This window comes from Ovis canadensis, chromosome 6 (assembly GCF_042477335.2).
Source record: "Ovis canadensis isolate MfBH-ARS-UI-01 breed Bighorn chromosome 6, ARS-UI_OviCan_v2, whole genome shotgun sequence".
Taxonomy (NCBI): domain Eukaryota; kingdom Metazoa; phylum Chordata; class Mammalia; order Artiodactyla; family Bovidae; genus Ovis; species Ovis canadensis.
Window position 1 is genome coordinate 129,334,805 of NC_091250.1, and position 71,538 is coordinate 129,406,342.

Here is a 71,538-nt window from a genome sequence, read left to right on the forward strand (position 1 = left end):
AATATACAATGGAGTAAAGACAATCTCTTTAACAAGTGGTGCTGGGAAAACTGGTCAACCGCTTGTAAAAGAATGAAACTAGATCACTTTCTAACACCGCACACAAAAATAAACTCAAAATGGATTAAAGATCTAAATGTAAGACCAGAAACTATAAAACTTCTAGAGGAGAACATAGGCAAAACACTCTCAGACATAAATCTCAGCAGGATCCTCTATGATCCACCTCCCAGAATTCTGGAAATAAAAGCAAAAATAAACAGATGGGATCTAATTAAAATTAAAAGCTTCTGCACAACAAAGGAAAATATAAGCAAGGTGAAAAGACAGCCTTCTGAATGGGAGAAAATAATAGCAAATGAAGCAACTGACAAACAACTAATCTCAAAAATATACAAGCAACTTATGCAGCTCAATTTCAGAAAAATAAACGACCCAATCAAAAAATGGGCCAAAGAACTAAATAGACAGTTCTCCAAAGAAGACATATGGATGGCTAACAAACACATGAAAAGATGCTCAACATCACTCATTATTAGAGAAATGCAAATCAAAACCACAATGAGGTACCACTTCACACCAGTCAGAATGGCTGTGATCCAAAAATCTGCAAGCAATAAATGCTGGAGAGGGTGTGGAGAAAAGGGAACCCTCCTACACTGTTGGTGGGAATGCAAACTAGTACAGCCACTATGGAGAACAGTGTGGAGATTCCTTAAAAAATTGCAAATAGAACTACCTTATGACCTAGCAATTCCATTGCTGGGCATACACACCGAGGAAACCAGAATTGAAAGAGACACATGTACCCCAATGTTCATCGCAGCACTGTTTATAATAGCCAGGACATGGAAACAACCTAGATGTCCATCAGCAGATGAATGGATAAGAAAGCTGTGGTACATATACACAATGGAGTATTACTCAGCCGTTAAAAAGAATTCATTTGAATCAGTTCTGATGAGATGGATGAAACTGGAGCCGATTATACAGAGTGAAGTAAGCCAGAAAGAAAAACACCAATACAGTATACTAACACATATATATGGAATTTAGGAAGATGGCAATGACAACCCTGTATGCAAGACAGCAAAAAAGACACAGATGTGTATAATGGACTTTTGGACTCAGAGGGAGAGGGAGAGGGTGGGATGATTTGGGAGAATGGCATTGAAACATGTATACTATCATGTAAGAATCAAATTGCCAGTCTATGTCTGACACAGGATACAGCATACTTGGGGCTGGTGCATGGGGATGACCCAGAGAGATGTTATGGGGAGGGAGGTGGGAAGGGGGTTCATGTTTGGGAACGCATGTAAGAATTAAAGATTTAAAAATAAATAAATAAATAAATAAAAATAAAAATGTAAATTTCACTTCATCACCCAATGAAACAGAAAAAAAAAAAGGCTAATTTTATACATCTCACTCTTGAGTATACGTCTTCTCAATACTCTTTGTGATGAAATGGAAAGTGGGCAGAAAGCTGTTCACTGTGCTCTGACATGAGGAAGGTCACTTGTGACTGAGTTGCAAGCTGAATTAGCCACTTTTTCATTCAAAAAACTTTTTATTTGAAAGGGTAACTGACAAACAATGGTTACTCAGACTTAGTCAATTGTCAAAGATTTTCTTGCCAGTGCTAAACTTCAGTGAATATTAGAATTCAATTAATATTAGAATGTTAATGCTAGCATTAATATTAAAATATTAATATTCAAGTGAATATTTTAATGTTTTTAAGTTTATATCTGTCATTGTGACCTTGGCACTTTCTAATCAAGATTTTTTTCCCCCAATGGAATCAGTGGTGATATTAAAGAAGGTGGTTTTCTGATATTATGTAATGAAATATGTCACCATTCAGAAGATATGTACAACTCAGTGAACCAGTATTTTCCAGATGACCAATTCTGAAACTGAAAATTCATGGGTAACAGACACTCAACGTACAAGAGAGATCAATGAATTTTAATTTCAGATTCCACATTGCAACTAACCTCTTGAAAACTATCAGTTGTTGAATTTTTGTGTTGCATCAGAGAATATTCACAGGTGTCTTAAATACTCCCCAGTTTCCAAACTATGTATCTTTGAGAAGCCAGTTTTTCTTCATAAATTTCAAACTGATATGTCACAATGGAGAAGATGCATGAAGTGTTTACCAAAGACCTAGAAGAACTAAAAAGCAAACAAACAGAGATGAACAATACACTAGAAAGAATCAGTAGCAGAAAAACTGAGGCAGGAGAGTGGATAAGTGACCTGGAGGACAGAATGGTGGAAATTATGCCCACGGAACAGAATATAGAAAAAAGAATGAAAAAACATGAAGACAGCTTAAGAGACCACAGGGACAACAGTAAGCACACCACATTCACATTATAGGGACCCCAGAAGGAGAGGAGAGAAAGGACCCAAGGAAATATTTGAAGAGATAATAGCTGAAAACTACCCTAATGCGGGAACGAATACAGTCAATCAAATCCAAGAAGCACAGAGAGTCCCAGGCAGGATAAATTCAAGGAGAAACACACGGAGACACATAGTCATCAAACTGACAAAAATTAAAGACCAAGATAAAATATTGAAAGAAACAAGGGAGAAATGGCAGATAACATGCCAGAGAACTCCCGTAAGGTCGTCAGCTAACTTTTCAGCAGAAACTCGAGCCAGAAGGGAATGGCACAACATACTTGAAGCGATGAAACGGGGAAAAAGCTAAACAATTTGGCACAAGAGACTGCAGAAGCAGATATGAGAATCCAGCTGTCTTCATTAAGTCAGCCATGAAAGATACTTGCAGAAATGTAAATCCATACTACTCTTCTCATTCATACTTCTGGTTTGAAAAATAAATATTTTTCAATATGACTTAACATGTAATGGGTTTATCATTTTATAGGAATTAATAAATACATGTGTTTACATTTTGTTTCATTTTTTTATGGAAATATCAAGAGATATACTTGAACAAAAGCTCTTTGGAGTCCTCAATAATTCTAAGAGTATAGAGGGGATCCTGAAAATCAGTGTTTGAGAACTACAGCTGGATTGTCACAGTCCCAAGAGGACCAGTGAGGAGACAGGAGCCCCACGGGAACTTGAACAGGGAAAGCTTAATATAAAGGTTACTGACTCTAAAGAATTTCCCAACATCATAAAGGAGTAACTATAAAGACGAACCTAGAACTGTAAATAATGCCCTATGGGGCTTCCCTGGCCATCCAGTGGTTGGCAGACCGCCTTCCAGGTGCGGGGGTGGATGTGAGTTCCATCCCTCCTCGGAGAGTTAAGATCGCACATGCCCCGTGGCCAAAAAAAAAAACAAAAACAAAAAGGCATAAAACATTGTAACAAATTCAATAAAGCCTTTTAAAAAATGGTCAACATTAAAAAAAAAAACTTTAAGTAATCCTAGGGCTGCATAAGAGCATCTAAGGAAGGACAAAACCTTGCAAGAGAAAGCCCCTCCCCCACGGCTGGGATGCCAGAGGACCAGGTGTGGCTGCAGCCCACCAGATGGGCCTGCAGGTGAGCTTCCCAGGGCCCAGGTGAGCAGGAAACACACCTCTAGAGCACAGGAGGGCAGGCTGCAAGGTTGTCCGGGCAGCACAAAGCCTGAGTGCCCGGCGTGTTCTTCAGTGAGGGCAGGCTGCGTGAGGGCTGTGAGCTTGCAGTGGAGGAACAGAGCTGCTGACAAGGGTGCATCCGAAGCAAGAAGAAAACTGCCGCCTGGCGCCCGGAAGAGCATCCTCTTCTTCCTGCGGTGTCTCTCCAGCGCCCTCTACTGACAAATCCTAATACGCTCTCTACAAAGGAGACTGACTGAACGCTTCATCATGGAGCTGGTAATATTCAAGGTGCATTTGGAACGAAGAGATGATAAATCGATAGTTGACACACTGACTTAAAACACTCAGTTCGTTCAGCTCAGTCGCTCAGTGGTGTCCGACTCTTTGCGACCCCATGGACTACAGCATGCCAGGCCTCCCTGTCCATCACCAACTCCCAGAGCCTACTCAAACTCATGTCCATCGCGTCGGTGATGCCATCCAGCCATCTCATCCTCTGTCTTCCCCTTCTCCTCCCGCCTGCAAACTTGCCCAGCATCAGGGTCTTTTCCAGTGAGTCAGTTCTTCGAATCAGGTGGCCAAAGTCCTGGAGTTTCAGCTTCAGCATCAGTCCTTCCAATGAGTATTCAGGACTGATTTCCTTTAAGACTGGCTGGTTGAATTTCCTTGCAGTCCAAGGGACCCTACACACTTCACAGGCCCTTTTTTTTTTAACCTCTGTGAATCTTTCCAAAAAGAAATAATGCTCTGGATGCTACAGGTTAAGAAGCACTGATCTTTGTATATCATAGATTTATTCTGAGCCTTCTGTCCTCATTATACATATTCATTGTTGCTGAATTCCAAAATTTGCATGTCAACAACCACATCTGGAAAACACACGCTGCTTAGGAAGACTGCCAGGCACCAAGAGCTGGGTGTGTAGATAGGCGGGTTAAATGCTATAGCAAGATTTTTTTTTTTTTTAGAGCAGGAAGGAAAAAAGAGTTGATGAATCATTAATAAGGGCAATTTAGCAAAATATATCAACAAGTTCTTGCATTCAGTGACAATGGTATGACTATGTTCCCATTAGCCCAGAAATCTGGTTACATCGGCTTTAAAAAGGCCCAAATCACACATCTCCTGAACTCATGTTTCCGCGGCCTAGGAATAAAAATCCAAAAAGCTAGAGATACAGCACTAGCCAGTTTTCATTTCCCACAGAAAGCTGTCAAGGTCTTTCTTGTCCTTCAAGCACTAGCTCAAACACACAGTCTTCCCACCATCCCTTTGCCCCCACAGCAGTGGAACTCTCCCTCCTCTGGATCCGGCTTTTTCTTGTTTATGCCTCCACTGAAGCACTTCCCCAGGCTAGCTTGTTTTGCAGCTAGTTTTGTCTGCATCTTTCTCTCCCACTGCACTGTGAGCTCCTCTAGGGGAGGGTCCAGGCCTCCCAGAGCCAGACGCACACGACTTGATGCTGTGAGCCTGCCGCCCATACGTCTTGAGCCAAATTTCTTCATTTCAAACGAACAGGAGCTTGAAGTCTATGGATTGGCAAGGAGCCCAGCCATAGGCAGGCACGCGGTTGCTTTCTACTGTGAGCAGTTTTCAAGGCATTTTGAAAACAGGGGTCTTCAAGGGGAGTCTTTGGAGCTGGGCAAAGAGTAAACAGAATTTATTTGAGAATTCTGGAATGCAGAAAGTTTATAAACGAATTTAAAACCAGAAAATATACTCAGGCACTCTTGTATGCTGTAATTCTCTTGCAGTTTGTCTTGATTCATTGCTTCCCTTCTTCTCACCTCCCACCTCAAACCTCAATCCCTCATAAGCTAAGAAATGACCGTTTGTCTGGCAGAACCTTAGGATATTTTGCTGGAAGCATGCAATGCTCCTCATGCCATTTGAAACTCTCCTAAAGAGTCTCTGCTGGTCAGGATCAACTAGGTGATGAGGCAATGGCAAGTATCAATAAATTTCAGTGCTTTAATGCCTTAATAGTTTATTTCTCACTTCTGTAAAGCCCACTGTGGGTCTTGGCAGCTCTCCAGGGCAGTCGTGACTAAGGCATTAACTCAGTGGTGCAGGGGACTCACCTGGTTCCTCTGAGGGAAGGTGAAGAAGAGCATGGAGATTTCACGTCTGCACATCCTTTGCTCTGACTCAGAAGTGCCACGTGCTCCATCAGCCGCAGCCCCTCACCCAGAATGAGACAGGTAACCCCACTAACAGGCAAGGAGGCTAAGAAGTGCTGTTCTGTCTGTGGACAGGGAAGGCGAGGAAACCAGTGGTCGTGAACTCTGGTTCCATCTACTTCCAAGGCTTCACAAGGACTTTATAAGTCAAGGCAGAAGGAAGGCAGGCTGGAAGGGGCAGCTTCTTCTCCCCACTTTGCCTTCTGTCCCAAGACACATCTAAGAAACCAGGAAAGGCGTCCTCAGCACTGGACGGCTCACCTGCTCAGAGCAGACAGTGGGAGGGCATCCTCTTCCCTTTCTCATCTACAATCTTATTTTCCTGGAGGCACAGGCTTCCCTGGTGGCTCACATGGTAAAGAATCTGCCTGCAGTGCAGGAGAACCGGGTTCAGTCCCTGGGTTGGGAAGACCCCGCAGAGAAGGGAATGGCAACCACTATGGTATTCTCACCTGGATGGACAGAGGAGCCTGGTGGGCTACAGTCCATGGGGTCGCAAAGAGTCAGACACGACTGAGCTACTAAACATGAAGGCATGGATGTTCTGAGAGGTCATTTAGTTAGAAACAAAGGAATTAGACAAAGAATTGGCCATTTCAGGACATCTGTCCTTGAAGAGTTCCATGACTAGGAAAGGAAGAGAGAGTTAGGTCTGAACGGTTTCAGCCCTCTAACTTCAGTAATCTGATTTTCATGTTACACCCCATTTTGACTATTAATATCATGACATCTTCCAGAAACAGTCATTAAATACTCACAATATACCTGACTGCAGAAAATGGGGACCCAGGTATTTTTTGAACCACTGTGATGTTTGAAATTTCACACTATATGCTCTTTATAAATCATAAATTATTTTACCCTTTTCACAACCTTTGGGGGGATTGTCATGATTGCTCCCATTTTACAGCCAAGTAAACTGAGGTTCAGAGAATTAAATCATATGACCGAGGTCATGGCAGGTAATAGTGGGGAAAGGAGATCTCAAGCCACATCTGTCTGGCTCATAGTAAGGGAATCCCACATACTCACTCCAAATTAATTAGAACTTAGAGGTTTGGGGCTTACAGCCTGATTTTTTAGACTTTATGTATTTGAGGAGTATAATCAAGGGATTATTCATTAACTGAAATAACCGCAGTTCTATCTGAAATTTGAAAGAATGTTGATCATAGCTTTTGTGTACTCTTCCTTACGTCACGATAATCTTTTAAACTGCATCAACTTCCCTTTCTCCCAAACAAGGCATTGAACATTATGCCTTTCTATTACATGGTCCAGACATGCGAGGATTAAGTGAGATCACGCTCACTTAACAAAGTGTCTGTAACAAAGTTAAGCAGTTTATTTTAAAACAACAACAACAAGAAGAAGATCAACTATTATGTTGTTTGGCAAATTTGTAGAAAATTGGTTCTTTATCTGCTAAAATGAATAAAAATCTGAAAAAAATAAAATACTAATACTCTGGTAGATGTATAGATATTACAAACTGAGATGGAGGTGGAAATCCTCATACGTGCCTCTACAGCGGCAAAGCTAAGCTTCAAACGCATACTCGTGAGTTGAACATAAGCAATGATGGATTCAATTATGGAAGCCACAAAACAAAAACAAATTTACAAACACCTTAAAATACTGGAAATTATTGGCAAAACTTGCAACCCAGAGGCAAGACGTAAATTAAGATAGTATAATATTTGGGGGCTTTTTGAGAACAAACCCTCCCCTATAAGAGATAAGCCTTCTGTTTAGGCCTTCTTACATTTGATTTTATACATATTTTCCTTAGCTATTACACACAAACTTAGGATCCCAGCATCTGAAGCAGTGCCTGGCACACAGGAGGCTCTCAGCAGACATCTGATGAATAAACAAGCGCCCAGATCAACGGAAGAGACTAGATGTGGCAGCGAGGGGAAATATTTCAAAAGCCGGAACAAAACTCTTCTTGGGGAGACAACTGTCTTTTTCTGGATGATACAGTGATGGGGGCTTTTTTCATTCCAGTGGAATACAACTTATTCTTGTTCTGTAGACATCGGCCAAGTTTGTCAGTTTTGTTCCTATGCTCAGACAGTGAAGAATCTGCCTGCAACGCGGGAGATCCAGGTTCGATCCCTGGGTCCGGAAGAACGATAACCCACTCCAGCATTCTTGTCTGGAGAATTCCATGGACAGAGGAGCCTGGCGGGCTTCAGCCCATGCAGTTGCAAAGGGTCGAACACTGCTGAGTGACTTTTTAATTTATTATTTATATTAATTTTTTGGTTGCAGACATCTGTTTATCTATATTGGAGCATGATTGCTTTGCAATGTGGTGTTAGCTTCTGCTGTACAAGGACGTGAATCAGCTGTATGTGTACATATATCCCCTCCCTCTTGAGCCTGCCTCCCGCCCACTGCCGTCCCGCGCCTCTCGGTCCCCACACGGCTCCGAGCTGAGCTCTCTGTATTACATGGCAGCTTCCCACCAGCTGCTTGTTTCGTGCATGGGACTGCACATGTCGGGGCCGCCCTCCCCATCCACCCCTCCCACCCCTTACCCCTGCGCCCTGTGTCTGCTCTCCACATCAGCATCTCTTTTCCTGCCTGGAAATAGGTTCATCTGTACCATTCTTCTCGATCCCACATAAGGGCATTAATATATTATATTGTTGCTCTCTTCCTGACTTACTTCACCTTGCATTTCTGGCAGGATGGCAGACCAGGTACTTTGAATTACATTTCCAATGAAGAATCACTAAAATATGAAATGATATCTTTTTTTAATAACATGATACCCATTTTCTTTCACTTATGGTTTGGGCCTCACCACGTGGCCTGTGGGACCTTAGTTCTCTGACCTGGGATTGAACCCTGGCCCCTGGCAGTGGAAACTTGGATTCCTAACCGCAGAACCACCAGGGAAGTCCCTGAAATGAAATATTTAAAAAGCATCTTTTAAATGCATCACCAGGCAAACTGGGATAGAGGTAAGGTGCATGGAGGGGCAAAAATACGCCAGACAAATGCAGGAGGCCATGGAGCTCTGGGACTCACTTCCACTGATGTTTTCTGCTACACCTACAGAGCCTGGACTTTCCTGGGCAGGGGGCTGAGAAGTAGGAATGCGACCGAAAACAGAGACTGCTCAAGGTGGCCAGTTCTTGTTATTTTTACCCCTTTCTAAGGTTGACTTCCAATTCCTACATGTAAAGCTGGTATTACAAAGGGCTAGAACTCACTTGTAAAGAAGAACTAGAAATTAATTTGCGGTTCAGAAGGGGAGTATCTGAAATGGGGAGAGGGGGAGTGGAAGGTCTTACAGCGAGACCAAGCTCTGTGACCCGTTTTCCCGCTGGGTGATGAAGACTACTTGCTTTCACATGTTCTGAGCTCATTCCGCAAAACAGAATGGGGTGTGCTTAAATGACAGCTCTGCTGAGAAGAAATAGAAGTCCCTCGATCAACTAGACTTCTCATTCTTTATCATTGACTAGGAAGGGTTTGGCCTGTTTGTTTATCTTGATGTAGCCCTCTCCTTACTTGTCCACTCAAAGTCATTCTTTAACCTAACCTAAGGCATTCAGAGAAAGGAAACTAGCATATTCCTGAGGTCTGGCTATGTGTGTGCAGGAACTAATAATATACCTCAGCACTTCACCCTACAAAGGACCTGCGAGGTAGGCACCGTTGTGTTGTTCAGTTGCTAAGTCATGTCTGATTCTTTTCGACCCGAAGGTCCTTCACTATCTCATGGAGTTTGCTCAAACTTATGTCCATAGAGTTGGTGATACTATCTAACCATCTCATCCTCTGCTGCCGTCTTCTCCTTTTGCTTTCAATCTTCCCAGCTTCAAGGTCTTTTCCAATTAGTTAGTTCTTCATATCAGGTGGCCAAAGTACTGGAGTTTCAGCTTCAGCATCAGTCCTTCCAATGATTTCCTTAGGATTTATTGGTTTGATCTCCTTGCAGTCCAAGGGACGCTCAAGAGTCTTCTCCAGCATCACAATTTGAAAGCATCGTTCTTTCACACTCAGCCTTCCTTATGGTCCAACTCACACATCCGTACGTGACTATTGGAAAAACCACAGCTTTGACTACATGGACCTTTGTAGACAAAATGATATCTCTGCTTTTTAATACACTGTCTAGGTTTATCAAAGCTTTTCTTCAAAGGAGAAAGCGTCTTTTAATTTCATGGCTGCAGTCACCATCCACAGTGATTTTGAAGCCTAAGAAAATAAAATCTGTGACCGTTTCCACTTTCCCATTGGCAGGCATTAGTGCCCCAGTTTCACAGACAAGGAGCCTGGGAATCAAGGGCTGCAGTGACAAGTCCAAGTTCACATAGATAGAAATGGGAAAACTTGGGAACTGGGGGCTGCCATCCACTTCAGAGTCATGTTCCACCATAGGTCTTCCCCACTGCTCTGGAATCTAAGATCCTTGAAGGCAGGACCCAACTTCCATCACCAGGGCATCACGGAGCTCCAGGACAAGAGGACTGACCAGTAACCAGTAACAAACCTCTGATTCCCAGTGCTGCCTCATGCCACCTCCCTGACAGCTCTGTAGACGTGCAACTCTGCCGTGTATTCACTACCCACCCCAAGATGAGTCTTGATGGGTTTGTTCCCTTGACAAGTACATATTGTCTTAAAACTCAAGGTTCTCTTTCTCATTTTATCCTTGCGTCCCTGGGGAAAGGTTTCTCATTCCCCTACTCAGGCAGCCAGTTTAGGGAGATCACACAGGAAGGAGACCTGCTTGTCCACTGAGAAGAGATAAGCGTAAGCTACGTTTGGAATTTACAGCCCAGGAAACCATCCAACCTGCTTGCAAAGCATCAGCAGCGGAGGCTCAAAGAAAACCAGGTACAACATAATCCTCTCCTTGTACTCTCATTTACATCCTCACCATATTAATTTTCTTTGTTTCAACCTGAACTAAAGTCAAGGAAGTCTTCTTACGCAGTGTTATTCTCATGCATTAGACAACCCTAAAATGACAAAATGCGTTAATTCCATCCGCTGATAAAAGTAAATTTGACACCAACACTAAGCTGTTATTTTTCAAATAACAATGGTGACATTTAATTAGAATTTAACCTGGCTGCTTGCTTTCACTTAACAATGTACAGTACAGTTCCCTGGCCAAAGGAAAGATTGACATCCAGTGTAAACACTGAATTTTAAAAAGAGCTGCTCACTAGTCTAATTATGCGTGGTATCCTGCCATTAATTGCTAGCATTTCAAGTGGCTTGAAGGGTCAGCAGGTCTTTAGTCTTTCTTATTAAGATTGCAGGTTAGATTAAGTCTTTGTGGGGCTATTGCAGTTGTCTATCCATAGAGTTAACGCTATGGTTTTTCCAGTAGTCACATCTGGATGTAATAGTTGGACCATAAAGAAGGCTGAGTGCTAAAGAATTGATGCTTTCCAATTGCGGTGCTGGAGAAGACTCTTGAAAACTCCCTTGGACTGCAAGGAGATCAAACCAGTCAGTCCTCAAGGAAATCAACCCTGAATATTCATTGGAAGGACTGATGCTAAAGCTGAAGCTCCAATACTTTGGTCACCTGATTTGAAGAGCTGATTCATTGGAAAAGACCCTGATACTGGGAAAGACTCAGGGAAGGAGGAAAAGGGGATGACAGAGGATGAGACAGTTGGATGGCATCACCGATTCAATGGACATGAATTTGAGCAAATTCCAGGAGCTGGTGATGAAGAGGGGAGCCTGGCATGCTGCAGTCCATGGGGTGGCAAAGAGTCAGACACGACGGAGCAGCTGAATGACCGGAAACACACAGTTGCCTTGTAAAGATTACTTCTGTAGGGCTTACCTGGTGGTCCTGTGGTTAAGAATCCAACTTGCAAAGCAGGAGACACCATTTCAACCCTGGTTTTCCCAATCCAGAGGTCAAACCCAGCTCTCCTATAGCTCTTGCATTGGCGGGTGGGTTCTTTACCACTGAGCCACCTGGGAAGGCTGGCATCAAGACCACCCTACCTGTAAAATACAGTAACCAGGCGTGTTTGTCCATGACAACAAATTTGAGAATTGGCCTTCAGTCAACACAGACATGACTAAAATCCCAGCTGGTCCATTAAGTCCACTGCATGACCTCTCTGGGTCTCAGAGTGTCTGGTGGGGATTAACTGAGATGATATACAAAGAAGACGTACAAAAATTCCCCTGAGATATCTGCAAAGATTTTATTCTCTTGGGTCCCTCCAGCTGGACCAGCCTCTAACACTCTCCTGATACATGTTCTGATCACAATCTGTCCCCTCAAGACCTGGATATAGAAATCACTCTTTCTCCAATAGAGAGGAAGAAGGGCCAGAGATAAAATGTCAGCCAGTGTGAAAAAAGCAGAGACATTACTCTGCCAGCAAAGGTCCATCTAGTCAAAGCTATGTTTTTTCCAGTAGTCATGTGCAGATGTGAGAGCTGGACCCATAAAGAAGGCTGAGGGCCGAAGAATTGATGCTTTTGAACTGTGGTGTTGGAGAAGACTCTTGAGATTCCCTTGGACTGCAAGGAGATCCAACCACTTAATCCTAAAGGAAACCAGTCCTGAATATTCATTGGAAGGACTGATGCTAAAGCTGAAACTTTACTACTTTCTGTCTGATGTGAAGAACTGACTCATTGGGAAAGCCCCTGATGCTGGGAGGGATTGGGGGCAGGAGGAGAAGGGGACGAAGGAAGATGAGATGGTTGGATGGCATCACCGACTCAATGGATATGAGTTTGAGCAAACTCCAGAGATAGTGAGACAGGGAAGCCTGGTGTGCTGCATTCCGTGGGGTCACAAAGAGTTGGATACAACTTGGCAACTAAACAACAAACCTGTCTCCTAGTGTGTGGAGGTGATGGGGCCTTTACAGAGACTTGTGGCGTATTGATAAGGGGAGAGTCCTTTTCGGTCTAAACAGTTGTTTTTCGTGCATGTGTTATCATCTGTCCACAGGAGGATCGTGCTTTTAAAATGTTGCAAGCTCCGTCATGTTTAGGAAGGATCTAAAGTAAGTCCCCTACATACGAACTTTCAAGTCATGAGCGTTCAGAGACACGTACATGCTTTCCATAATGACAGGCGTGGGTGGAATCGCAGCTTGCCCTCCGTCTCCTGTTGCTGACGACCCTTCATCCCTGACGTCTCCTACCTCCTCTCCCTCCGCCAGGCAGTCACCCTTCTTGCCTGTTCACTCGATGCCAGCCCCTGGGTACCAGCTGCTGTACTGCACTGCTGAACTTTTCAAGGTACTGTGCTGTAAGATTAAAAATGTTTTCTTTATTTTTGTGTGTTTGTTCGTTATGTGTCATTTGTATAAAAAGTGTTATAACCCCATTACAGTACAGTACTATATAGCCGATTGTGTTAGTTGGGTTCCTAGGCTAACTCTGTTGGACTTTTATAAATGAGCTCTCGGAAGGAAACCCATTCGTCTGTGGGGCACTCACTGTGCTTGTTTTTTTAACCTGACTTTCCACTTCAGTGAAGAAAGTTCACAAGAGGAATCCAGAGGAGAAAGGGTGACAGGAGAGGAGGAAGGAAGGCAGGGAGGGGGAAAGGAGTTGGAATGAACAGCAGCGAGTCTCCAGTGCCCGAGGTTATGCATCGATCTCAGGCCTACTCAGAAAGCTGAGCAGAGGCCCCTGAGAAAAAGAAAATCGAACCAGTTTCACTGGCTGCTTTTCCTGCGCCAGCCTTCTCATCTGTTGCTGACGCCTGCCCCCCTGTGGACATTCTTACCATCGCTTGGATTTTCAGAAATGGAAGGGCTCTCACAGTGGAAAACAACGTTTTCAGTTTTCAGAGCGTCCCCAGTGCCTGCAAGATAAAACTCACTAAACAAAGAGCCTTCGGGATCCAGTCCCTGCCAAGACAGCCTCCTCTCCGTGTCCGCCCCCACCAGCCTTCATAGTTCCCCAATAACAACTTTGATCAGAGACCAACCTGGGGATCAGAACAGAGTTCCAACTCCAGTCTTCCTTTTCTCCTCAGCTGTGTGACTCTGGGCAAGTCACCTAACCTCTCTGAGCTTGTTCCTCATCTGTAAAATGGGCACAATGATAGCCCATACCTCCTGGAGCTGTTGTAGGGTTAAATGCCATAAAGCATGAAAACTGTCTTACAGGTTACACACCTCAGTGAACTTCAGCTGCTCTGCGCTGTGTGCCAAGTCACTCAGTTGTGTTCGACTCTTTGGGACCCCATGGACTGTAGCCCACCAGGCTCCTCTGTCCTTGGAATTTCCCAGGTGAGAATACTGGAGTGGGTTGCCATGCCCTCCTCCAGGGGATCTTCCTGACCCAGGGATTAAACCCATGGCCCTTACACCTCCTGCACTGGCAGGCTGGCTCCTTACCACTAGCACCACCTGGAAAGCCCTCTCTGTAAATTCATTCTTTCTGCCTCTAAGGTTTAGTCACTAAGTCGTGTCCAACTCTTTCCACCCCACGGACAGAGGAGCCTGACAGGCTACAGTCCATGGGATTCTCCAGGCAACAATACTGGAGTGCGTTGCCATTTCCTTCTCCAGAGGATCTGCCTCTAAACCATTCATTTAATGAGAATTTTTTTATGAACTACACAGATGACAAATAAAGCAGTCTTTAAAGACCCATAGTCAAGTGGAAGAGAAAGAAATATAAATAATCATGATGTTTTTTATTTTGGCAAAGGCAGTGGTAGAGTTCAGGGTAGTTTTGCGTCCTTAGCTCAGTCGTGTCTGACTCTTCGCGACACCATGGACTATAGCCCACCAGGCTCCTCTGTCCATGGGATTCTCCAGGCAAGAATACTGGAGTGGGTTCCCATTCTCTTCTCCAGGGGATCTTCCCAACCCAGGGACTGAACCCGAGTCTCCTGTATTGCAGGCATGTTCTTTATGATCTGAGCCATGAGGGATTTTGAGTTCCTCCAAAAAAGCGAACATAAGATAAAGAATTGTAGGCATTGGTTCATCTGGGGAAGTGGTCCTACGGAACAGGGCTGGGGGCTTGGGAGGAGTAAAGAGGAGCAAGGAAGAAAGCCCATAGAAGGCGCTTTATCGAGTGGAATCTTGTGGACAATTGAGGCTTGAGCCCACGGGGACTCTCTAAGGAGCCACAGGAATGTGACTCATATTGACTGCCTGGAGGACTGAAAAGGGAGGCATTTATCCAGCAGCTCTTATGTCTCAACCGTTGAGATTGTCCCTTAGAGTGCTGACTCCCTCACTCTCCCAGGCCTGTGCTCCTGCAAACACCCAGCTCATCTCTGCATGCTTCCTGAGCCCCAAAGTCAGGCAAGCCCAGAGGCAGAGAGCAAAATTAGCGGGACAACTGAGGAATCGTGGGCAACTTGCACCTGCCCAGAGCTGGTGGCCCAGGAATGGCTGGAATAAATGAGGGCAGGCAGGACTCAAAGAATTGATGCTTTAGAACTTGGTGCTAGAGAAGACTCTTGAGAGTCCTTTGAACAAAAAGGAGATCAAACCAGTCCATCCTAGAGGAAATCCACCCTGAATATTCATTGGAAGAACTGATACTGAACATGAAGCCCCAATACTTTGGCCACCTGATGCGAACAGCTGACTCATCAGAAAAGACCTTCATGCTGGGAAAGATTGGAGGCAGAAAGAGAAGAGGGTGGCAGAGGCCTCACTGATGCAACAGACATGAACTTGGGCCAACTACAGGAGACGGTGAGGGACAGGGAAGCCTGGCGTGCTGCAGACCATGGGGTCGCAATGAGTCACACATGACTTGGCAACTGAACAGCAGGATGCAAGGCTGGGCACCATAGGTGTCCGATGCTGGCCCAGGAAATCACAGGCGCAGAGGACAGACCCTTAACACAGCTCAGCCTCTGGTCAAAGAGCTGGGGTTTCATCACACAGTTTCCTGGAGTGAATGGCTACCCTAGGGCTAGATCACATTGCCCTCATCGGGGTTGGGGAGAATAGACTGCTGAAGGACTGAGCTGGAGCAATGCCAGGGGGGCTGAGGGCAGAGGTAGAGGAAGGGGGTGGTCAAGGGGTCTCTGCAGGAGGTGAGGTGGGCAGGGTTCGGTGAGACAATAGTCAGTGTGGTCGGTGACTCTGGGTGACCCATGGTTCTAACCTGAATGCTACCGTCCAAGACAGAAAAGATTTGCCCCTCGTGGACTGCTATGGTTTCAAGGATTGAGTACACACACCCTCCCCGCAAATCCCTATGCTGAAATCCTAGTGTCTGATAGGATAGAATTAGGAGGTGGGGCCTTTGGGAGGTGGTTAGATCATAAGAGCGGAGACTTCACGAATGGGATAGTTGTCGATGTTCAGTTGCTCAGTCATGTCGACTCTTTGTGACCCCACAGACTGCAGCCACCTCCCTTGTCCTCCACTAACCCCCTGAGTTTCTCAAACTCATGTCTGTTGAGTTGATGATACCATCCAATCATCTCAGCCTCTGCCATCCACTTCTCCTCCTGCCTTCAATCTTTCCCAGGATCAGGGTCTTTTCCAATCAATTGACTCTTCACATCAGGTGGCCCAAGTATTGGAGCTTTAGCTTCAGCATCAGTCCTTACAATAAATATTCAGGACTGATTTCCTTTAGGGTTGACTGGCTTGATCTCCTGGCAGTCCAAGGGACTCTCCAGAGTCTTCACCACCACAGTTCAAAAGCATCAGTTCTTTAGTGCTCAGCCTTCTTTATGGTCCACCTCTCACACCCGTACATGACTATGGAAAACCATAGCTTTGACCAGACGGACTTTGTTGGCCAAGTGACGGCTCTGCTTTTTAATATGCTGTCTAGATTTGTTACGGATTTCCTTCCAAGGAGAAAGCTTATTTTAATTCCATGGCTGCAGTCACCAGCCACAGTAATTTTGGAGCCCAAGAAAATGAGGTCCGTCACTGTTTCCATAAGGATACAGCCTTTGTGACAGGGATTAGTGCCCTTGTACAAGGCCCCGCAGAGCTCCCTAGCCCCTCCTGCCATGTGAGGACACATTGAGAAGTCTAGGACCCAGAAGAGGGCCCTCCTCAGTCCTGTTGGCACCCTGATCCGACTTTCTTCCAGTCTCAGGCTCTAGGAAATAAAGTCTTGTCATTTGTAAGCCCTCAGCAGGCAGGCATCTCAGCAGCCAGAATGGACTAAGACAGGGATGGATGCTGAGCTCTGACATAACACGTTCAAGTTCCCTCTGGACACCGCAGTGGAAAGCGTCAATAAGCAGATAGGAACCGGAGTCTAGTAATTAGGGAAGCTTCGGCACTGGAATACGGAGAGACGGAACAGGAGGTTGAAAGGGACCTGGTGAGTCAGTTTTTCTGTTGATGCCCGCAGGTGAGAGCATGATAGCTACCCGGTGCCTGCGTTGGTGTGGGGCCCCTCGAGAGCCTGGGAAGTCGCTGCTACAGTCCTTGCACACCTACCTGCAGCTTGTGACAGAGCAGAGGATGGAGAGGGAGAGATGAGCTACGGAAGAGCTGAGGCTCGTCCCTTCCCTTCTGCGTTAGAGAGAGGGAGACTGACTCGCGGGGCAAGCCAGAGGTGGCCATGCGGGAAGGAGCCAATGTCAAGGCCTCTTGGGAAGGACGCTGCCCGGGAGGAGTGGCCTGGCGGTACAAAGGAGCCCAGCACAGAAAGGTACCGTGGCATCAAAAGGTGATAACTATGGCAGTTTCTTCCCTGGTGGCTCAGGTCATAAAGAATCTGCCTGCAACGCAGGAGACCCAGGATGTGCGTTAAACCTCCAGAGCTTGCTCATCTTCTCGTTGCAAGCTGTTTAGCTATGACTGTAGAGTCTGTGTGTGAAGGAGCTAGGCAGTGTTCTGGGGCAGCAGTTTCTAAGAGTCACTGAAACAGCTCCGGGAAAACTTGCAGATAAGCCAGTCACACTTCTGGCTAAGTTCACAGCACCACCAAGTGGACATTTTAAAATATACACTGTGTTGTTAGTTTCTAAGTCTTGCCAGACTCTTCGTGACCGCATGGACTGTAGCATGTCAGGCTTCCCTGTCCCTCACTGTCCCCTGGAGTTTACTCAGACTCACGTCCCTTGAGTCAGTCATGCTATCTAACCATCTCACTATGTGTAAAACAGATAACTAATAAGAACCGACTGTATAGCGAAGGGAAGTATACCCACTGCGGTGATCTAAATGGGAAGGAAATCCAAGGAAGAGAGGGTATACGTATGTGAGTGGCTGATTCACTTGCTGCACAGCAGAAACAAACGCAACGTTGTAAAGCAACTACACGCCAATTAAAAAATAAAAACACCTCTCATCTTAGTGGCTTCCTTTTCTACACCTGCAGCCACAGGCACCTAAAGCCCACCATCACCACTGGCTGAAATGCTGATTCATAGCCTGTTTGTCTCTCTCCTGCCGACCAGCTTCGTTGCTGTGTAGTCACTAAGTCGTGTCCGACTCTCTGTGACCCCATGGAGCGTAGCCAACCAGGCTCCTCCGTCCATGGGATTCTCCAGGTAAGAATGCTGGAGTGGGCAGCCATTCCCTTCTCCAGGGGATCTACCTGATCCACAGATCGAACCCAGGTCTCCGGCATCAGGTGGGACAGCTAGTGGCCTCTTAAACAGCAAGCCCCTCTCCTCTGCCTCCTGAGAAGTCTGGTTTGGAAGGTAATGCAGGAAAATTGTGAATTCAGAACAAACAACACCAAAAAAGTGATGTTAGAAAAGTATTTTCAAAATGTCGAGTCAGCTTCTGCCCATGGAAATAAACTTGTTAAAAAAAAAAAAAAGAAAGAAGGAAAATCATTCTGCGTGAAATTTTTATTAACAAAAGTCTGCTTTGCCACAACAGGTGTTTTTCACATTCCGTGAGGATTTTCTCATGTCAATAAGAACCGTTTGAAATGTCATCTTTAATAGTGATATTAGATTTGTATTAGCATAGCTAGTTGTGCTAGTCGTATGGCCTATTTGCAGGCCGCTGTAGTATAGTGACTGAGAGCACAAGCTTTGTAGTCTGAACGCCTGTTCAAGTGCTGGCTCTCACTACATCCTGTGTACACTTGGGCAAGTAACTTCTCTCTGTGCCTCATTCTTCTCAGCTGTAAAATGGACACAAACACAGGAGTTTCTTCAATAGAATCATGAGCACTGGTTAATCCTTGTAAAGCTGGAAGTAAAGAAAGTGACTGATAATGTTAGCTACAGTGATTCAGTTCAGTTCAGTTCAGTCACTCAGTCGTGCCCAACTCTTTGCAACCCCATGAATCACAGCACGCCAGGCCTCCCTGTCCTTCACCAACTCCCAGAGTCCACACAAACACATGACCATCGAGTCAGTGATGCCATCCAGCCATCTCATCCTCTGTCGTCCCCTTCTCCTCCTGCCCCCAATCCTTCCCAGCATCAGGGTCTTTTCCAATGAGTCAGCTCTTTGCATCTGGTGGCCAAAGTATTGGAATTTGAGCTTCAGCATCAGTCTTTCCAATGAACACCCAGGACTGATCTTCTTTAGGCTGGACTGGTTGGATCTCCTTGCAGTCCAAGGGACTCTCAAGAGTCTTCTCCAACACCACAGTTCAAAAGCATCAATTCTTCGGCGCTCAGCTTTCTTCACAGTCCAACTCTCACATTCATACGTGACCACTGGAAAAACCATAGCCTTGACTAGACGGACCTTTGTGGGCAAAGTAATGTCTCTGCTTTTGAATACGCTATCTAGGTTGGTCATAACTTTCCTTCCAAGGAGTAATCGTCTTTTAATTTCATGGCTGCAGTCACCATCTGCAGTGATTTTGGAGCCCAAAAAATAAAGTCTGACGCTGTTTCCACTGTTTCCCCGTCTATGTCCCATGAAGTGATGGGACCGCAGTGATTACTGAACAATATTTCATTGTTGGTCTTTCGAGTTGTTTCAAAGATTGCAGAAATTAATACATTCGTTATAATTCCTTGTTCTTTTCTCTGTTTTCTTTTGCGGCTGTGCTGGGTCTTGGTTGCTGCTCGGGCTTCTCTTTAGTTGCAGTCTCACCGCGGTGACTTCTTCTGTTGCGACTCCTGGGCTCTAGAGCACAGACTCAATAGTTGTGGCACAGAGGGTTAGTTGCTCTGTGCCATGTGGGATCTTCCCGTACCAGGGATCAAACCCGTGTCTCCTGTATTGCCAGGTAGATTCTCTGCCACCGAGCCACCAGGGAAGCCCTCCTTGTGTCTTTTTATCTTATTGAAGTATAGTTAATTCACAATGTTGTGTTAATTTCTGCTGTTACAGCAGAATGATTCAGTTATATACGTGTGTGTGTGTGTGTGTATTCTTTTCCATTATGGTTTATCACAGGATATTGAATATAGTTCCCTGTGCTATACAGTAGGACCCTGTTGCTCATTCATTCTATCTTGTTTCTGATTGTTTCACAGAATCTAAGATACGGGGCTACTAGATCAAATGCTGGAAAGTCTTTAGAGTATTGATAGAGATCCGATGACTCTCCTGAAAGCTTTGATGTGAGCCTCCGATCAGCAGGACTGGAAAACCCACGTCAGCACACGCATTGAAAATAGTTGCTGGTTTGTGTCAGGGAGGAAGAGAGTGTCCTCCACCCTTCTAGATTCTTCTGGCTGGTCTAAGAATTAAATTGACATGAGACAGATTAGTAGGAGAAAAGCAAATAAAAGTTTATCGACATGTACGCATGGCAGAGACCCAGGAAAATGGCCAAAGTGGCCAAAGTCCTGACCTTGAGTACCATCTTCAGCTGAAGACAAAAGAGGACCTTGCAGGCAGTGGTTTGGAATATGAAGGGGAGAAAGACAATCCATGTGAAGATGAAAAAGAATAAACAGATGTTTGCTGGACCCTGCAGAGACGAGGGACATGGAGGAGACTCTGGTCTCGCCCCACCACACCCAGCCCAGATTCTTCTCAGAGCTCTCTGGAGGCGGCTCTGTTCTCAGAACAAGCTCTTTATCTAGATTCTTTAGGCACCTGATTCTTCTTGTCTTTTCATTGCTAAGACATGTCTGATTGTTTGCAGCTCCACGGACTGCAGCTCACTAGGCTTCCCTGTCCTCCACTGTCTCCCAGAGTTTGCTCAGATTCATGTCCACTGGGCTGATGACACTATCTGTCCCCTGTTGCCCCCTTCTCCTCCTGCTGTCAATCTTTCCCAGCATCAGAGTCTTTTCCAATGAGTCAGTTCTTCGTATCAAGGTGGTCAAACTATTGGAGCTTCAGCATCAGCATCAGTCCTTCCAATGGATGTTCGGGACTGATTTCCTTTAGGATGGACTGGTTGGATCTCCTTAGGCTAAGGGAGAGGTCAAAAAAATGAAGTCCTAAATCTCATTCTTCTTAATCCACCTGGGAGTTCCCTGGTGGCCCAGGCTTTAAGGCTCCGAGCTTCCGATACAGAGGGCGAGAATTCAGTCCTTGGTCAGAGAACTATGATCCCACTTGCCGCCAAAACGTATAAAAACAAGAAACAAAGTTCAAATAAGAAAAATAGATAATCAGCCCAAAACAACCCTCCTGCCAAACACATACATGTTGGGGCAACAGATCTTGCCCCCTTCCGCTTAACGATCACTCCTGCCATCTCACTGATTCCGTTTGCATTTCTTCAATGACGAGTAAGGTGGGACATTTACTTTTCCTCTCAGTCAGATTTCTAGTTCAAACTACTTTATCCAGAGATAAACTATTTTGCAAAACATTTTGGAAAGAAAATTCTCCCTGAAGATGGACCTCATATCCCATGCTCTGTGACAACCTAGAGGGGCAGGATGGGGTGGGAGGTGGGAAGGGGATCCGAGAGGGAGGAGACGTGTGTAACCTGTGGCTGATGCATGTGGGTGTATGGCAGAAACCAACACAGCATTGTGCAATTATCCTCCAATTAAAAATAAACATTTTTTAACTTAGAAATTCTCCCTGAAAATGGAGCAAATATATCTTTGGGACACTGAGGCAGAGGGCAGAAAGGGACTTAGGAATATTCCCCAGGACACAGTCTCTCAGTGCTAAGAACATTCTAGAAACCCATCAGGTTTCTATCCATAATCCCCTGCACATAGTCTGGTCTGGACCCCCAGATGGCAGATGCCTCTGGCTGAGATGTGCTTTTCTTAGCCTCCATGATGATTTGTCCTTCTTTCTTTCTCGCTAGAATGCCCCAAGTAGTATTTATTTTAACCATATTAAAAGTCACAGGCATCACTTTGCTGACAAAGGTCCATCTAGTCAAAGCTGTGGTTTTTGCAGTAGTCACATAGGGATGTGAGAGTTGGACCATAAAGAAGGCTGAGCGCTGAAGAACTGATGTTTTCAAGCTGTGGTGCTGGAGAAGACTCTTGACAGTCCCTTGGACTGCAAGGAGATCAAACTAATCAATCCTAAAGGAAATCAACTCTGACTATTCATTGGAAGGACTGATGCTGAAGCTGAAGTTCCAATACTCTGACCACCTGATGCAAAGCGCCGACTCATTGGAAAAGACTCTGGTGCTGGGAAAGATGGAGGGCAAAAGAAGGGAGTGGCAGAGGATGAGATGGTTGGACAGCATCATCAACTCAATGGACATGAATCTGAGCAAACTCCAGGAGAGAGTGAAGGACAGGGAAGCCTGGTGTGCCGCAGTCCACGGGGTCACAAAGAGTCAGACACGACTGAGCAGCTGAACAACAACAACATTGTAGTGTCACAGTAGAACTGATCTACGGGGAAAACATTAGCCTCACCTTGATTATGTGCCACCAGTGGAAACCCAGAATCAGAGCCTTCCTATCCATTTTTCCAAGACCCCGGATCCCCTCTCGACCCCACAGTTGATGAAGCAACAGCCTTCACGTTTTCCTTAGACACGATGCTTTAGCCTTTCCGTTTCCTAGGGTTGTAAACAGCTGCGACGTGACCAAGCTTGGAGCAGCAGCTGGCTCTCCCAGACTTTCGGCTGGGCCACCTGCCACAGACCACGGTCACACTGGGAAGGCCTTGCTCCAGCACCTGGTCACTCAGCTGCACTGATCCAGCCCCTCACACGTGTCTGGAAGCATGAGTGACGACATTGTCACCACCTCCCTACAGTGAGAAGTGGACATTGTGAACTTGAGCACCAGTGACTGTGGGGGCAAATTAAAACTGCAGACATCAAAGCAGACTCTTTCCTGAAACAGGCCCACTACTTCCCCCTGAAATATGGTGCTTGCATGCTAAGTCGCTTCAGTCGTGTCCAAGTCTTTGTGACCCATGGACTGTAGCCCACTAGGCTCCTCTGTCCGTGGGATTGTCCATCCAAGAATACTGGAGTGGGTTGCCATTTCCTTCTCCAGAAATATGGTAATAAGAGTAAATAATCATGTTCTAGTTTATTGAATAGGGGCCTCCCTTGTGGCTCAGTGGTCAAGAATCCTCCTGCCAATTCAGGAGACTTAAGAGACGTAAGTTTGATCCCTGGGTCAGGAAGGTCCCCTGTAGGAGAGCATGGCAACTCACTGCAGTATTCATGCCTGGAGAATCCCATGGATAGCAGAGCCTGGCAAGGTTTGATCCCTGGGTTGGGAAGGTCCCCTGTAGGAGGGCATGGCAACCCACTGCAGTATTCATGCCTGGAGAATCCCATGGACAGTGGAGCCTGGCAAGGTTTGATTCCCTGGGTTGGGAAGGTCCCCTGTAGGAGGGCATGGCAACCCACTGCAGTATTCATGCCTGGAGAATCCCATGGATAGTGGAGTGTGGCAGGCTACAGTCCATGAGGTCGCAGAGTCGGACGTGAAGCAACTTAAACACGGCAGGCAGCACACAGTCCTCTAACCAGAGTGTCTAACAAGCAACACAGGGCAGGGGATCTGCAGGGAGCTGGCTGCATCACCTACTTGCATCTCACCCTGGGAGCACACAGGTTAGTTAGCTAACTGCTATAAGCCAGGGCTTCCATCTACTTACGCATTTACTGAACACCTGAAGATGTGGCCTGCGTTACTAGCTCAGTTGCGTCCGACTCTTTGCAACTGCATGGACTCGAGCCCACCAGGCTGCTCTGGCCATGGAATTCTCCAGGCAGGAAGACTGGAGGGGGTTGCGCTCCCTTCTCCAGGACACCGAGGACGGGGAGAAACAGGATCGCAAACAGTGGAGTCAGGGCTCAGGGGCATCGACCGTTCACTCCTCCCCTCCTCTACCTTCTCAACCATCAGGAGCAGGCAGCAGGAGAGGGAAAGGCCAGGGTGGTACAGGTCAGCTCCTTGAGGGCCAGGGAGGGAGGGCAGGGGGCGGGAGACACATATTGCCCAACAGCCACGCGGGGCCCTGGCCCCTGGTCCGTACGGTGGCTGGTCACTCTTCACGCCCAGCCTTGCCCGTCAGGTGAGTCCCTTGTCCTCCTCACCCTGGGGTGAGGGCCTGAGGAGAGGGAAAGACGGGCTCCTGTGAAAACCGCCCCTGGGTGTGGGCCCTCTTCAGGATACGTGAGGAGGAGCAGCCAGGATGCTGACCTCTGAGCTGGTGAGAGCCCATCAGGGACAAAGCAGAAGTCTTCCTCTGCAGCATGGCCGGAAATGGGCACCTGGGCCCAGGGACCCTCAAGTGCGCTCTGGTGAAGGCAATCGGAAAATGCCCTCAAGCAGGCTGCAAATCACACGTCTCAGCCTAGCTCTCCAGAAAAGACTTTAGCCATAAAGTAAAGCTGAGAGCAAAGCAGAGCCAAATGCCTGGTCGACTTTGCCAGATTCTGTTCCAGAAATAGAACTCACATACAAGCCAGCAATCCCACTGCTGGGCACACACACCAAGGAAACCGGAATTGAAAGAGACACGTGTACCCCAATGTTCATCGCAGCACAGTTTGCAATAGCCAGGACATGGAAGCAACCTAGATGTCCATCGGCAGATGAATGGATAAGAAAGCTGTGGTATATAGACACAATGGAATATACTCAGCCATTAAAAAGAATACATTTGAATCAGTTCTAATGAGGTGGATGAAACTAGAGCCTATTATACAGAGCAAAGCAAGTCAGAAAGAAAAATACCAATACAGTATATTAACACATATGTATGGAATTTAGAAATATGGTAATGATGACCCTATATGCGAGACAGCAAAAGAGACACCGATATAAAGAACAGACTTTTGGGCTCTGTGGAGAAAGCAAGGGTGGGATGATTTGAGAGAATAGTATTAAAACATGTATATTACCATATGTGAAACAGATCACCAGTCCAGGTTCAATGCATGAGACAGGGTGCTCAGGGCTGGTGCACTGGGATGAATGACCCTGAGGGATGGGATGAGCAGGGGGAGGAGGGTGGGGGTTCTGGATGGGGAACACATGTACACCCATGGCTGGTTCATGTCAATATATGGCAAAAACCACTACAATATTGTAAAGTAATTAGCCTCCAATTAAAATAATTAATTAATTTAAATTAAAAAAGAATAACATCTAGGAGACTCCAACAAAATACTTAAACTGAGTTAGGGGCTTCCCTGGCAGTCCAGTGGTTAAAACCCCACCTGCCAATGCAGGGGACGTGGGTTCACTCCCTGGTCGGGGGAGTAAGATCCCACGGGGCAGCCAAGCCCGAGTGCCACAACTGCTGAGCCCGTGAGCACTGGAGCCTGTGCTCCGCAACGAGAGCCCGCGCGCCACAGTGACAGATGCGGCAGGCCGCAACAAACACCCGACGCAGCTCAACATGAACTAAACAAACATAAAAAAGGGAACTGAGACAGAGGTGTCTACACACTCACTCCCTCTCTTCCCTGCTCTCCGAAGTGGAAGTCAGTCGCCCAGTCGTCTGTTTCTTTGTGACCCAAAGGACTGTAGCCCTCCAGGCTCCTCTGTCCATGGGATTCTCCAGGCAAGAATCCTGGAGGGGGTTGCCATTCCCTTCTCCAGCAGATCTTCCCAACCCAGCGGCTGAACCGAAGTCTCCTGCACTGCAGGCAGATCTTTATTGGCTGAGCCAACAGGGAAGTCCTCTCTGAAGCTTGCCCGAGTCCCTGACCCCCACCGCTCCACTGAGAGCGCTTGCCAGCGCCATCCGGGATCCCCCTGCCAAGTCCAGTGGTCTGCTTGTAGCGGTCGTCTTCCTTAACTTCTCAGCAGCATCTGGCCTGTGCGTTCTTTCCACCTCAATATGCTTCTTCACTTTCCTCCTAAGACAGCACATTCCGCTGACCGGTTGTTCCTTCCAGTGTCCTTTGCCGAGTTCTCTCTTCTTCCCAGTCTTTAAGAGAGCTCAGTTGCTGGTCATCTCTGTCTCCTCGGCACACATTTTGTTTTGCTAGTGTCTTAGTTCGGGCAGCTGTAATCAACTACCTTGGATGGGGTGGCTTATAAATGACAGAAATGTGTGGTCTGGAGGTGTTGGGAGCTGGAAGCCTGAGAGCGGGTGGCCAGCATGTCTGAGTCCTGGTATAGACCCGCTTCTCAGCTGCAACGGCCAGCTTCTCGTTGTGTCCACCCATGGTGGAGATCAGAGCAGAGGGAAGCGAGGTGTCCAGGACTCTCATAAGGACACTAATCCCATTCATGAGGGCTTCGCCCTGCGACCTCATCTCATCCTAATTATGGCGGCTGGTTGGTCTACGGGTATGGTTCTTGCAAGAACTGGGCTCATAAAATCATCTCCCGAGGACATGAACTTGACTGTGTGACTAAGCACACGTGGTGGATGAACCCTGAAAACACGCTAAGGAAAATACACGCATGTGCTCAGTCATGTCTGACTCTGTGTGACCCCATGGGCTGTATAGCCCGCCAGGCTCCTCTGCCCATGGAATTGCCCAGGCAAGAATACTGGAGTGGGTTGCCATTTTCTCCTCTAGGGGCTCTTCCAACACAGGGATCCAACCCATGTCTCCCACGTTTCTGGCACTGGTGGGCAGATTCTTCATCCACTGAGCCACCTGGGAAGTAAAATCAGTCAGACACAGAAGTCTACACCGTGCATGACTGTATTTACATTCTGAAACATGCGGAACAGGTAAATTCATGGAGACAGAGAGCAGACTGTTGGTTGCCAGGGGCTGGGGGCAGGAAGAAGACTGGCTGCTTAGCGGCTAAGGAGCTGGATTTGGGGATGATGAACATGTTTGGGAACTAGACAGAGGAGGTGGTAACAGACTACTGTGAACACAGTAAATGCCATCAAATTTTTCACTTTAAAATGGCCAATTTTATGTTATATGAATTTTACTTCAATGAAAAAAAATGTCTTTGAAAGAATTACGGAGAAGAAAGACATGGTAAAGGCCTTTGTGAACCGCAACCATCTGGTGACTGGGCTTCCGGGCTCACTCTGGTACTTCCTGACCGTGAGGATGACAAGGCACTGCTGTGGGCCTCAGTTTCACCACCTGTAAAATTGGTTGCACTGCACCACCCGTACAAGTCAAAGCAGCCCGTGTGAAGTCACACGGAGCCCTGCTTTTAAACACACGGGCCACCCTGCAGATTCCGGTACGCCCGGGAGGGAATCATGCCTGTTGCCGTGCTGAAAACACTTATTTCAGGGTTTCGATCCAACCCCCTTTCTAGAACATCAGGCTAAAGAGCACGGGCAGCCCACGATTCTAGTGCAGTCAGCCATGACCGTTCATAAGATGCGTTTTGATTAGAGAAGACAATATCACAAACGAAGCGCATTTATTGGGAGGATAAGTGCCACACCATCACAAGCGGGCACGCGGCAGCTTCACAGGAAAAAGACACCGTGACAGAGCCCACAGGATTTCACTTCTACTGCAGAAGGAGTTTTAAGGCAGATGAATTCGAGGCTATGAACACTACATCTGTGATACAGGCACAACATTCAGAAACAAGTCAGGCTCCAAATGACCCCGTTCCCAACAAATCTCTGAACAAGTTGGTGGACAGCCACTGGCAGGGACTCAGACGCACAGTCTCAAAGGCAATTCAACACGACACCGATGCAGAGGGCGTCGTCCCGAGACCTCCCAAAGTGGGTAACACTGACCCACGGCGCTGTCTGTGAGCCTCACATGCTTTTATTTCACACAAATTTGGACACTGTCCTAGAAGAACAAACGCACATTAGGCGAGAGGAAAACAGGACTTAGAATCACGTCCCACAAACAGGATTACAGAAAACGAGGGCCACACTCGGCCGCACAGATGGACCGATGACCTTTCTGACAGACGGTGAAACGAAGCTTATAGAGATGCTGCGGTAAGCTCCGTCTTCCCCTCTGTGGTCACCACCTGGATCAGGCTTCCTGAGCTTGGTCGATTCTTCTCTGTGATCCAGTCATGGAAGGTTCTAGAACAAAAAGAAGAAAAGCTTTACATTCTAAAAGCAAAAATCTGGACACAGGCTTATCTTCACATTAGGGCCAAGCAGCAGGTGCAAAAAAGCCTCCAGGGCCTCATGGACACACATCCAGGTCCCCAACGATTCTAGGACTTCACTGACTGCAGTTCCTGAGTGGTTAGGATTTGGCAAGATATTCACTTGGCTATTTTCCTGTGTTGCTGGAATCTGCATTGTTGAAACAGTGATTTTATGTGATTAAAGAAAGATTTTCATGAGATCATCCTAAGAGACGTGGGCACCAGTCTGGTATTCTGTGATGACCAGGAGGGACAGGAAGGTGGGGGGGGGGGGAGGGAGGGGGGAGAGGGGGAGGGAGGGGATGATTTGCGTTGCTGTTATGGCAGAAACCAATACAACATTGTAAACTTTTTTAAATATATATTTAAATTTAAAAAAAAACAGAATAAATGGAAAAAGAATTAGAAACAAAAAGAGAGAGACTTGGGGAGAATACTTTATACTTTGTTATATTACCTCCCAGAAAGTAAAAAAGAAAGAGAAAAAATTATTATTATTTTCTTAACAAACACTTATGGAACATCCACGGCTGTGCCATGCAATGGAAAAACATATTTAAAAAAAACACATTACTGCAATAAAACACATTTGGTGCCAGGATGGGGCATTTAATAACCAGCTTTGTGTGGGGAGGGGTGTTGGTTGCCTGGGTGTTGGTTGTGGTTCAGTGTGTGTGTGTGTGTGTGTGTGTGTGTGTGTGTGTGTGTGTGTGAGTCACTCAGTCGTGTCCAATTCTTTGTGACCCCATGGACTACAGCCTGCCAGGCTCCTCTGTCCATGGAATTCTCTAGGCAAGAATACTGGAGTGGGTTGCCATTCCCTTCAACAGGGGATCTTCCTGAGCCAGGGAGGGAACCCAGATCTCCCGAATTGCAGGTAGATTCTTTACTGTCTAAACCACCACGGAAGCCCTTTCACAAGGTATATGAATATAAAAACTCAAACTCTATACCTTCAATCTATATCATTTTTTGTCAGTTATATCTCAGTAAAATCTAGCAATCACACACACACAAAAGAAAAAAGAGGAAAGAAAAAGGGTACAAGGCATTATTAAGGTTTAACAAGAGGCTGACAATTTTTATTTCTGTATTTTTAATTCGGCCACACCATACAGCATGCAGGATCTTAGTACCCCTATCAGGAACTGAACCTGTGTCCCCTGCATTGGGAACACATAGTCTTAACCACTAGACTGCCAGGGAAGTCCTCTGGTCATTTTTAAAGCATTAACTCCTGCTGTTGAGAACACTGTCCCCTCTGACATCCCCCATCCCACAGGTGGGACTGTGGCCCCTCCTTCACTGGAGAGTTCTCAGGAGCTCCTGAGGTCTTTAGTGCCAGTGAGTAACCTGCTGGACCAGAGCTGACCTTCAGCTGTCCAGTCACTCAAGCTGCCACCGACCAGGGGCTGAGCAGGTGCAGACAAGCTGCTGCTGCTGCTGCTCACTCACTCAGTCATGTCCGACTCTTGGCGACCCCGTGGACTGTAGCCCGCCAGGCTCCTCTGTCCATGGGGTTCTCCAGGCAAGAATACTGGAGTGGGTTGCCACGCCCTCCTCCAGAGGCTCTTCCTGACCCCGGGATCGAACTCACACCTCCTGAGTCTCCTGCATTGCCAGGCAGATTCCTTACCACCGAGCCACGTAAGAAGCCCCTGCTGCTGCGGCTACTGCCGCTGCTAAGTCGCTTCAGTCATGTCCGACTCTGTGCCATGGACGGCAGCCCACCAAGCTCCCTCGTCCCTGGGATCCTCCAGGCAAGAACACTGGAGTGGGTTGCCATTTCCTTCTCCAATGCATGAAAGTGAAAAGTCAAAGTGAAGTCGCTCAGTCGTGTCCGACTCTTAGCAACCCCATGGACTGCAGCCTACCAGACTCTTCCAGTCCAGGCAAGAGTACTGGAATGGGGTGAAGAAGCTCCTGCTACAAGCACTTAATAAGACCAGGGTTATGAAGTCAAGTGGCTTGGCACATAGGTGCTATGTAAGTGCTTGTTCCAAACATAAAAGTTCCAACTATTTCCCGATTCCATCTAAATAAAAGGCAGCCTCAGCCCAGAAGCACATCACAAGCTCTACAAACATCCCATATGAACACAGCCGTCCAGGCGGCTCACCACTCACTCTGCTGGGTGAGGTGGTCCCTGCTCCCTCATCATCGTCCCCAGGCCCAGCACAGCCCCCAGCCTCAGTGGGTGCTCAGCGAACATGTGCTCAACGCCCCCTTAAACAGAGGGGTCTGGGGGAACTGAGATCCAAGTGAACACAAGCAAGCAGAAAGCACATCCTCTCCTGACCTTCCAAAGCCACTCAAATTCACAAAGGGCCTTGGGGGCCGGATATGATCTGGGGGACAAAGGACGCTTTTCTGAGGCCTGGCACTAATTCAGACATGTGGGCCCAGAGATCCCACCCAGGTCAGTGGCTCACTCCATGCAGCTGTGCTTGTTAACAGAGAGAGCCAGTGTTCCAGGCGCCAGGCTCACCCAGCACTTCTGTGGGTCAGACATGGCCTGAGAGCCTGTCCCACTCTACGACAGCTTACCTTCCCGAAGGTCATCACGGACCCCCATAGTACAGACTGAGAGACTGAGGCCTAGAGGAACTGAACCACTCCTGGTGGAGGGGGAGGCACCATTAATCCTTCCAGCCTGCGAGGTTCACACGGAGTTGCGAGGCGCCCTTGGAGGTCAGGACCTCTTGGAGCAGCTGGGTTGACTGATAAGCCAGGAGAACACGGGCCTGTTCTTTCACCCGCGAGAGGGAGGTATGGAGGCGGGAGCTGCTGAGTCAGTGACATGACTGCGATACTCACTCAACCAGGAACTCCAAGGGCGTCCAGGAGCTGAAGTCGGCTTCGGGCATCGACTTTCTGTTCACCGGGGTGTCCAGGGTGACCCTGCAGAGCAGAGACAAGCCTGTTACGTGTGTGTCCCCACTCCCGGGAGACGGCACCAAGGGTGACCGCACCGACGTGAACAGACCACTCGAAGCTCACCAGGGAGGCCGGGAAGCCATCCCCGGTCACAGACCACAGCCTAGCCCAGCCCTGAGCCAGCAGGCGCTTTGGGTAAGGGTCACGTTTTGCCTTTTTCTAAAATGGTCTTTACTGCAGTAAACTCTTTTTCTGCCTGTCTCTCCATTCCCTCCCTAAAATGCAGCAGACTCATTTCTCAGGATTTTTTTTAAGTGTAACAATAATATTTCTCTAAATATGGGGGAAAGACAGCCTCATCCTTCACTGCATACTGTTTTCCAGGTAATCTTATGACTTTCAATAACAGAATACAGAATTCTGAGATGAACGACTTTCCCCAGAACTTTCAGGCCTGGGAAATCACTCAAAATAATAGCCTTGGGACCACGTCACAGAATCTCAGAAATGAAAGGTGAGAGGACCGTCCAGTGCCCCAGCACACCGACATCATCTTTCAGGACTAAAGCCAAGAGACAAGGTCTTTGGTCCAGAAATCCTTTCAGAAACATCTCCCAGAGTTCCTCAAATTCTCTTCCCACACCCACAGACCAAACAGGAGTCTTTCTTCCATGCTGACCTTAACATGACTTGAAAGACAGAGCTACAGATATTAAAATTAAATGTGTCCACTATTTCTTAATTAAGAGGGACAGAAGGACAGAAAATGAGGAAGACGCAGGCCAGGAAGACCCATCCCATCAGCTAAGCAACCATCCGGGAAAGCCCAGGATAATCCAAAAGCCAAACAAGTGTCATCAGGGCCTTTGGCGACTCTCGTGGGTCGAGGTGACAGCACACACTCATCCCTGGTGTGGAGTGACTCCAGGACCGACGTGAACCCTCGGCGGGGGTCAGGCGTGGAGGGACCCCCAGCCACTTACGGGAGCAGGGCGACGGCCGCAGCACCAGGTGGCAGGCCGCTGTTCTTCCCGGCCAGGCTCCGGCAGAGCTGGTGAACCGCGGCCTTGGCCATGCCATAGCCGATCATTCCTGGGAAACGAGGAGAAAACATTTCAGGGACCACCGGCCGCCACTGGCATGTCCAAAAGGCAGCATGCCAGGGTTCCAAGGAGGCCGTGAAGAGAGAACTAGGGAAACTGGGAAAGACGTAACCTACTGTTCACCTGGCACTTAATGGTTATCAGAGAAGCCATGAGGCTAATCCTAGTTCTACTGCTAAGGAAACGGAAGCGTGGACAGGCCCAGGCTCACACACAGACTCGTGCCGAGCCCAGCAGAGAGGTGAAAAGCCAGGCAAGGGTTCTGAACCCTGGAATCCATAACAGCCTGTCAGCAGCCAACACACACCGCTGGGTGCCCTGTGGGTTGGCAAAATCAAGCAGCAGTTTGAAGTACAGGCTTTAGAGCCAGGCTGTGCAGGTTCAAAGCCCAGCCCTTCCCATTTGCCACTACAGAAATCCTGGGCAGGTTCTCAAAACCTTTCTAACCTTCAGTTTTCCCATCTGTAAAAATGGGGATAAAGTACTCAATTCTAGGCTCAGAACAGGAGAGGACCTCCACACATGTTGCCCATCATATTAATATAAGTGCTGTGCCCTGGAGTCCTCGTCCCATTAAAGGACACCATTTCAATCATATGAGACTGCTTACACATGGAATCTAAAAAAGGTACGGGGTTGGCCAAAAAGGGCCCCCAGGTTTTTCTGTAAAATGTTATGGAAAAACCTGAACGAACTTTTTGGCCAACCCAGTACAAAGAAACGTATTTACAACACAGAAATAGACACAGATGCAGAAAACAAACTTATGGTTACCAAGGGAGGGAAGCTGGGGCGGGATACATTGGGAGATTGGGATCGACACGTACACACTACTATAGATACCATAGGAGAGAAGGACCTCCTGCGCGGCACAGAGAACCGGACTCGTTACTCTGCAATGGCCTGCATGGGAACAGAATCTGAAAAGCGGTGGCTATGTGTGTGTGTGTATATATATAACCGATTCACTTTCCTGCCAGCAGAAACTAACGCAACACTGAAAATCAACTAGACTCCAAAAAAATTAATTAAAAATAAACCACACTTTTTGAGCAATCGCAGCATGTGTGTATAATTGCTTCCTATCAGCCTTCCTTTCCTCCCACCAGTCAGTGAACGCTTGCTGACAGAAGCAAGGCATGTCTTTCTCTTTTTTAACTGAAGTATAGTTGATTTATAATGTGTTAGTTTCTGCTGTGCAGCGAAGTGATTCAGTTACATACACACACACATACACACACACATACACACACACACACATACACACACATATACACACATATACACACACATACACACACACATATACACACACATACACACACATACACACATATACACACATATACACACACATACACACACATATACACACACATATACACACACATACACACACATACACACACACATATACACACACACATATACACACACACATACACACACACACATATATACACACACACATGCACGGTGGTGGTTTAGTCGCTAAGTCATGGCCAACTCCTGTGACCCCACGGGCTGTAGCCCACCAGGCTCATCTGTCCATGCGATTTCCCAGGAAAGAATCGTGGAGTGGGTTGCCATTCTCTTATCCATGGATCTTCCCAACCCAAGGCTTGTGCCCTTGGTTCCTACATTGCAGGTGGATTCTTTACCAACTGAGCCACCAGGGAAGCCCCAGATATATGTATATTTATATATTTATACACACACACACACACACATATATGCATTCTTTTTTAATACCCTCTTCCATTAGGGTTTATCACAGGATACTGACTAGTTCCCTGTGTGATGCAGTAGGATCCCGTTGCTTACTCAGTCTATATGTAACAGCTTCTCAGGACAGGGCTCCGTCTGTCCCACAGACACACGGCAGGCAAGGTCTATCTCGTCTCAGAAGCACCCCACAGCACCCAGCTGTACGGGCGCTAAATGCAGCCATCACAGCAACAAAGAACGGCTCATTGCTGCCAACACCCCTCCGCCTTCAGAAAACCACTACTTCCAAAGGTCAGCCGCTCCTAAAAACCCCAGCAGGTCGGCTGTTTAAAGTATAACAGCTCAAGAGGCACCAGTCTGGTGGGAGGTGGGACTCACAGCCCAGCAGAGCAGCCAATCACTGAGCCACTTCCACAGTGACTCAAATTGCAAAAGAGGGTCAAGGTCTCAAAAAGTTATTTAGAAGCACAAGAAGACTATTTCACCATGCCTGGTTTTCTTGGCTTAATTAGGGGCAGAAGGCGGACCATGGCATGAAGATCTAACAAACCCTGTAGCGATTAAAATAAACCTGTGGAAGGGTTGGGTTGAGTTGGGAGGCTGGGATTGACATTGCATATACACTGCTGCCGCTGCTAAGTCGCTTCAGTCGTGTCCGACTCTGTGCGACCCCATAGGCCCACCAGGCTCCCCCATCCCTGGGACTCTCCAGGCAAGAACACTGGAGTGGGTTGCCATTTCCTTCTCCAGTGCATGAAAGAGAAAAGTGAAAGTGAAGTCGCTCAGTCCTGTCCGACTCTGTGCGACCCCATGGACTGCAGCCCACCAGGCTCCTCCGTCCATGGGATTTTCCAGGTGAGAGCACTGGAGTGGGGGCCACTGCCTTCTCTGTGTACACACTACTGTGTATAAAGTAGACAACTAATAGAGAACACACTGTATAGCTCAGGGTTCCACGGTGACCTAAATGGGAAGAAAATCCAAAAGAGAGGGGATGTATGTATACGTATAGCTGATTCACTTTGCTGTGCAGTGGAAACCAACACAACATTCTAAAGCAACTGTACTCCAATAAATATTATAATAAGTAAATAAGTGAAAAATCACCATTCCAACAGCTTTAAACAAACTAGCGCATGGATTTCATCCAACCAGTCCGTCCCCAGCACTCTCTCTTCTCCCAGGACCCTCTCTTCATCCCATTCAAACAGCATGAAAGCAAGGAATCGGATGAGGAGAGAAACAAGCAAGCAGCGACCAGCAGCCCTGAAGGTTTAATTTTACAGAATTCTGCCCAACGCTGGTGAGGATCATGTGCAAAATATGGGGAAAGAATGCACTTCACCAAGAAGATAAACAAGTATAAAGAGATCAGTGTAGTCCCGAAAGACTGATTTCTAAACACAGCGCAGATGTGAGGAGAGAGATCAGGAGAGAGATACAGGAGAGAGATCACCATCTCTTGGATACCGTTTATCCTCCAATGGACTGTCCACAAATAAACAACCTTGGAAACAGGAGGGGGGTGGGGGGTTTCTCAGTGTGTTTCCACATGAAAAACTTTTCATTTCTGAACACCTCTTCTTGGGTTTTCAAGGACTATTAAGCCTGCTCATTGCCTGCTTTCAAAGACTTCCCCAGATTTTTCTGGAGTCTAAATCAAAGTGAAAAGATTTCATGACTCAGATAAGTTTAACAACATCTAACTAAAGAGCTAAGAGGAACAAACTTATCAACATCTGAAGGAGTAACTGAGCCAAAAGAAACCTGGAGTAAATAATAACCGTTCACATTTACTCCTGACTCTCTGCAATACCTGTCTTACAGCATTTACATCCATTAATATGTTTGCAAGTCCCAACCACCATATAAAGGAGGTATTACTGTTTCTTCTCATTATACAAATGATAAAACTGAGGCTCAGAGAGGTTAAGCAATTAGCCAAACATCACACAGAGACCAAACGGCAAAACCACAATACAAAACCAACCTGTATAGTTCCAGATCCTATAGTCTTAACCAGTATCTGAAACTATAAGCAAAGAATGATACTAATAGACCAAAAGCAAGGGTAGAAAGCTGTTTCATCCTTCAGAAAAATTAGTGTTTCAGTCCTAGAGTTTTCTCTTTTCAATGTCAAGCTATTACTCATTTCTATATTTACTCTCTAGTGTCTGATTTTAACAAAAATCAGATCTCAGCCAGACTACCACTGAACATTTACACAGTGTGAATTACTGCAAGAACCATGGATTTATAAGATCATTTTCTCTGTGAAACCTAATAAAATGAGTGGCAAAAAAATATTAATTTGTAAGAGCTTCATAGTTCAGTTCACTACATGAAAACTGAAAAAGATGCTCAAGGTTTCACCGCTTACTAAAGAGGTCCTAAAACACTCCCCCTCTTTTTTTTCAAGAGTTTAATTTAGGTGGTGGAGACAGTTTCTGGGTCCCTGAACTATGTACCCCGCTCCCAGGGTGCCATTGCCTTCTCTTATCCCAATCCAAAGGGAGAGTGAACTGTGCCCAACCCCTCACTAAATTCAGATGGTGAAGTCTTAACCATCCCCTGCCCGCACTTCAATAAAAGTGTTAGTCACTCAGTATTCGGAGAAGGAAATGGCATCCCACTCCAGTACTCTTGCCTGAAAAATCCCACGGATGGAGGAGCCTGGTGGGCTGCAGTCCATGGGGTCGCTAAGTCAGATATGACTGAACAACTTCACTTTCACCTTTCGTTTTCATGCATTGGAAAGGAAATGGCAACCCACTCCAGTGTTCTTGCCTGGAGGATCCCAGGGACAGGAGAGCCTGGTGGGCTGCCATCTATGGGGTCACACAGAGTAGGACACGACTGAAGTGACTTAGCAAATCAGTATTATCCGAATTCTCCAGGCAAGAACACTGCAGTGGGTTGCCGTTCCCTTCGCCAGGGGATCTTCTCGACCCAGAGATTGAACGTGGGTCTCCTGCATTGCAGGTGGATTCTCTACTATCTGAGACACCAGGGAAAAGCCCATATTAACGAGGTGAGAGTCTCAGGGTGGGTCCCAGACACACACACACATGAGACAAGAGGGTGCCAGAGGATCGTGGTCCTTGGCCAGCACGACCGTGAGGACAATGCATGTAAAAAGACAAGGGGCGCTGCCCCTAAGAAGATGTGGGCCTAACAGGAAGCAAAGTCCACCCAACTGCAAACAGCTCTGGAGGGTAAAGGGCTCTAGTATTCCCCCTCCCACGGAAGCACTCAGCACCCCAGCGAGCGAACAAGTGTGAGCGTTCCCATTTCACAGACGGGGAAACAGAGGCTCACCAGGCGTCCCGTCCAGGGCGGCCCTGGCCCCCGCCAAGGTCAGGAGGCCTCCTTCCTTGAGGTGCTTGGTGGCCAGGTGGCTGGAGATGGTGGATGTCCACACGCTCTGTTTCCACATCAGGTCACAGTTTTTAAAGAGCGCTGAGCAAACAGACACACGAGGTCAGCATTCACAGGGAAGAAGCTGAAGGGTGAGCTGGACCCCCAGCACCCGCCACTCCAGGAAACCCCCATGGCCACTCGGGGTCTGCAGGGAGATCTAACACACACACAGCCCAGGGCTTGTGCTCAGAGATGCAGGTTCAAGCCCAGGTCACATAATCAGCCAAGGCTCAGCCTCCTCACCTGTAAACTGGTTAGTGTTAGTCGCTTAGTCGTGTCTGACTCTGCGACCCCATGAACAGTAGCCCACCCGGCTCCTCTGTCCATGGGATTCTCCAGGCAAGAATACTGGAGTGGGATTCTTCAGGGGATCTTCCCAACCCAGGGATCAAACCGAGGTCTCCTGCATTGCAGGCAGACGCTTTACCGTCTAAGCCACCGGGGAAGCCAAATTGGTAAACATCAGCCAACAAATGAGGGCTGTTGACAGACAGGTGGGACCGGCTTTAATTCAAACACTGCCCTGCTTTATAAATGGCATTAGGGGACTTCCCTGGTGGTCCAGCAGTTAGAACTCCATGCTCTCACAGCCAAGGGTCTGGATTCGATCACTGGTCGGGGAACTAAGATCCCCGCAAGCCACATGGTGTGGCCAAAAAAATAATTTTTAAAATTACAAATATAAATAAAAGACTTCAGATCTTTAATTAGAACCTATATGTCTAAGTCAAGTTTTATCTGTGATAAAAGATCTCAGAGACTATGGCGACATAAAGAGGGCTTTCACAGACTGACAGCGTTTCATGGCTAAAAGTTCAATGCCAACTTTGAAGACTCTTTAAAAGAAAGCTGAAATAGCAGCTACCTCGCATTTGTTTTAACCCTCTGGCCTCATCAGAGACGTGAGGAGGAGCAACTGGTAAGGGAGGTCACATCACCAGCTGAACGACCCTCCCCTTCCCTGCTCACAGGAGACACGGAACCCAGTGCCCCCGTGACCCTGAGAGAGAGCCCCCTGATACAGAAGGAGGGTCTGCAGGGCTGATGACCAAGGCGCTGCATTTCCCTGTTAAGAAAAACTAGGGGAAAAAGGGTGGACTCACAATCACTTCCTGTTCCCCAAATACGCAAAAGGCCGTCAGGCGCTCTGCCAAGCTGATCCCCGACAAACTGACAATTTCACATTTAGGTGTGGTTCGCAGAGAAGGAAAAGGAAATGGCCACCCGTGCCGTATCCTTGCCTGGAGAACCCCACGGGCAGAGGAGGCTGGTGGGCTGCAGTCCATGGGGTCGCCAAGAGTCGGACACGACTGCGCACACACACACGCGCGTGTGCACACAGAAAATCAATTCCTTTCTAAATCACTTTGGCTGATAAATGTAGAAGGGATGACGGAGCTGGAAAACTACCATTTTCCAAGCCCCAGTGGAATGACTGATGCAGGCAGATCATCAATGGATGTTTACAACCACTAGTTTGGGGGAATGTGGGTTTCTCAAGGCGTTTGGGAACAGGATACTCATACATGCTGCCAAAGCACCATCTCATGGGTCACTTACTAACTGCAAATAGAAAAATGGACTTTACGACTGAGATCTATCTCCTTAAGCCTCAGCCAGCATCAAAGTTAGCATCACACTGGATGGACGGTAGAGCAGGCCGTGGGATATGGTGAGGACTCACAGGGCTGCAGAGTGAGGTCCACATCACTCAGGAAGCATCCTCAGCTCCAGAGTATTTAACCTGAATCTAAGCAAGTCTCCAGACCTACCTTCCAGTTCACAGGAAACACCAGGGGCAGAGGAACAAGGTAAATGATACCTTAAAGAAACAGTCTGACCCAATCAGGGTGGGGGACATTCTACATGGAAACTGCCTTGGACCTGCCAAGCCTATCACAGGAAAGAAAAAAAGATTCTAGATTAAGAGACTCAAACAATAATACAATGCAGCATATAAACCCTGATTAGAATAAATCTAGGGAAAACAGCTATGGAATAGACTGAGGTAATTGGAACATGGGCTGATACGATTAATCTTACAGAATTACTGGTAACTTTCTTAGGTATGAGAAGGGCATTACCCTAATGTGAGAGAACAGCCTAATCCTTGGAGACACACACTGAAATACAGTCAAGTGTCAAAGCACTTTCAAATGATTAACAACAGCAGCAAAAATACACACACGGAGGACACGCATGCGAAAAAGCACGAGAATGCAAGTATGGCAAACATTAACACGGACTGAACGGTTCTTTCATCTTTTCTGTGTATTGGAAAATGTTCACGATAAAAAAATAGCAAATAAACTCACAGCCTCAACAAAAGCTCAGTTGTGAACTTCTGAATGCTCTCTCCGTTCCATTCACTTTCCCAGTTGCCAGTGAGAAGCCCTGAAAGACTGCGGGGGGGACCATGCTGACTTCGTCCTGTCTCCTTTTTAATCTCAAGGCCCCTCTGCCCTAACTCCTCTGAGCATCTGTGCATGCTGAGTCACTTCAGTCGTGTCTGACTCTTCGCCCCCTATGAACTGTACCCACCAGGCTCCTCTGTCCATGGGATTCTCCAGGCAGGCATGCTGGAGTGGGTTGCCATGCCCTTCTCCAGGGGATCTTTGTGGCCCAGGGATGGAACCCAAGCCTCCCGTGGCTCCTGCACTGCAGGTGGATTCTTTACTGCTGAGCCACCAGGGAAGCCCCCTGACCTCCTTTATGGGAGGTTTTTTTTCCTCTGTAAAACGGGGTGTTGATCCCCACCTTAGAGCAACTAAAAGGGTTCAGGGCAGCAGAGAGGAAAGCATCCAGCCTGGCACATAGCACAGGCCCGGCCCGTGCACCTGGACAAAGAGCAGAGCAGGTGAAAGATTAACTCAGAAAAGGACTCACACTTGGACTTGGCATTGCCCCCAGCCCATCCTCCAGCCACACAAAGGATCGCGTCCACCTTCTCTGTACCCAGGAGTTCCCCCACCTCAGCTGTCACCTGAAACAGAAGGGCCAGAAAAGAGGCACAGATTGTCAGGTAAACCTCGACAGGCTGACGCCTGACGTTGCTATAGTCACCTCCATTGAGCTTTCACTTTTTCGTAAGTCAGCTTACAGTACCTGGCAATTAACACTTTGAAAATCGGATGCAGGACCAGTTTACAATGAACATTTTGGACAGTAAAGCCTGACTGCATTTCAGTGTGATTTTCATAAAGCAACCTAGAGTCTTCTGAATATTCTAAAGGGTGGAGACGTACACATTCCTGGGATAAAACAATAAATAAAGTAGGAAATGTTTAAAAAAAAATCACAAACAAATTCATGAAGCATTCCACATTTTTTTTAAAAAATGACCTAGGATTTCACTGCCTATAGCTAGATTTCTGGTTATTTCTTTCCAGAATTTCTTTGCCAATCACAGAATCATAATCTGAAATAATCAATTCTACTCTCCCTCCAATACAAACAGCCCATTAACTGTAACTCCAAAAAAAAAAAAACAAAGCCAAAGAGAAATTTTTTCCTTTAAAAAAAAAAGCAATAAAAAATAATTAATGGCAAAATGTTGGTAAGCAATGAATACATGGGGGTTCATTTTAATTCTCTACTTCTATTTGATTAAAATGTTTAAAGTGTTAAAAACAAACACATGTCTTTTGTTATAGTTTATTAAAACAAAAATCTGAGTAGACACACAACCCTGGCCGTCATCCATGAATCTTTTCCATATTTTCCTGGAATGGCTGAATGGATCATAGCCTGTCAACAGCTCTGTTAAGATCAAGCTTCTAAAGAAGCAGCTTAACACAGGCATACCAGCATTAACATTTCAGTCTCTGACGGCTTTCCCTAACAATTTCTAAGCCTCAAATCACTCTTTCAGGGGAACTGCCTGGCGGTCCGATGGTTAGGACTCCACCCTTCCACTGCCGGGGGCAGGAGCTCCTTCCCTGGTTTGCGAACTAGGATCCTGCAAGCCACGGGGCATGGCCAGAAATAAATCAATTATTCTTTCATAGAGACCGATTTGGCAACGGAAACCAATCTTTCTTCTGCTCTACGTTCTATACCAAAATCTTTCAATGTAAGTAGATCCCTGACCGTCCCTTGGCAAGGACCTGACATAACCCTGGTCCAGCTTGTGAGATCTTCCTCCTGTTACCCCGGTTCCCTGGCTGCCTTGCCTTCATTTCTAAGCCACATCCCATTGCCGACAGCGAGATCTCATCCGCCAGAAGCTGCGTCATCTCCCCGACCTCTGTACCCGCACACAATCTGCGCTCTACCTTTTAGGGAAGCACGGAGCCCACAGCAACAACGCTCCTGCTTGATTTGTCTTTTTTTTTTTTTTACCACCTCTGTGTTCTATTTTTATAATAAAATTAAAATGAGGCATTTTAAAATTCCTCGCCCTTAAATTCTTCCTTCTGCCTATCCAACCGTCTTCTATAGGTTGAGTTTTTTTCTCACTTCTTCATCTTCTGTCACAAGCGAATTTTCAGCCTAAGGAGGCCAATTTAAATATGCCTGTGTGTGTGCTCACTCAGCCGTGTCCAAAGCATTGTGACCCTATGGACTGTAGCCCGCCAGGCTCCTCTGTCCATGGGATTCTCTAGGCAAGAACACTGGAGTGGGTTGCCATGCCCTCCTCCAGTGAATCTTCCCCACCCAGGTATTGAAGATGCATCTCAAGTCTCCTGCACTGGCAGGTGGGTTCTTTCCCATTAGCACCACTGGGAAGCCCTAATTTGCATGTCCTAAGGTTGAACTTCCTCTTCTAGAGCTTTAGAATCAAAACCTGGATGTCATGCTGTTTGTCCAGAAATTCCTGACTGAGTGACTGGGGGATGAGAAGGCGCAGGAGGGGTTACAGATGTTAAAAGCTAAGTTTTTCCCAATCTTCGTCCTAAAGATGCACCATATAGTCAAGTCTCAGCTGTGGACAATTTCACATTCGAAATGGGACACAGACATCAGAAAGCGGCAGCTAAAGGAGCAGGAGAGACACTGGCCACAGAGGACCACGTCTGGAGGAGCTGCCGCTGTCCACGCCCAGGGCCTCCCTTGCGTCTGGTTTCACTTTTCCTTGCTTTATTCACAGGAAGCTATTCTGCTGAGAAGCAACTTTAACATGCAGTTCAGAGCCCAGGTTCAAATCCCGGCTCTGCTACCTATGACCTGTCTGAGCAAATACCTGCGACTTCCGTACCCATTTCTAAAAGGGAGATACGATGAGACTTGGCTTTGGGGGTGTTAAAGAGATTAAGCGGCCTATTGCAAATAAGACACTTCTTACTATGTCTGACCCACAACAAATCCATACTGAGTTTTCCTATTAAGTCCAATAAAACCAATAAGAGCGTTAAGCACAGGAATCATTAGGAGGCTTCCTTGGACTGCAAGCTGCAGGGTTGGCATGAAGACCACAGATAGCACATCCTTCATGCAGCTGGTGGGAAGGGCTCTTCCAGAAATGCAGACCTGCCTAAGAGCATCTCAGATACTTATACCAAGACATCCAATGAACTGTCAACAGTTCCTCCTCGGGGACACAGTCACAGGGAGAAAGAGGGATATTTCACAAGTATCTATATAGCTGTAGAGTTTTACCTGACTTCTTTACATTACGCCTGGTCGAGAAGATTCCCCTGGAGAAGGGAATGGCTAGCCACTCCAGTATACTTGCCTGGAGAATCCCGTGGACAGAAGAGCCTCGTGGGCTACAACAGTCCTCGGGGTTGCAAAAAGTCCGACGTGACTCAGAGACTAACATTGTCACTTTCACTTTATAATTGGAAATGACCTAGTTTGTTAGTATTTTTGCTTTGGGAGGGGGAGCTCTGCTTTCTGGAACGTATCTTCAATAAATAAGAGATGGAGATGAAGATGTTCACCACAGTATTCTTAACATTAGTAAGTAAAAGAAGTTAGAGTAAAAAAAGAAAAATTGCCAAAAAAATTTTAAATGTACAAGGACAAACCAAAGAAACTGTGACCAATCCAAAGAAAAATTACAAGTTGACACAGAGGTGTTATTAAGTGATTTGAGGAAGAATTCAAGCTAAGTTAAGTTGAAAAAAGAGAAGCTGACTATAGCTTATAAAATACGAATTTATCTCAACCTGCAAGACTTATAGTATGCAGAGGAAGCACAAGAAAATGGGCCAAAATGTGAACTAACTAGTGAGCTAACTAGACATGGATCATGGGCTACTTGTCTTTGTATTTTTTTTTTCACTTTTTCCAAATTTCCCTCCACAAGCACAATGGCTCTCATAATTAGAGAAACAACATCTGAAAGAAGGAGAACACACCGCCCGTGGAGCCCTCTCCCCAGGGCTCCCCACCCCACATGCTATGCTTCCCTGGAATCACCTGGTCGGCTTGCTCCGTGAACGAGTCTGTCATTTTAACCACGACGTTGGCACTGGCCTCTTCGTTCTCCTGCACGTCGATGCTGGCAACCCACTGGAGCGAGGAGAAAACAGGTTTGGTCCAGAGGCAGTCAGGCATGACAGATTCAGGAGGAGTTGGAGACAGGTTAGAGGCTTAAGCAAAAACCCACTAGAGGAAGGACCTAGCAATTGACCTCTAGAACCCCCTGCAAGGCTTTCCGGCTTTGGCCAGCATACCCCTTCCTGATCCCCAGGCCAGTCCACTATACCTCCAAACACCTCTTTCCCTTCCACTCTCACCTCTGAAAGCCAAACCCTGCTGGTGCAGAGATGCCCGAGACCAGGGATTTGCAAACCTTTCCTTAAAGAGCCAGAGGCTAAGTCTTTCAGGCTGTGATGGCCATTCGGCCTCTGCTGCAACTACTCAACTCTGCTATCACAGCTAGAGAGCAGCCACAGAAAACAGCCCAGGAATCGATGAAAGAGCCTGGCTGTGCGCTGAGAAGGCATCAGTCGAGGAATTATGAATTTTATATAATGTTCACCTGTGGCTACTCTTCTTTGGATTTCTTTTCACCAATTAAAAATGGGGAACTCCTTTTTAGCTCTTGGGCTCTGTGATAACAGGTGCCAGGCAAGACCCAACCAGTGGAGAACTGGAATTTTCCAACCCCTGTCCCAGAGCACAAAAGGATGACTGTGGGCATGCATGTCAGGTCAGAGTTTGAATCCTGGTTCTGCCATACAGCGACTCTCTCAATCACCCACTCGGCAGAGGCTCCTCTCATGCAAAATGAGGGCTGTCAGCAATCAACTGGGTTAGTGAGAGAATTAAAAGAAATGCAGGATGCTACGGTGGACGAGTGGCATCACAGACCCAACGGATACGGGTTTGAGCAAACTCTGGGACGTAGTGGAGGACAGAGGAGCCTGGCATGCCGCAGTCCATGGGGTCCCAAAGAGTCAGACACGACTGAGCGACTGAGCAATATCGGCTGCTGACACTCGGTGCTGACTCAGAACACTCCAGGGCCGTGCAGTCTGAAGGCCCCAGAGATACACATCTCCCCCACAAGCTTTGAAGAACAGAGCATCCATTCAAAACACTCACTGCTCTGTGTCACAGTGAGGAGGGTACTGAGACAAAGAAATAGCTCATCCCAGAGCCCCCAGAGCTCCCAGGAAAGAAGGGAGGGAAAGACAGAGTCACGGGTAAGTCAGCTCTCCAGATTCACCACGTGAAAGGACACCCACCATACACCCCCCTCCACCCCGCCCCGAGAGGAAGCACAGCCCTTGCATCTGTAGCACATGGATACAGGAGCCCTGTATTTCTTTTTTAATTGGAGGATAACTGCTTTACAATGTTGTGTTAGCTTCTGCTGCACAACAGCATGAATCAGCTGTTTGGTTTGTTCAGCTGCTCAGTTGTGTCCTTCTCTTTGCAACCCCACGCACTGTGGCACCCCACGCTTCCCTGTTCTTTACCAACTCTTGGAGCTTGCTCAAACTCGTGCCCACCTAGTCCTCTGTCGCCCCCTTCTCCTGCTGCCCTCAGTCTTTCCCAGTATCAGGGTCTTTTCTAATGAGTCAGCTCTTCGCATCAGGTGGCCACAGTACTCGAGCTTCAGCTTCAGCTTCAGCATCAGTCCATCCAATGAATATTAGGATTGATTTCCTTTAGGACTGACTGGTTTGATCTCCAGGAATCTGTACCATTTTTCTAGATTCTATATATACATGTTTCAACTCTGTATTAACGTTACTGGAAAGACTAAATGGAACTATGAGTATGTAGGGGCTCTGATGTGCAGGAGCTTAGAGCCTGGCCCTGGGCTGGCAGTCCTTAAATGTTCCATGGTTACCACCCACCGCTCCCCCACCCACCCCCCTGCAGATCTGGGAAGACATCTCAAGACAGGTAAATGGTGGGTATTCAGAACCCTTCGAAGCATATTCCTATACTAATATGAGATGAAAACCCTGGCTGCCTTTCTCCCTGGTCCCAGGCTGCTGCTGCTGCGGGCAAGTAAACCCCCAGGAAAGCTCCCGGAGCTACAGCGGGGTCTCTGAGCAAGAAGCCGCGGCAACTGAAGACACTGTGGGTGGAGTCTCCACCTGGAATTCGCGGGGCAGGCTGGGGGCAGGGGGCAGGGTCCCTGGCTCGGTGACAAGCGCACCTCCTACCCATGATGCCAAGTACTCCAAGTAGTCTTTGCCAAACAAAAGGCATTTGCAAGCTTTCAAAATATCACATACAAGGGAAGCTAATGGAACAGGGGTATATATCAACAGCGGGTTTCCCACGTGGCGCTAGTGATTTAAAAAAAAAAAAACACGCATGCCAATACAAGAGATGCGGGTTTGATCCCTGGGTCAGGAAGATCTCCTGGACAAGGAAATGACAACCCACTCTAGTATTCTTGCCTGGAGAATTCCATGGACAGAAGAGCCTGGCGGGCTTCAGTCCACGGGGTCGTAGAGTCGGACACGACTGAAGCAACTGAGCAGGTATATATCAATAACATATCTGACTCGATGGACGTGAATCTGAGTGAACTCCGGGAGGTGGTGATGGACAGGGAGGCCTGGCGTGCTGCGATTCATGGGGTCGCAAAGAGTTGGACGCGACTGAGCGACTGAACCGAACTGATATCAATAGTAGCTAACATTTAAATAGCTTTTACCAGCATCAGGTAATTTACAACTTATGCGTAATGACACCAATTATTTAATCCTCATAACACCTCTAAGAAATAAATACAATCAGTACCCCCCATTTTACAGATGGGGAAAGTGAGGCTCGCTAACATGAAGCGGTCAGTTCAGGGTCACAGGGCAATAACCCCAATGGCCAAGTGAACAAGGCAGTGATTTCAAATCCTTCCCTCCCGTGACCTATCCCTCCGGTTCTGGTCTGTCTAGAATCATGCTCGACACTCCGGACCCCGCAGAGGCCAGAGAGCAGAGCCCCTGCACCAGCCTCCCGGCTGCACCAGCCTCCCGGCAGAGCAAGGCCCTGCACCTCGGCCCGGGTGCGCACGCAGGCGTGTAGACCTGTGCACCTGCAAGCACTCGCGTCTCGGGGGTTCAGCGGCCCCCAGCTCCCTTCCAGCCCGCCCTCCAGCGCGGCGCGCGAAGGCTCCTCCGCGCCAGCCCGCCGAATTACCCAGTTGCGGGCCCGGAAGGCCTGCACGCATCGCGAGCCCAGCGCGCCCCGGCCGCCGTACACCAGCACCCGGCGCGCCTCGCCAGCGGCCGCCGCCATCCCTCCGCTGCGTTCGGCTGCCGCTTCTGCTGCCGCCCCCCAGCGCGGACGCGGCGCCCCGCCCCGCCCCGCCCCGCCCGCCCGGCCAAGAGGGGCCGGCGCCGCGACCGCGCCCCAGCCCAGCTCGCTGCTGCCGCCTAGCGAGCGCCACCCGCCGGAGCTCGGCCGGCCCCAGCCCCGCGCGCAGGAGGCGCTCTATTCTGTAAGGCCTCCGCGTGACACCCGCTGGGAGACGTGGTCTCCAAGTGCTGTTTCATTTTCCTTTGCACAACAAGCCTGGGACAGGTTGTGTGTGTGTGCGTGATGTGATCTCCAAGTGGTGTTTGTGTGTGTGTCTGTGTGTCTGTGTGTGTGCGTGCGTGTTGCTCAGTCGTGTCCGACTGTTGCGATCCCATGGATTGTAGCCCACCAGGCTCCTCTGTCCATGGGACTATCCTGGCAAGAATACTGGAGTGGGGTGCCTTTTCCTTCTCTAGGGTAAGAGCAGAAGGGAGTGATGGAGGATGAGATGGTTGGATGGCATCACCCGCTCAATGGACACGAGTCTAAGCAAACTCAGGGAGATAGTGAAGGACAGGGAGGCCTGGTGTGCTGCAGTTCACAGGGTCGCAAAGAATCAGACATGGCTTAGAGACTGAAAAAAGAACAGCTCTAGGGGATCTTCCCCACCTAGGGATCAAACCTGTGTCTCGTCTGTCTCCTGCATTGGCAGGTGGATTCTTTACCACTAGCGCCACCTGGGAAGCCCTGTTTTATGAATTGTCACTAAAAAATATTTTCACAACCTGAAATTAGAGAGTTATTTTATTTGGTGGTCAAGTTTAGGACTCAGAACCTGGAAGACAGCATCTCAGTAGCTCTGAGAAAACTGCTCCCAGGAAGCAGGAGGGGAAGTCAGGCTACATACAAGTTTGCAACAAAGGGAACAGGCAGTCTGAACATCAAAGATCAGGTATCAAGTTAAGGAACTTGGCTTTCTATGTCTGGGAAGAAGCAAGCCTTTGTGCTCACTGAATTCATTCTTTCATATGCACCTCAGCTATCTAGGGCCAATCCTGTTTCTTTATTCACCTTGCTTCTTGCATTCTCCCAGCTCCTCAGCAAATGGGGCTGGGGGAAGCCTGAGGGGGGGCCGCCACACCCACTGGATCACATGGATCACAATCAGTTTTGGGAGCCCTCATTCACCTTTGGAGGCCAGCAATGGCTGATGGCTGTTTCATTCCTTGTTTATTGATATGGCAGGAGATATTTTCATTTTATAGTATGTTGTTCATTGTCAGAAAAAAAGAATTGCTATGTCAAGGTCATTGTGATGAAGAAGCATTTCAAAGACCTGATCTCCAGCCCCAACCCAGACCTTCAGTTTCCTCAGGAAAGAAGTGTCTGGAATGGCCTGTCCCCTGCCTGCCACAATGGGTTGCAGCACCAGCAGGGGTGAGCCTGGTTCCCTGAACTCCTGTTGGTTAACAATGCAACCCCCAGGACCCCCTCCAGAGATCTGAGACCAACGGAGGAATTTCACTGGGCCACTTCAACCCCACTCTGCCCCCAAACCTATCTGAGTGGCTGTTGCCAGCCTCACGGGACATGAAGTTGACATTCGGTGATTGTCTAAAAATTAAAATTTTAAACGCACAGTATAAGACAGAAGTTAGGGAATATTGCATTTCTTGTGCCTGTAAGTGAAAAGAAAGTGACATGTCTTCACCACTGTGTGTTCAGTCTTTCAGTCTCGTCCCACTCCTTGCAACCCCATGGACTGTAGCCCGCCAGGCTCCTCTGTCCAAGGGACGCTCCAGGCAAGAATACTGGAGTGGGTTGCATTTCCTTTTCCAGGGGCTCTTCACTATCAGAAGAGACACAGACCCCGGCAGGGTGATGGGAAAAGGTTATTTGCTAAAACATTAGAAAAACACTTTCCCATTCAGATGACATGACCTGTGAGGGATAAAGAGGGCGGGTGTGAGTGTGTGTGTGTGTGTGTCTGTGTGTAAGTGTTGTGTCCAGGCTGTCCCAAGCCATCTCAAAGCTGCAGTTTTACCCACAGCGGATCTACCCAGTGATAAATTCAAGAATCATAGAACCTTGCTTACGCATTTCAATTAAAAGGGTTGGGAACAGAGGTCATTTCGTGGCGTTCATAACACTTCTAGGGGTTCTGACAGCAGTGACATTTCAGAGAAGGCAATGCCCAGGCACGCACCAAAGAGATCAACATCTGATCCTGCGCATTGTTGGCAACATTGCAAGGCTAGTCTTTCCGTCTTTGCTTTCCTTCTACGGTTTGCAGTTTGTGAAACTGCTTGTTGTCTCTGTTAGACTCAGATCTTCCTGATTTTGCCTGCTAATAGCTCCTTCGTCATTAAAAGAGCCGCAGTAGGGTTATTCAAATACTCCAAATGAAGAACAGTTAAACTCTCTGCTGAAACCTTAGTCTAGTGGGAGATATAGGGTTACTTCCTCCGGTAACACACTCCTCCACACTGCAGCCAGGTGAAGACGTCTCTGTAGAGACTTCCCATGTGGTTGTAGTAAACATGGGCTGTGGGGGCAGGAGCTGAGGGAGGACCAGGAGACGCACCTGAACTCTTGAGCCGGAGTGTCTGGAAGAGCCGACCCCGAAGCAGTGGATCACCCAGTGTCCGGAAGATGCTGAGGACCCCCGGGGTTGCTGGGACCCCTGGGGCATGACCGGCACCCAGCAACATGCCTGGATGGTTCAAAAAGGCGTGGTACGGGCTGGCCTCTCTGCTCAGCTTCTCCTCCTTTATCCTGACCATCGTTGCCCTGGCACTGCCCCACTGGCTGAGTGGGAAAATCCTCTGTCAGACGGGAGTGGACCTCGTCAACGCCACGGATCCAGAGCTGGTCAAATTCATCGGAGACATTTACTACGGACTCTTCCGCGGCTGTAAGGTGCGGCAGTGCGGGCTGGGGGGCCGCCAGTCCCAGTTCACGAGTGAGTATACTGCAGCCACAGAAGCTGCTTTAGAACACTTATTTGTAAACACTTGTATGGGGTGCGTGCATGCGCTCTCAATCACCCCGTCGAGCTCTTTGCGACCCCAAGGACTGTGGCCCACCCACCAGGCTCCTCTGTCCGTGGGGTTTTCCAGGCAAGAATACTGGAGTAGGCTTGTGTCTAAATGCAGAATTGAAGAGCCGCTTCAGTCTAAGGCATGATGACAAAATTCACAGTAAGCCAAGGACTTACTCTTGTTCAGCATCAAGAAAAGATCTTTTTTTTTTCTTTCTGCGGAGGTTTGTAGATCTTTGTAGTTTACCTCTATGAATAATCACTGTTTATATGTTGAGTGCTTACTTGTGTCAGGCATTCTACGAAATGCTTTCCACGGCTTGTCTCTGTTAAGCCTTGTAACAAATTTATAAGGAAGGCATTATTAACATTTCCATTTTGCAGAGGGTTACACGGACACTCAGAGAGTTTATTACCTAACTTGCCTGAGGTCAACCAGCCAGGAAACAGTGTCAGACTTTAGATGCAGGCCACGCAACTGGGGTGCACTCAGCCAGTCTGGCCTGGGAGTGTGGACCAGCTGCTGAAATGAAACTTACACTTCTGTTTATATTAATATAAAAGCTTCAGAGTCTGAGAAAAAGCCGAAGAGCTCTACATCCGAACACTGGAATCAGACTACCTGGGTTCAAAGCCCGATCTCGTTGTTTCCTGGCAGGGAGAGCTCAGGCACAGCTGCTGTCTGGGAACGTGAGCAGGTACTGACCTGGGCAGGCTGACATCCAGGTCACGTCAGAGCTGCTCTGCTGTAAACAGAGCAGGAATCCAAGCCCAGTGTATGGAGGGTCCTCTGGGAAGGAAAAGCCAACCCCAAAAGGCCAATATTCTGCATGTCTTCAGAATGAAACAGATTGCCGGTGAGAACAGCAGCCTACAAATTCATAAGTAACCCACAGAATCGAAAAACAAGGGAATAAGGAATTTTCTTCATTATTTGATTTCTGTATGCCAGGACTGTAGTGGAGAAGGATATGGCAACTCACTCCAGTACTCTTGCCTGGAAAATTCCATGGAAGGAAGAGTCTGGTAGGCTACAGTCCGTGGGGTCTCAAAGAGTCGGACACGACTGAGAGACTTCACTTTCTTTCTTTAGCCAGAGTATCTTCTTAAACATATAAAGAGAGAAAACTGGAACCACTGACAAATGATACAAATTGGCTTCACTTATATACATAAAGGATATATATTAAAAATTGTTAGGTATAGCAATAAAAAAAATTCTTGGGGAATATTTCTATTTACCCAGAAATTAAACTGGACAAGAGATACTGAAAAAATAGCTAGGTCTTTTAAGAATATGAGGGGATAAAATATATCAGCAAATCTGATTGTGCTGTACAGTCGAAACTAACAACCACATTGTAAAGCAACTATACTCCAATAAAACGTAATAAAAATTACATAGAAAGCTGAAAACACATTTAACATGAATAAATAAATAAATATAACAAAGAAATAGGACAAGCTGAAAGGAAATGATGACAACTGTGTGCAGTGCTTGGTTCTGAGCTGGGTCCATTTACTGTAAAGGACGTCACTAGGATAACTGATGGAACTTGAACCGGGCGTCAGGACTAAACAGCAGTTATACGCCAGTGTTAACCTAATGATTTTCATAGTTGTATCATGGTTGTCAAAGAGAATGCCCTTTTTGAGGAAACTGCCCCTGAAGTACTCAGAGTTGAAGGAGCAACGTACTCTCATATTGTTCAGGGGAAAAAAAACTTATTGGTAGCATTAAGGTTATTTCAAAACCACTTATACAAAAAAAAGTGGGAGATGGCACAATTTTTAAAACAGTTGTAGATAATTTGCAAAATTTTTATTCTGTATTGGATATTCAAGATTTATATGATTTGAAGAGAAAGCAGAGTATATTTCTCGCTACCTCTATATGTACAGCTCCTAGAGCCAACATCACCTACCTAGGGGGTGCATCAGAGCCCACCACCCCCAAGACGGAATCAGGATTTACCTGCTACTATCCACAGAAATTTTAAAAACTCCTGCAATTTCCAAATCAATCAGGGAGAAAAGCAAAGAGCTATGTATACAGGATGACTTCCCATGTAGTTCAGCAGTAAAGAATCTGCCTGCCGATGCAGGAGACTCAAGAGACCTCAGGTTCAATCCCTAGGTAGGGAAGAGCCCCTGGAGAAGGAAATGGCAACACACTCTAGTATTCTTCCTTGGGAAATCCGGTGGACAGAGGAGCCTGGTGGGCTACAGGCCATGACGTTGCAAAGAGTTGGAACAACTGAGCGACTGAGCATATATATAAGCTCTTGCATATGCAGCACAATCGTGATTAAGATCCTTGTTTATACCCAGACTTTGTGAAATAAAAGCAAAACAACCTAGCCATTTGAGTGGAAAGAAAGAGACAGATGCTTATTTAGCCGCGTTCACATATTCACCCATATTGTAGAGTGTTTGTGGGCCTGGTATTTGAGGAAAACAGGGATGAACTAAACAGAGGAGTGTCTGCCATTAGAAGCTTTCCATCCCGGAAAGAGAAAGGCAGTAAGTGATCCCTGAGCAGCGACACATTAGCGTCACAAGCTTCCTTCTTTGTTCTTTTCCTTCATCCATTTCTGTGCTGGAGAAGAAATCTTACTTATGCCCATCTACCTGATGAGGAAACTGAGGATCTGAGAAACCAATAATTTCTGTAAAAGCAGCTGATGTAGTGCCTGAAGGGTAGTATGTGCTTGATCATTTTCAGTTTGCTGGGGCCCTTGTCAGCTCTCACCCCCAAATATTCCATCCACAGCCAGACCTGGAACTGACCTCAGATCTCACACTTTTCTTGTTACTGTCTATTTTAGAGAACAGGCCTCTCTCAGATGTGTCTTTTGCAAATATTTTCTCCTGTTCAGTGACCGTGTTGTTGTTGTTTTTTGACACTGTCCTTCAAAGGACAGAATTTTTTTCCATTTTAATGAAATCTAATATATCAATTATTTCTTTTTTTAAATTATTTTTTGCCTTGCTAGGGGTAAAAAGGACCTCTGGATGTCTCTAGGATATTACAAATTATGTAATAATAAGGTAATTATCTAATTTGAGATGCTGATAGATTGATTAATCACTTCTGGGATTCAAGCAAGGTATCTTTTGTACACAATAAGAATACTTATTCAAATTCAGGACTTGCCTGGTGGTTCAGGAGCTAAGACTCAACACTCTCAACGCAGGGAGCAACTAAAGAGGGAAGATCCCACGTGCTGAAATGAAGATCCGATGCAGCCAATAATAAATACGTTTGTGTGTTTTTTTTTGAAAAGGAATATTCAAATTCAAAATGAAGCTTCTAGAATTTCAGCTCTGCAAGAACTAAATTTTTATATTTTTGCTTATCCAAGTTATCTGATTTTCCTGCTACGCTGTATGTGTGTGCTAAATCCCTTCAGTCATGTCTGACCCTTTGCGACCCCATAGACTGCAGCCCGCCAGGCTCGCCTATCTATGGGAATCTCCAGGCAGGAATACTGGAATGGGTCAGCATGCCCTCCTCCAGGGGATCTTCCCAACCCAGAGATCGAACCTGCCTCTCTTACATCTTCTGTGTTAGCAGGCAGGTTCTTTACCACCAGTGCCACCTGGGAAGCCCCCACATCACTTCATATGCCCCCAAATGCCCTCGCCCATCATAGTAATTGGTTATTTCTCAATTTTTTATTAGATCAAATCTGGAGATGGTTTCATATCACTACATGGATATGATTAATTCTTTTCAAAAGCTATATTGTGTGGATTGTGCTTTAATTAATTAAATCAGTCTCCTACTGATTCATGGGCTTCCCAGGTGGTTCAGTGGTAAAGAATCTGCCTGCCAATGCGGGAAATGCAAGAGACGTGTGTTCTATCCCTGTGTTGGGAAGATTCCCCTAGAGGAGGAAATAGCAACCCATTCCAGTATTCTTGCATGGGAAATTTCATGGACAGAGGAGCCTGCAGGGCTACAGTCCATGGAGTTGAAAAGAGCTGGACAGAAATCAGCACAGCACCAATTCGTATTTTCATTTCTCTCCAACCTTTTGCTACTTTAATGAATATCTGATACACAGACACACATATATATACATATATATATACAGCTTTGAGCACACGTGGGAGTGCTTTTCCTAGAAGTGAAATTGCAAGAAGACATGCTGCCAAATTCCTCTCAAAGAAAGTTGTATAAATTAATATCACTACCAGGTTTGACAGCATCTCCTTCCCTATACCTTCATCAACACCACATATTAGCGAACCTTTGGTCTTTGCCAATCACATAGGTGATGATATTCTATTTTAAGTGTTTCGTGAGGATTTTTATGCTGGTCATATGTCCTAAGGATTGCATGAGCAAGTAAGGGGATAAGAAAACAATTAGGTAATCAGGCACAAGCTACCACATTTGGAATGAAAAAAAAAAAAATGCTGAGAATTTGCAATAAAAAATAAAAATCTAAAGGACATTAAGATATAAGGAATGGAAATGAAAACGAGAAGTCCTACAGGGAAAAGTCCCATGGGAAGGAGTCCAGAAAAGTTCAGAAACTTTTTCCAGGGTACAGTTTCTCAGGCTGAGGAGATAACCACATGAAGATAAATACACATGGAAAGCTAAAAGGAAAAAGCTAAAAGGAAAATTTGATCAGAACTAAAGATGTAACTGTGCTGTGTCTGGAAACTTCTGAGTGGAAAGGACACTTTAAAGGGAGAGAGACCAAAATTCCTGTTCTCAGACTTGACAGACACCAGCCTTCTCTGAATAAAAATGGGCAGGTAAGCCATCAAAGGAGCGGGGAGGGAAGGGAATGGGGTCAGGCAGAGAGTGGAGCCAGGAAAGCTTTGAGTCCTGGATCTCAGTTGGGGTGGGAGAAGGGCTGGTCCAGTTTGGTGCCAAGTAGTGAAGCAGGGAGGCGGGAGTGCACAGGATGGACCCAGGTTAGACCAGGAAGTATTCAGTAGAAACCTCAGAGTAGTTGCAGAGGAAGGGTTTTGCCCAGGTGTTTTTGTTATTATTTTTTTTTAGCTTTCATCATTTTTTTTTAAGTCTTTATTGAATTTGCTACATCATTGCTTCTGTTTAATGTTTTGTTTTTCTGGCCATGAGGCATGTGGGATACTAGCTTGCCCAGCCAGGCATTAAACCTGCACCCCCTGAACTGGAAGGCCAAGTCTTAACCTACTGGACCACCAGGGAAGTCCCCATTTTCATTGTTTCAAATCATTCATATATAATAACTGAAACCAGTGACTCTCAACTCTACATACCATATGGTATATAGGACTATGGGGCTTCCCTGTGCCTCAGACAGTAAAGAATCCATGTGCAATGCAGGAGACCCAGGTTTAATCCCTGGGTCAGGAAGATCCCCTGGAGAAGGAAATGGCTATCCACTCCAGTCTTCTTGCCTGGAGAATCCCATGCACAGAGGAGCCTGGTGGGCTACAGTTCATGGGGTTGCAAAAGATTTGGACAAACAACACTCTGACCCTGATGAAAGCTTTGTGATCTGCCTTCTTAGACTGCTTCTCATGCCAGGCTCCTTTGCTAAATAGACACCCCTTGGGGCTTGTGTGGATCAACTCACATCAGATCCCAGAGCCACAAGGCTGATGCAGCTTAAACACCCAGCTGGGGTATATTCTGATTTTGCATCCACCCTAAGGAAGTGAAGGTTGTTGGGGAACTGATATGGGGTAAATTTATCTGGGAAGTCTTGCTTTCTGGAAGCCCAGCACTTGCTGCCTTGCCCTCACTCCGCTGTGCTAACATCTTCACGGTAAGCAGCCTGGGCCATGTACCTTGAGCTGAGCTCTGAGGCTGACGTGTTGGCTGGGTCTTGTCTCCGCAGTCTTCCCACACCTGGTGAAGGAGCTCAATGCGGGCCTCCACGTCACGGTTCTGCTGCTCCTCTTCTTGGCCTTGGCGCTGGCTCTGGTCAGCATGGGCTTTGCCATTCTCAACATGATCCAAGTTCCGTACCGGGCAGTCAACGGCCCTGGGGGCATCTGTCTATGGAATGTTCTTGCAGGTAAGGGAGGCCCCACGGGGAGAGAGATTCCTGCCCACGTCACCAGGAGGCTGAGTTCCAAGCAGGTGGGCAGAAGGTGTGAAGGAGTGAAAATACCCCACCTCAAGCTTCACTTCCCTGGGTTTGTTACCTTCTTAATGGGCCCCAATGTACTTCTTACTAAAAGTTGAACAATAGCTGTCATCATGAAGAATCAGGTCTTAGTGTGTATGAGTGGCTGAGGACTTGGAGCAGCAAAGAGGTTGGGATGAGAGACAAGGAAAGACAGAAAGATGGAGGTTGGAGAGATGGGGACCCTGGGACCAGTGGTAGGGGAGCTGCTGCCATGAGGCTGAAGGAACCTCACAAAGAACAGAGGAGAAGGAACCTGGGGGCTCACGGTCCTTATTTTCTGTAACCCTCACAACCTCCCTATGTTTGTTGTTGTTGTTCAGTAGCTAAGTCGTGTCTGACTCTTTGGGACCCCATAGACTGCAGCCCACCAGGCTCTCCTGTCCTTTGATATCTTCTGAAGTTTGCTCAAATTCATGCCCATTGAGTCCATGGTGCTATCTAACCATCTCATCCCCTGCCACTTCCTTCTCCTCCTGCCTTCAGTCTTTCCCAGCATTAGGGTCTTTTCCAATGAGTCACCTCTGTGCATCAGGCGGATAAAGTATTGGAGCTTCAGCATCAGTCCTTCCAATGAATATTCAGGGCTGATTTCCTTTAGGATTGACTAGTTCGATATCTTTGCAATCCAAGGGACTCTGCCATATTATTAGACCCATAGTTACAGATGAAGAACCTGAAGCTCAGAGATGTTAAAAGAGGTACTGAAAGTCACATAGTCATGAGTAATAGAGGCAAGATTCCAACCCAGGTATAACTGAGTCTAAGCCTTTTGTCTTTTCATTAGTCCATGGTGTCATCTATGACCACCATGACCTATTTTCCAAGACAAAACCCAAGTCAAAAGATGTCTATAAGTGTGTGCAGGTGTGTTGATTTAGGAGAGTATCTGGTATATTGACATTAATTCACCTTTAGTTCAGCACTGAAAAAAATCACCTGTAATGAAAGTAACAAATCCCCAAAAATGATTTCAGAAAATCCAGGTCAAATGGTGAAGGTGTCCTGATGTCAATAACCCCTCACTACCTCACTACCTTATACAGGATGACCAGCAAGTATAAAAACAAGTAATGTTGGTTTTCTCCACTTTAAAAAAAAAAAAAAGAAGGCAAAATTGAAGGAAAAAGGAGGAGACAGCAGAGGATGAGATGTTTAGATAGCATCACTGACTCAATGGACCTGGATTTGAGCAAACTTCGGGAGATAGTGAAGGACAGAGGAGTCTAGTGTGCTGCCCTCCATGGGGCTGCAAAGAGCTGGACATGACTAGGGACTGAACAATGACAACAATGTTGCTTTATCATAAATTAGAACCTAATGTCAGTAAATCAGTTATTACATACTTGCCTATATTTGCAGACAATGGCCATCGTGTAGAATTTCTTATAGATGTGGCTCACTCCCATCTAGACTTGCATATCTCTGCCTGAATCCTCACAGTGACTGGCATGTAGAAAGTGTTCAATCTCATTCTTTAAATAAATGCTTGTCTAGGTCAATTTCCTTCCTTCTTGAGGCAGTACTCTCAAGCTCAGAGTATTTTTAAGAAGGCAATTTGGCAAAACTTGACTCTCAAAAGGCATAAAAATATGAATAGCCTTTGATTAAACAACCCCATACAGTAATTTATGCTAAGAAAATAACTGGAAAAGAGCACAAAAATATACATTAAAAGGTGTTTCCTGCAGCACTTTATAATATAAAAAATTGGAAGCAATCTAGAAATCCAGAAATTAAGTTACCCTTAATTAAACTTAATTAAGTGTGTCACTGGAATGAAGCGTCATAGACCAATTTAAAGTGGTGCTGTAACAGAATATTTAGCAACATGGAAAAAAAAATTTTCAAGTTAGAGAGAAAAAAATCAAGTGTAAAACAGTAGAAGTACCATAATACTAACTCTGTTAAAAAAGAGAGAAATGTAAAGAAATATACTAAAATGTTCCAAGTGTTTTCATTTGACTTTTAGGGGAAAAGCAAATTTGTCTTTTCATCTTTATGATTTTCTTGGATGTCCAGGTTTTTTTTCAAGGAAAGAATAATAATCTAAAGAAAGAGAATAATAAATGTGATTTTTAAATATTAATTAAATCAGGGTAGGAGAAAAGTTGAGCAAAAGAGAGAGAGATGGGGAGAGAAAAAGAAACAGAGAGAACCCGGAAGGTCCAGGTCCGAAGCAGCAGGTAGGGAAAGACATGAAGTCTGTCCCTCTCACCTCTCCTTTCCTCCTTCTCTTATCTCTTCTTATCACTAAGCTTGGAAGATGGATATTAAAGAGGAGAGAACTGTCTAGCCCTCTGTTGATCCTCCAGTCCACCCCATAAGATGCTCTTGTGTCTTTCCTTATAGCCTCAGGATCTGCATACACAGGCTGAATTAGTTAGAGATTGAGCTTATCCAGTGTGGGTAACTGCCCTGCACTGGGTAAAGAAAAAATTAGAGGGCTTGAGATTCAAAGTTGATCTAATAGGAAGCTTATTCCCACACCTCTTGCCCCTCACACAGTGAACTATCTGCTGCTTTAAAAAGCAAATTAAAATTTGTGTCACCCTCAGAATGTTTTAAGGGGCTTCCCTGGTGGCTCAGTGGTAAAGAACCCGCCTGCCAATGCAAGAGACCTGGGTTTAATCCCCAGATTGGGAAGATCTCCTGGAGGAAGAAGTGGCAATCCACTCCAGCATTCCTGCCTGGAAAAATCCCATGAACAGAGGAGCCAGGAAGGCTACAGTCCATGGGATCCATCGCAGAGTCAGACACAGCCAAGCAACCTAAACCTCGAAAGTTTGTTGCTTGTGCCCCAGAACAGCCACCTCACTCTAGGAGTCGAACTGCAGAAAAAAGGGCTGTGTATGAGGGTGTACTTTCCGGGTTTCAGGCGGAGTCATGGCCTTGGCCATCGCCAGCTTCATGACCTCGGTAAAATTTCACGACCTGACAGAACGAATCGCCAACTTCCAGGAGAAGCTGTTTCGCTTCGTGGTGGTGGAGGAACAGTACGAGGAGTGCTTCTGGATCTGTGTGGCCAGCGCCTCAGCCCACGCCACTAACCTGGTTGTGGTGGCCATCAGTCAGATCCCCCTACCGGAGATCAAGGCCAAGATTGAAGAGGCCACGGTCACAGCTGAGGACATCTTGTATTAATAACCTGCACCTCAAACCAGTTTTTGGTGTGAATGGAAACCTCCCTTTTCTTTTTCCAGGTTTCACAGTCCAGAATGTCTGTGTTACTGGCAGAAAGAATAAGGAAGTGGAAGGGGGGAGGGTAGTACATGCACCAGAAAAGAAAACTTTCTGAATTTATAGCATCTCTGTACCTCTTTCTCACTGATCTTGGAGTTAGAGACTGCCACTTGCCGCCTGTCTGTGATGCTGGACGATTCACTTAATATCTATAAAATGGGGATATTAATGACCTTGCAATGTTGTAATGAGGTTTTTGTTGTTGTTCAGTCACTAAGTTCTGTCTGACCTTTAAACCCCATGGACTTCAGCATGCCAGGCTTCCCTGTCCTTCACTGTCTCCTGGAGTTTGCTTAAACTCATGTCCATTGAGTTGGTGATGCATCCATCCATCTCACCCTCTGTTGCCCCCTTTTCCTCTCGCCTTTAATCTTTCCCAGTATCAGCGTATTTTCCAATGAGTTGGCTCTTCACATCAGGTGGACAAGTATTGGAAATTCAACTTCAGCATCAGTCCTTCCAATGAGTATTCAGTGTTGATTTTCCTTAGGATTGACTGATTTGATCTTCTTGTTGTTCAAGGGATTCTCAAGAGTCTTCAACACCACTGTTCAAAAGCATGAGTTCTTTGGTATTCAGCCTTCTTTATAGTCCAACTATCACATCTGTACATGACTACTGGAAAAACCTTACCTTTGACTATGTGGACCTCTGTCAGCAAAGTGATGTTACATGGATGATAGTGTTTGTGTACTGGCTGGCACCCTGTACATATAAGACAGTACACATTCCAAGAAATGTCTAGAGACTCTTGGTATATTTCACTCAATACTAGGAAAGATGCTAAGAGGAAAATGATAATATGCCTGACACCTAGTCTTTCCACAGGACACAGGAATCAGAGAGCAACAATAACAGTAAGGATGAAAATAACCACCCTTCTTTAGGGGCTTCTCTTGTGGCTCGGCTGGTAAAGAAACCACCTGCAATGTGGGAGACCTGATTTTGATCCCTGGTTTGGGAAGATCCCCTGGAGAAGGGAAAGTCTACCCACTTCAGTATTCTGGCCTGGAGAATTCCATGGACTGGCTACAAAGAGTTGGACATAACTGAGTAACTTTCGCTTTCACTTTTCACTCTTCATTGGAGTGGCTACTGCCTGCATTTCTAAAAGTTTTACATATAGTAAGTCATTAGGTCCTCAGCACAGGTTTGTTGGTATAGTACTACTTAAGTCCTATTTCACAGATGAAGAAACTAAGGCATAAAGAGGTCAGATCTCTTGCCAAGGTCAGGAATTAAATGGAGGGAAGTCTGAAGCCAAAGGGTACATGTTTAACCACTTGGCTAATCTGACGGTTGGTGTACAAACAATCACAGAGCAATGGGATCAGTGTTATAACAGCATATGGAAAAAGGACCCAAGAAGGAGTTCATGCTTCAGGAGGGGATGCGATGTGCATCCCAGAGTTGACACTCGATCTAAACTTTGAAAGAAGAGGAGACTTTTTCCAGCGGTAAAGGAAGCAAGGTTGAAGGATTCCAGGTCAAGTCAGCAATGATAAGGAGGCATGGCATATAACATTACAAGTGTTAAGTGTGTTAGCCGCTCAGTCCTGTCTGACTCTTGGCAATTCCATGGACTGAATCCCCTCAGGCTCCTCTGTCCATGGGATTCTCCAGACAAGAATACTGGAGTGGGTTGCCATGCCCTTACAAAGGGGACTTGAAAGTATGTGCCCAGGAGGGTTAGAATATTGCTTTATTGCAGCTGTTGGACAAACCCAGATGCTTTGTATTAGGTTTTCCTAAATCGTGCTGTGATAATGGTTAATTTCATGTGTCAACTTGGCTAGGACATGGTACAGAGATGTTGGAGAAACACTATAAATGTTGTTGTGAAGGTATTTGGCAGGGGGTGATGGGGTTAAACAGTAGATTTTCAGGAAAGCAGATTGCCCTCCATAATTATGGGATGGTCTCATCCAATCAGTTGAAGGCCCTAAGAAAGAGACTGACTCCCCCAAGGGAGAGGGCATTCTGCCAGCAAACTTCCACTGGACCCAAACTGCAACTCTTCCCTTGGTCTTCAGACTGCCAGCTTACCCTATAGATTCTGGATTTGCCAGTCTCCACAGTCATGTGAGCCAATTCCTTGAAATATATATATATATATATATATATATATATATATATATATATATATCTCATACACACAGACACACACAAACACATACAGACACACATACAAAGACACACACACACACACACACACACATCCTATTGGTTCTGTTACTTTGGCGCATGACTCTAGTACACAACTGTTTGTTGTTGTTCAGTCAGTGACTCTTTGTGACCCCATGAACTGCAGCACACCAGTCTCCTCTGTCCTTCACCATCTCACGGAGTTTGCTCAAACTCATGTTCATTGAGTCAGTGATGCCATCCAACCGTCTCATCCTCTGCCACCCCCTTCTGTTGCCTTCAGTCTTTCCCAGCATCAATGTCTTTCCCATGAGTCAGCTCTTTACATCCAGTGGCCAAAGTATTGGTGCTTCAGCTACAGCAACAGTCCTTCCAATGAGTATTCAGGGTTGATTCCTTTAGGGTTGACTGGTTTGATCTCCTTGCAGTCCAAGGGACTCTCAAGAGTCTTCTCCAGCACCACAGTTCCCAAGCATCAATTCTTTGACACTCAGCCTTCTTTATGTTCCAACTCTCACATTGTACATGACTACTGGAAAAACACAACTCTGTTAACTCTATTAATTCCTTTTCCCACTATGCCAGCTGGGGTGAATCTTTTCCCAACCCTCCTGTCTTCATGCCAGGAGAAAGTTATTCCCCCCGCCCCCACCCCCACAGATTAGCTTCCACTAAAATGACGCCTGATATGGACTCACCCTACTTCTCTTAACAATAAGCCTCAGAAAGTTTCCATGGAATCTCTTCTAATTGCTTGTGATTCCCTCTGTGTCTTGCCCCTTTCAACTCTCTGTCCCCACTCCAGACACAGTTGTAGTCCTACTTAGCAGACTGTTGTCACTCATCAAATATGCAGAATGGTGCACAATGGAAGGCAGAAAAAATGTGATAGGATATGCATCCAAAAGACAGAAGCAGGCTGCAGTGCTGTCTTGAAAACATGTGGAAAGGTCAATGTTCTATCAAGTTTAACATGAAGTCCTGCAGACAGTTCTTTACAATCAATAACATAAACACAAAATTTGGGCAACAGTTTATATGATAAACATCTGAGGGTCGTGGGACATGTATTCATTCATTCAACAAGTGCTGAAGTTTCTGCAAGTAGAGCAGTGAACAGACAAAATTTCCTGCCCCTGCAGAGATTTTGTTTTCTGAGAAGCTGTGGTTGGGTGGGTATTGGTGGTTGGTGACTCATCTCTGACAGCTTGTGAGCTCCTAAAAAATGCCAGCCTAAGCCTTAGCTTTCACCCTGATCAGACTCAGGTCTGTGCAGACTCTCAGGTGGTGGAAGAGTGAATTTGGTTTTGCTTCTAATAGTAGAATTGCCTTATCAAGATGGCAACCTTGATGAAGATCCATCTGCTCCATGGTGTCAAAGGGCAGGTAAGTGTGTAGTTTTTCAGTGACAGGATCTACAGCTTTCCAAAAGGTTTCAGAAGTGTCTATTTTCAAGCCCTGGTCTACCAGGCAGCGACCTCCATGCTTCTGGAGATAGTCAGGTTTGGTCTGAAAGGTGTCTCTCAGGAATATCACAGAAGAGCTTCCTATATGGAATGTACTGAGTTTTGTTAGGAGTGAGGGGAGGAAGAGTGGAGACGATACATGTCTGGGCCACAGTGCACTCACATGAGACTCAAAGGTACAGAGAAAGTATCACAACTTTATTCTGACCATAGTTAATCTGGTCATTTTATGAGTCAAAAAAAGAAAAATAAATGCATAATTCAGTTTATTATTTTCCTTGAAGACTTGAATATTACATTTTTTATTTTTTAAATTAAATCTATTTATTTATTTTAATTGGAGGCTAATTAATTTACAGTATTGTAGTGGTTTTTGCCATACATTGACATGAATCAGCCATGGGTGTACATGTGTTCCCCATCCTGAACCCCCCTCCCACCTCTCTCCCTATCCCATCTCTCAGGGTCATCCCAGTGCACCAGCCCTGAGCACCCTGTCTCATGCATCAAACCTGGACTGGCAATCTGTTTCATATATGATAGTATACATGTTTCAATGCTATTCTCTCAAATCATCCCACCCTCGCCTTCTCCCACAGAGTCCAACAGTCTATTCTTTACGTCCGTGCCTCTTGCTGTCTCGCATACAGGATCATCATTACCATCTTTCTAAAATCCATAGATATGTGTTAATATACTGTATTGGTGTTTTTCTTTCTGACTTATTTCACTGTATATAATAGGCTCCAGTTTCATCCACCTTGTTAGAACTGATTCAAATGCATTCTTTTTAATAACTGAGTAATATTCCATTGTGTATATGTACCACAGCTTTCTTATCCATTCGTCTGCTGAACAGCGTAAGAGGGTTGGTTCACTTTCTCCTCACCCTCTCCAGCATTTATTGTTTGTAGACTTTTTGATAGTAGCCATTATGACCAGCATGAGATGGTACTTCATTGTGGTTTTCATTTGCAATTCTTCTTTGGAGAAATGTCTGTTTAGTTCTTTGATCCATTTTTTGATTGGTCATTTATTTTTCTGGAATTGAACTGCAGGAGCTGCTTGTATATTTTTGAGATTAATTCTTCATCAGTTGCTTCATTTGCTATTATTTTCTCCCATTCTGAAGGCTGTCTTCACCTTGCTTATAGTTTCCTTCATTGTGCAAAAGCTTTTAAGTTTGATTAGGTCCCATTTGTTTATTTTTGCTTTTATTTCTGATATTCTGGGAGATGGATCACAGAGGATCCTGCGTGACTTATGTCAGAGAGTGTTTTGCCTATGTTTTCCTCTAGGAGTTTTTTAGTTTCGGGTCTTACATTTAGATCTTGAATCCATTTTGAGTTTATTTTTCTGTATGGTGTTAGAAAGTATTATAGTTTCATTTCTTTACAAGTGTTTGACCAATTTTCCCAGCACCACTTGTTAAAAAGATTGTCTTTTCTCCATTGTATATTCTTGCCTCTTTTGTCAATGATAAGGTGTCCATAGGTGCATGGATTTATCTCTGGGCTTTCTATTTTGTTCCATTGAACTATATTTCTGTCTTTGTGCCAGTACCATACTGTCTTGATGACTATAGCTTTGTAGTATACTCTGAAGTCAGGCAGGTTGATTCCTCCAGTTCCATTCTTCTTCCTCAAGATTGTTTTGGCTATTCGAGGATTTTTGTATTTCCATACAAATTGTGATATTATTTGTTCTAGTTCTCTGAAAAATACCATTGGTAGCTTGATAGGGATTGCATTGAATCTATAGATTGCTTTGGGTAATATACTCATTTTCACTATATTGATTCTTTCAATATATGAACATGGTATATTTCTCCACCTATTTGTGTCAACTTTGATTTCCTTCATTAGTGTTTTATAGTTTTCTATTTTTAGGTCTTGTGTTTCTTTAGGTAGATATACTCCTAAGTATTTTATTCTTTTTGTTGCAATGGTGAATGGAATTGTTTCCTTAATTTCTCTTTCTGTTTTCTCATTGTTAGTGTATAGGAATGCAAGGGATTTCTGTGTGTTAATTTTATATCCTGCAACTTTACTATATTCATTCAGCTCCAGCAATTTTCTGGTGGAGTCTTTCTGGTTTTCTACGTAGAGGATCATGTCATCTGCAAACACTGAGAGTTTTACTTCTTTTCCAATTTGGATTCGTTTTATTTCTTTTTCTGCTCTGATTGCTGTGGCCAAAACTTCCAAAACTATGTTGAATAATAGTGATGAGAGTGGGCACCCTTGTCTTAGTCCTGACTTTAAGGGAAATGCTTTCAATTTTTCACAGTTGAGGTTAATATTTCCTGTTGATTTATCCCGCAAAATTGCACTTGTCTCACATGCTAGTAAAGTAATGCTCAAAATTCTCCAAGCCAGGCTTCAGCAATACGTGAACCGTGAACTTCCAGATGTTCAAGCTGGTTTTAGAAAAGGCAGAGGAACCAGAGATCAAATTGAAAACATCTGCTGGATCATCAAAAAAGCAAGAGAGTTCCAGGAAAACATATATTTCTGCTTGATTGATTATGCCAAAGCCTTTGACTGTGTGGGTCACAATAGACGGTGGAAAATTCTGAAAGAGATGGGAATACCAGACTACCTGACCTGCCTCTTGAGAAACCTATATGCAGGTCAGGAAGCAACAGTTAGAACTGGACATGGAACAACAGACTGGTTCCAAATAGGAAAAGGAGTACGTCAAGGCTGTATATTGTCACCCTGCTCATTTAACTTATATACAGAGTACACTGTGAGAAACGCTGGGCTGGAAGAAGCACAAGCTGGAATCAAGATTGCTGGGAGAAATATCAATAACCTCAGATATGCAGATGACACCACCCTTATGGCAGAAAGTGAAGAGGAACTAAAAAGCCTCTTGATGAAAGTGAAAAAGGAGAGTGAAAAAGTTGGCTTAAAGCTCAACATTCAGAAAATGAAGATCATGGCATCTGGTCCCATCACTTCATGGGAAATAGATGGGGAAACAGTGGAAACAGTGTCAGACTTTATTTTTGGGGGCTCCAAAATCACTGCAGATGTTGACTGCAGCCATGAAATTAAAAGACACTTACTCCTTGGAAGAAAAATTATGACCAACCTAGATAGCATATTCAAAAGCAGAGACATTACTTTGCCAACAAAGATCCATCTAGTCAAGGCTATGGTTTTTCCTGTGGTCATGTATGGATGTGAGAGGTGGACTGTGAAGAAAGTTGAGCGCCGAAGAATTGATGCTTTTGAACTGTGGTGTTGGAGAAGACTCTTGAGAGTCCCTTGGACTGCAAGGAAGGAGATCAGTCCTGGTGTTGTTTGGAAGGAATGATGCTAAAGCTGAAACTCCAATACTTTGGCCACCTCATGCAAAGAGTTGACTCATTGGAAAAGACTCTGATGCTGGGAGGAATTGGGGGCAGGAAGAAAAGGGGATGACAGAGGATGAGACGGCTGGATGGCATAACCAACTCGATGGACATGAATTTGAGTGAACTCCAAGAGTTGGTGATGGACAGGGAGGCTTGGCGTGCTTTGATTCATGGGGTCACAAAGAGTTGGACACGACTGAGTGACTGAACTGAACTATCATATATGGCTTTAATTGTGTTGAGGTATGTTCCTTCTATGCCTGTTTTCTGGAGGATTTTGTCACAAATGGATGTTGAATTTTGTCAAAGGCTTTCTCTGATTGAGAAAGGCTTTCTCTGATTGAGATAATCATATGGGTTTTATCTTTCAATTTATTAATGTGGTGTATCACAGTTTTGCGAATATTGAAGAATCCTTACACCCCTGGGAAAAAGCCCACTTGGTCATGATGTATGATCTTTTAAATATGTTTTTGGATTCTGTTTGCTAGAATTTTGTTAAGGATTTTTGCATCTATGTTCATCAGTGATATTGGCCTGCAGTTTTCTTTTCTTGTGGCATTTTTGTCTGGTTTTGGTATTAGGGTGATGGTGGCCTCACAGAATGAGTTTGGAAGTTTACCTTCCTCTGCAGTTTTCTGGAAGAGTTTGAGTAGGATAGGTTTAGCTCTTCTCTAAATTTTTGGTAGAATTCAGCTGTGAAGCCATCTGGACCTGGGCTTTTCGTTTGTTCAAAGATTTCTGATCACAGTTTCGATTTCTGTGCTTGTGTTGGGTCTGTTAAGATTTTCTATTTCTTCCTGGTTCAATTTTGGAAGGTTATACTTTTCCAAGAATTTGTCCATTTCTTCCACGTTGTCCATTTTATTGGCATATAGTTGCTGATAGTAGTCTCTTATGATCCTTTGTATTTCTGTGTTGTCTGTTGTGATTTCCCCATTTTCATTTCTAGTTTTGCTGCTTTGATTCTTTCCCTTCTTTTTCTTGATGAATCTGGCTAATGGTTTGTCTATTTCATTTATCTTCTCAAGGAACCAGCTTTTAGCTTTGCTGATGTTTGCTATGGTCTCCTTTGTTTCTTTTTCATTTATTTCTGTCCTAATTTTTATGATTTCTTTTCTTCTACTAACCCCTGGGGTTCTTAATTTCTTTCTTTTCTATTGCTTTAGGTGTAAAGTTAGGTTATTTATTTGATTTTTCTCTTATTTCTTGAGGTAAGCTTGTATTGCTATAAACCTCCCCCTTAGCAGTGCTTTAACTGAATCCTATAGGTTTGGGGTTGTTGTGTTTTCATTTTCATTCATTTCTATGCATATTTTTATTTGTTTTTTTATTTCTTCTGTGATTTGTTGGTTATTCAGAAAGGTGCTATTTAGCCTCCATATGTTTGCATTTTTAATAGTTTTTTTTTTTTCCTTTTCAGTTCAGTTCAGTACAGTTGCTCAATCGTGTCTGACTCTTTGCGACCCCATGAATCACAGCACACCAGGCATCCTTGTCCATCACCAAGTCCCCGAATTCACCCAACACATGTGCATTGAGTCAGTAATGCCATCCAGCCATCTCATCCTCTGTCATCCCCCCTTCTCCTCCTACACCCAATCCCTCCCAGCATCAGGGTCTTTTCCAATGAGTCAACTCTTTGCATGAGGTGTTTTTTCCTGTAGTTGACACCTAATCTTACCACATTTTGATCAAAAAAGATAGTTGGAATGATTCAATTTTTTTTAATTTACCAAGGCTAGATTTATGGCCCGGATATGATCTATCCTGGAGAAGGTTGAATGTGCACTTGAGAAAAAGGTGAAATTCATTGTTTTGGGGTGAAATGTGTTATAGATATCAATTGGGTCTAACTGGTCCATTGTATCATTTAAAGTTTGTATTTCCTTGCTGATTTTCTGTTTAGTTGTTTTGTCCATAGATGTGAGTAGGGTATTAAAGTCAGCCACTATTATTGTGTTACTGTTAATTTCTCCTTTCATACTTGCTAGCGTTTGCCTTACATATTGCAGTGCTCCTATGTTGGGTGCATATATATTCATAACTGTTAAATCATCTTCTTGGATTGATCTTTTGATCATTAGGTAGTGTCCTTCTTTGTCTCTTTTCATGGCCTTTATTTCAAAGTTTATTTTATCTGATATGAGTATTGCTACTCCTGCTTTCTTTTGGTCTCCATTTGCATGAAATATCTTTTTCCAGCCCTTCAATTTCAGTCTGTATGTGTCCCTTGTTTTGAGGTGGGTCTCTTGTAGACAGCACATATATTGGTCTTGTTTTTGTATCCATTCAGCCAGTCTTTGTCTTTTGGTTGGGGCATTCAACCTATTTACACTTAGGGTAATTATTGATAAGTATGATCCCATTGCCATTTATTTTGTTGTTTTGGGTTTGAGTTTATAAACCTCTTCTCTGTTTCCTGTCTAAGAAGATCTTTAGCATTTGTTGGAGAGCTGGTTTGGTGGTGCTGAATTCTCTCAGCTTTTGCTTGTCTGTGAAGCTTTTGATTTCTCCATCACATTTGAATGAGATCCTTGCTGGGTACAGTAATCTGGGTTGTAGGTTTTTCTCTTTCATCACTTTAAATATGTCCTGCCATTCCCTTCTGGCCTGAAGAGTTTCTATTGAAAGAGCAGCTGTTTTCCTTATGGGAATCCCCTTGTGTGTTACTTTGCTGCTTTTAATATTTACTTGTTGTGTTTGATCTTCATTAATTTAATTGATATGTGTCTTGTGGTGTTTCACCTTGGGTTTATCCTGTTTGAGAGTCTCTGGGTTTCTTGGACTTGGGTGGCTATTTCCTTCTTCATTTTAGGGAAGTTTTCAACTATTATCTCCTCAAGTATTTTCTCGTGGCCTTTCTTTTTGTCTTCTTCTTCTGGGACGCCTATGATTCCAATGTTGGGGCATTGTCAAATGTTTGACATTGTCCCAGAGGTCTCTGAGGTTGTCCTCATTTCTTTTAATTCTTTTTTTTTTCTTTTTTCCTCTCTGCTTCATTTTTTTCCATCATTCTATCTTCCCCTCACTTATCCTATCTTCTGCCTCAGTTATTCTATTGTTAGTTCCCTCAAGAGTGTTTTGATCTCAGTTATTGTATTATTCATTATTTATTGACTCTTTTTTTTTTCTTCTAGGTTCTTGGTAAATAATTCTTCTGTTGTCTCAATCCTTGTCTCCAGACTATTTATCTGTAACTCCATTTGGTTTTCCATATTTTGGATCATTTTTGCTATCATTATTCTGAATTCTTTTTCAGGTAGACTCCCTATCTCCTCCTCTTTTGTTTGGTTTGGTGGGCATTTATCATGTTCCTTTACCTGCTGAATATCTCTCTGCCTTTTCATCTTGTTTAGATTGCTGTGTTTGGGGTGACCTTTCTATATGCTGGATGTGTGAGGTTCCTCTTTATTGTGGAGGTTTCTCTCTGTGGGTGGGGTTGGACGAGTGGCTTGTCAAGGTTTCCTGGTTAGGGAAGCTTGTGTTGGTGTTCTGGTGGGTGGAGCTGGATCTCTTCTCTCTCGAGTTCAATGAAGTGTCCAGTAGTGAGTTTTGAGGTGTCTATGAGTTTGGTGTGACTTTTGGCTGCCTGTATTTTAATGCTCAGGGTTATGTTCCTGCATTTTTGGAGTTGGTATGTCTTGCTCTAATACTTGTTGGCTCTTGGGTGGAGCTTGGTTTCAGTGTAGGTATGGAGGCTTTTGGATGAGCTGTTGTTGATTAATGTTCCCTGGAGTCAAGAGTCTTCTGGTGTTCTCATGTTTTGGATTTAAGCCTCTTGCCTCTGACTTTCAATCTTATTCTTACAGTAGCCTCAAGACTTCTCCATCCATACAGCACTGATGATAAAACATCTAGGTTAATGGCGAAAAGATTCTCCTCAGTGAGGGACACATAGAGAGGTTTACAGAGTTACATGGAGAAGAGAAGAGGGAGAAGGGAGATAGAAGTGACCAGGAGAAGAAGAGGGGGAATCAAAAGGGGAGAGAGCAATCTAGCCAGCAATCAATTCCCTATGTGTTCTCCACAGTCTGAAACACTCAGAGAAGTTCACAGAGTTACATACAGAAGAGAAGAGGGAGGAAGAAGATAGAGATGACCTGGAGGGGAAGAGGGGGAGTCAAAAGGAGAGAGACCAATCTAGCCTGTGATCAGTTCCCTAAGTGTTCTCCATAGCCCAGAATACCCAAAGAGATTCACAGAGTTGGATAGAGAAGAGAAGGGGGAGGAATGAGATAGAGGTGACCTGGGGGAGAAAAAGGAGAGTCAAAAGGGGGAGAGAGCAATCAATCAGTAATCACACTCCTGAGTAAAATTGGGTACCGAAGATTGGATTCTTAAAGTTACAAAATTGATAACAAATACCAAAATCAAACATTAAAAATCTAGAGTAGAGGTTTGACTCTCAAAAATACAATATTAAAAAAAAAAAACAAAAAAACAAAATCACAAAAATGAATATATATAAAAATAAATATATATAATGAAAAAATATATATATGAAATTTGCTTTAAAATAGGGTCTTTTTTGCAAGGTAATAGTAGGTTATAAAAATGAAAATTAAAGGAGTAATAAAGAACTTAAAAATAAAAAAATTTTAAAGATGTTGTTTGTCAGTTGCTTCATTTGCTATTATTTTCTCCCATTCTGAAGGCTGTCTTTTCACCTTCCTTATAGTTTCCTTTGTTGCGCAGAAGCTTTTAAGTTTAATTAGGTCCCATGATAATAATAAAATATACCTAGGAATTCCTCTGGAGCTGTTGAGGGCAGTGTGGGTTAGTTCAGTTTCAGATAGTTCCTTGTTCCAGCTTATACTTCTTCTCAAGGTCTATAGGCCCCTTCCAATGTAGTCAGTGCTAACTACAGGGTTTTAATCTGTTGCACCTGTCACTTCCAAAGCAGCTCCCTCTTCTTTGTTTATTTTGGCTTCCTCTGTTTGCAAGTCTCTTCAGTGTCTAATTTCTGCCCTGACACAAGGGGGTGAAGGTGGTCACTTATTAGGGCTTGCTTGTTCAGTTGTGCTGTGGGGAGGGAGGAACACTGAAAACAAATGTCATTGGCGTGTGTGGGGAGTGCAGTGTTGGGGCCACACTGGGTTTGCCCCTGCTCACGATGTGTGTGCTTTCCCAGTCTACACTGCTCAAGCTCCAGGTTGCTCTGCAGGAGAACTCTCTAAAGCGGGCCCTGGGCTGCATGCACTTCCCAGGTCTAAGCCACTCAAGTTCAGGTTCTGGGGTATTCCACAAAGGCATAGACTCAGGTGGGCCTGCGTTTTGTGCCCTTCCCAGGTCTGAGC

At 45.6% G+C, this 71,538-nt stretch overlaps 2 protein-coding genes across 2 annotated transcripts; one reads left to right on the top strand and one right to left on the bottom strand.

Moving 5' to 3' along the window:
* Positions 1-27,339: 27,339 nt before the first annotated feature.
* QDPR (quinoid dihydropteridine reductase) lies at positions 27,340-47,134 on the bottom strand. The gene is made up of 7 exons (XM_069594744.1): positions 46,742-47,134; positions 43,553-43,645; positions 40,076-40,172; positions 37,088-37,228; positions 31,922-32,030; positions 30,879-30,962; positions 27,340-27,990 (listed from the first exon to the last, which is right to left on the bottom strand). The coding sequence occupies exons 1-7, from the start codon at positions 46,838-46,840 to the stop codon at positions 27,885-27,887; spliced, it is 729 nt and encodes a 242-aa protein (XP_069450845.1). The 5' UTR covers positions 46,841-47,134; the 3' UTR covers positions 27,340-27,884.
* A 715-nt stretch (positions 47,135-47,849) lies between these two features.
* CLRN2 (clarin 2) lies at positions 47,850-59,440 on the top strand. The gene is made up of 3 exons (XM_069594745.1): positions 47,850-49,802; positions 55,730-55,909; positions 58,899-59,440. The coding sequence occupies exons 1-3, from the start codon at positions 49,550-49,552 to the stop codon at positions 59,162-59,164; spliced, it is 699 nt and encodes a 232-aa protein (XP_069450846.1). The 5' UTR covers positions 47,850-49,549; the 3' UTR covers positions 59,165-59,440.
* The last annotated feature ends 12,098 nt before the right edge of the window (positions 59,441-71,538 follow it).

What these genes read in the sequence shown, in the direction of transcription:
- QDPR (XM_069594744.1), bottom strand. Translation starts at nt 46,840, where the DNA reads ATGGCGGCGGCCGCTGGCGAGGCGCGCCGGGTGCTGGTGTACGGCGGC. An exon ending in CCTTCCGGGCCCGCAACTGG is followed by an intron (nt 43,646 to 46,741) that starts GTAATTCGGCGG and finishes TCCTCGCTCCAG; the next exon opens with TGGGTTGCCAGCATCGACGT. An exon ending in CGCCCTGGACGGGACGCCTG is followed by an intron (nt 32,031 to 37,087) that starts GTGAGCCTCTGT and finishes CTCGTTTCCCAG; the next exon opens with GAATGATCGGCTATGGCATG.
- CLRN2 (XM_069594745.1), top strand. Translation starts at nt 49,550, where the DNA reads ATGCCTGGATGGTTCAAAAAGGCGTGGTACGGGCTGGCCTCTCTGCTC. An exon ending in CCGCCAGTCCCAGTTCACGA is followed by an intron (nt 49,803 to 55,729) that starts GTGAGTATACTG and finishes TTGTCTCCGCAG; the next exon opens with TCTTCCCACACCTGGTGAAG. An exon ending in TCTATGGAATGTTCTTGCAG is followed by an intron (nt 55,910 to 58,898) that starts GTAAGGGAGGCC and finishes TCCGGGTTTCAG; the next exon opens with GCGGAGTCATGGCCTTGGCC.